General features: G+C 46.3%; 1 long non-coding RNA gene across 1 annotated transcript; it reads left to right on the forward strand.

Moving 5' to 3' along the window:
• Positions 1–24,161: 24,161 nt before the first annotated feature.
• On the forward strand, positions 24,162–59,030 carry LOC111818868. Its single transcript, XR_002822750.1, has 3 exons — positions 24,162–24,321; positions 55,147–55,460; positions 58,607–59,030. It is a non-coding gene; the product is annotated as an uncharacterized LOC111818868 (long non-coding RNA).
• Positions 59,031–65,542: the final 6,512 nt, after the last annotated feature.

Consider the following 65,542-nt stretch of genomic DNA (forward strand, 5'->3'; position numbering starts at 1 on the left):
GTTTCTATATTAAACTGGGTAAACAAGGTAAGCAAGGTCCAAGCACCCCTTAGCCATGTAGGTCAGAAAGCTTTTCTCTGCACACGCTTTCATCCACTGGCTCTACTTCCTGCAAACAGAATATAATGGTTTGGGGTGGTCAGAGGTACGAGGTGCAGCTTTGGCAGCCCTGACAGTTCTTAGCTCCTCAAACAGACTTCACCTTGGTATTGCAGCCCATCAAAGGGACAGCTACTTCTGCTTTACTTCTTCCCTTCCTCTGTCCTGAAAGAAGTGGATCCATAGATTACTTTGATTTTAGAGGAAAAGCACTTTCTTTGAACTATCTTATTTTCTATGCTATTCTAAAAGATAAAGTATCAGTGACTAGCTATTTAACAAGCCCATGACATGCCTTACAGGTAAATGGGACATTCACTTCATTATCACTGGGCCAATGTTCAAGGATTTTGATTTTTTTTTTTTCAATTTTTGAAGGAGAGCTGAAGGTGCTTCTCTGTCACCATGTAAGACTGTTATATTTCTGCTAGGTTTATTGATTTATCCCAAAGCCGGACTGTTGAATTTAGGCATCTGATCATTTTCATTTCTTACCACCTACAGAATCATCAGAGAGGAAGAAGAGGAAGCATTTCCTCAGGAATAGAATTTCCAGATGCCAAAGGCTTTCACTGTAGCCATTACAGGGGTTATCAGTGAAAGCATTAATAACACCAGAAATGGTTTTCTGCCGTCTAAGGTTGGCCACTTCTTCCTCAGGCTCAGCAGCCTCATGAATGGAATTCTCACCCAGGTCATAAAGTGATGTTTATCAGATGGTTCCACTGCTGTGCCTTGCGCCCTTGGATTTGTATCTTTGTCAACCAGGATGGACAAGAACAATTAAATTTACAGGGGTAACTTTTTGGCATCTCGCAGTATCCAAATTTGGAATTTTCAGCTTAATAACATATCCAGTGAGGTTGCAGTATTTAGTCAAGTTTTCAGCCCCATTTACCTTTTTCTTCTTGCTTAATCAGCCATAGACACGAGTGGCACATGTCTAGCCAGGATCTCTGGTAGTCATTGTGAAGAGAATCAGGAAGAGAGGACAGGCCCAGAAAGAAATAAAACAGACTCTGATGACTCACTGATTAAATACATCTTCTTAAGCAACAGAACGGAAAGACCTGCAGTGGCAGATTAGGTCTCAATTCTGACAGACGGTGAAATTTAGGGTCAGGGTTGGTGGTGTCATCACGACTCTGCACTCCAGGTAAGGAAAGGTAGAAAATCTTGGTAGGACACTCCCAGGGGTATCAGTAACAAAATAAATGCATAGCAGAGATGAATGACTGTAAGACCTAAAAGAAGAGGGAGAAAGACATGTACCAGGAGAATCGGACAAACAATAATTTTTAAAAAAATTTTACTTTCAATTACTGCCTTTATGCCATGAAGTATTTTTCATTTGCTGGTTTTTACTATGGTGATGTTTGAGAGTGTTCTTCAAAACAAAACTATTCTGGGACAAAGACAACAGCTAAGGCAAGACAATCTTTGGAAGCTTGGAATAGATTTATGTCCATTATAGGAGAAACTTCTTGGATCATAATTTGATTTTATGTGCTCAACACAGTTCACCAGAATCTTGCCACAGCTAAGGGTTTTGGATGCCAAGGAGAAAGAGGAGGAGGATGCGAGGTGCTGGTACATGCATGGTGAAGGGACTATGGGTACCTTCCTAACACAAGAAACTTTCTTTTATTTTTTTAATAATTTTATTGAGAAAGAAGTAGCAATGACATAGTTTTGAAACAGGTTAATAGTACAGTTACAATAATTAATAGCATGAAGTAAAGCCATGCTGTTATGTTGAGCTGTGGGGGACTCATGTCAATAATTTCTGACATTGCCAGTTAAACAGAAGACCCAATGCTATTATGGTCTACTGGACTCTTTTTGAATATTTTGCTGAGTTTATACACCTATAATATTCAATAATGGAACTTAGAAAAAATAGGGTATACAGATGAATGTCCATTTTGTATCTGTGTATTCAAAGTAGTTAGGATAGATATATAGTTGCATTCTCTTAATGAATAGAATGATTTGTTCTAATGGTGTTTATAAATAGGATCTGAAGTCTGCATCTTGTACAGCAATTAACCACTAAGAAGAATATATGCAGTGTCGTATTTGTTGAAACTGTACTTCCAATTTGATTGGAAACTGTCTCATTGCTGTTTATCAATAAAATTTTGAAAAAAAATAATAATTAATACATTGCATATTGTTGTCTTTGTAGTAGTTATTCATAGTACAAGATGCAGACATGATATCTTGTCTAAACACTATTATTTCAAAACTTTCTTCTCATTGAACTAAGAAAAAGTGGCTGTATATCTATCTTAACTACTTTGTATATACATATATATATATTTTTTTTTCACTACAAAAGGGTCCTTCATTTTTATCTCCCTTTTTGTTTATTTTTATCAAAGATGTGTATTTCATTGCCATTCATATATTGTAGGTACAGCATGAATTCAGCAGAGTAATCCACAAGGAGCTTTCTATTGGATCATTTTGTGTTTTAAAACAAAGTCTCCTCCCTTCTCTGCACACAGAAGTAACAGCAGGTAACATCTTGATGTCCAATTGGTAGTTCTTTAGGAAGGTGGATAAATAGTGATGAAGGCAATGCCAGAGGAGGGGAAGGGGCTGGAGCATGGGAAGGTGGGCAGGAGCCAGAGCACTCTGTCCTTGAGTCCCAGCACTCTGCTGTCCTGACACTGACTCTACAGAGTGGAAACATCAGGCAGAGCCCACTGGTGTCCCTTGACCCTCAGCAGTCCCTTCTCTAATAAACAGCTCCTGGAAGAGTGTGGGCTAACGTGTCAGAAGCACTTCTCAGATGCGTATTCATGTTTGCAAAGTCCTTTTGCCTTAAAATATCTGCCATGACACAAAGTGCTCCTTAAAATAGCTTCTGCTAGATGGGCAGCCCCTTTCTTCATAGCTGGCAATTTTGGTCACAATGATGTTAGAGAATTCAGTGTGTGTGGTCACATAATGAAAAACCAAATATAATTTGTCCATGCAGATGGAGGCCAAAGGGCAGAAGAAAGGTTAGGATGAGGATTTCCTGTATGAATCATAGTTTTCTTTACATTTCAAATCGCAGTCTTCAGGTCATGCCAACATTCTGTACATATAATTATAAAGGACCTATTTGCGGTATGTGTATTTATAGGAAATTAACAAACAGGTTCTTCACCAGCATCTAATTTAGTAGGAAACTTTCACACATGTACTAACGGTATACATTTTGACCTATTTTTATTTTCATTTAGATTTTGTTTTGATTGTACAAAGGTATATCAGTTAGGCTATTATGGGTCATTTGTCTTTATTTTTGATTTCTCCTATAAACATGTCATTCTTTGTAAATATACATAGTAAAATAGTTAGATCAGTTATAACAGTTGTTGAATATTGAGTCTTGCCAGATAGTGTGGGCAACTAGACAATCAAGAGAAGACTTTACTTCCCAGACTCTTCTGCAGCTGGATGCGGCCTAGTTCTGGCCAATGAGAATTAGAGGAAGTTCTCAGTCCAACTTGCATTCACCAATGGGAGACGAGAGGGAGTGCTCAACCAAAGGCCCAAGCCTAAGGAAGAGCAGCAAGCCTGAGGAAGGGGCTTTGCCTGCCTCCATCCTGGCTCATAGTGGAAGGCCTTCTTAGCCCTTACATATTAGGGCAACTCCCACAGGGAGAAGTCCTCCTTCATTGGGTCGATTACAAATGGAGATTACAGTCCAGTCTGCTAAATGTTGACCAACTTGGACAAATAGGAATGACCAAGTTGAATGGCTGCAGACTAATTTGCCCATGCAGCAACCTCTCCAAAGGAATATCTGTCACTGAAGTTTGAAAACCACTGAACTTTGAATACTTTTAAGTATCTTAAAAGAATTGGACAATCAGCCTTTCAAAGCCAGAGTGACGACAAAGATACAGATGTAAAGGGCCTTCCTCTTGGGGGTTCTGTCCTTACTTATCGCCTATGTAAAAACAACACTAAACGTGTGTAAGCATTTGGTCTGTTTTTAAACACGATTACAGTGACTAAGCACGGAGAAGCTGAAGCATTTGCCTTGTTCAGATGAAAGGGAGTGCAGTGTCCACATTAAAGTTGAGGACAGAGACTGCAGATGACATCACCCAGGTGCCTACCCCCTACTTGGTTTTGCTCTGGGCGCCGTCAAGCATGAGGCATTGCAGTAGCAATCTGCCCACCCATGTCTGTCTGGTAATAAAATAATACCGCCTTTTACCAGCTAGGGAATGGTGCCTCACGGAGCACAGGGACTTCTCTCTTTGAAATAATACTGGGAGCCTGGCCTTAAAATAATAATAACAAAGATTGTGCTTTTCTCTCCTGACATGCAATATCTTGAAACCTGCGGGGGATTTTCCTGCCTGCTGGGGGTTATTGGGTGTGAAAAAACAGCTTTTAGCAGTCTCAGTAGTGGATTATTTTACAAAAATTTTCATAAAAAAATTTCACATGCATTTTCTGGCATTTATTTACTTTTATTTTATTTAGGAGGTACCTAAGCAAGAGTATTAATTTCATTCCTCCCCTCTGCTCAAAGTACTCTAAGTAGAACAGACATAGTGTGGAAATAAAGTAACAGGCTACGAGCTTTCAGAGACGGGCATACAAAATTGCCTTCTTTTTTGTACTGTGAGCTCAATCAAACATTTATTTTCTGTAGGAAAAGAAACCAAAGCACAGCAACACACCTATCTACAAGAAAACCTTTTATCAATTGCTTTCACAGAAAAATCTTTGAGAGCTGGTTTCCTTGTTCTGCTTTGGAATTAGATCTACACAAATGCCAGAACGATCTGCATGTGGTAATGCAACATTTTTTTGGGGGGGTGGGCTACGGTGTTTTTGCACACATCTTGGTCAAAACATCCTTTTGCTCAAATAAGCATCCAAGGTACTCACAGATTCTTTAAATATTTGCGTAATATAAGCAAAATATATATATATATTTTCCAAAACGTCAGCAAGTGTACATATTATGTTACTGCTAGTTTGAAAATTAGAACACTGATTATCTGTGTTTGAAGGGACTATTTTGAGATTCTGAAGTGATCCTTAGAGGTTCCCGTCCTGATGACAGCCCTTGTCAGGGGTCCATTGTTCAATAAAGCCCTGGGACAACGAGGAAATGCTGGCCTATCAATTAAGAGTTCTGTTTCCACTTTGGTGCCGCACACTCACGTGAGTGACCAAGACCAAGACCAGTGAATGAAGCGCATTCCGTAGGACAGGCCTTCTGGTTGCCTACCACCAGGATATTGATATTTATTCAAGGTTCACCATATTCTTGGTCTTTGTTGTTTCACCAGAGATCCAACTCGGGACCTTGTGCTTGTCAGGTGGGCGCTTATGCTGCTGAGCTATATCCCTGGCCCTGCTCACTGCATCCTCACAGACCCTGGCCATGCCCCTGCTCACTGGCTAGACACTAAGGTCTGAGTAAGCCTGATCCTTTGGTAATATTCAGGTCCTCAACAGTAGTTCTCATGCTTTCTCTTAAAAATCAGCCTTTTCCTGATATAACTGCCTATGAGGATCATTTTTAGAGACGCTGCTTACATTTGTCAGCTTTTTGTCACTGTAATAAATAACCAAGATAACTGACCTAGAAGTAAGACAGTTGCTTTGTCTCAATTTGGGATGTTTCGGCTCATGGTCAGTTGGTCTTGTTGGTTTGGAGCCTATGGCTGGGTTAACAGGATGTGGGAAAGCAAAACTGCTCACCTCCTGACCCAGGAGCAGGTGAGAGGAAGAGGAAGTGAACAGGGCCCCCGTCCCCTCTAATGAGGGCACAACCATGGGACAAAACCTCCCGCAGGGCTGTGCCTTCTAGGTTTTCACCACTTGCGCCACACAGCACCACCCTGAGGCAAAGCCTTTAACAGAGAACAAGAACACTCCAGCTCTGAACTACATCACTACTCTCAAACCTCAGCACTCAAATACGTTCCCTCTCTCTAGCTTCCCCTCTCTCAATTACAGCATACGAGAGCCAGTGAAAGGCAAATAATTTCAAGAAAGATGGTTATAGACCTTAGAGGTTCGGAGGAAAGTGGATGTGACAGCTACTGGAGAGAAAGGTCCTGGAGGAACGGGAACGTGGGGCAGGAAGCGGCCAGGACGGAAATGAAGAAGGAAGGTACACATATTGGAGGTAAGATGCCGAGGAGCTGCCCTGGCCAAGAGCCCAACTCCTAGCGCACAGGAAACCTCACAGACTTTCGCTCTTGAGACATCACCTTCCCGAAATCCTGTGATTTACCAGAGCAGAGGTAGGTGGCTTCTGCTTCCTCTAAGAGGCTTCTCCTACCCCAAGTAGTGTTTCTATGGGAAGGGATCCTAGTTTTTTCTTCCCTACCCCTCTGCCCTTGCTTTTTGAGCTTGTTAGTTTATGTCATTCTATTTTAAGCTGCCATGTGAGTGACTGACATAGACCTCTGCCTCCTTGATGGGAGACAAGATGAGAGGCTCCCTTGCATCTGCCACTCTTCTTGGAAGCTGAAGCCTCACACCGAGAATCCCTGGGTTTCCCCATGGGGTCCGGCCTCCTGGGCGCGGCAGATCAGATCTGGCTGATGTGGGGGTAAACTAACCTCCTCCAGGCAGAAAGAGAGTAGTTAGCAATGATCTTAGAAGTGAGGGCCTCTACTAAAATGATTCCTGCTTTCATTACACTTCGTGCTTGGATTTGTAAAACCCATTCCCCAAAGTAGGATTCAGTAAAAGAGAAAGGGGAGAGCACAGACTGATTGAGGAGGAGAGAAAGGTAAAAAGCAGGGCTACTTCTCCTTGCCCCTGGAAGAACCCACGAGGAAGCCCCAAGGGTTCTCCTTGTACAGGACAGGGCCCCTTCTGGCTGGACCAGAGAAACCTCCCCTTCTAAAGCATGTCCCTCACAACACTGCGTTTGCACAAAGGTGAGGACTACAGCTCTGCTTAGATCAAAGGCCCGCAGGGGCTGCAGGCCCCACTCAGACAATTACAAATCTCTTATTTCTGCAGCCCTCGGGGAGCTCATTCTTCATCTTCTCTATCTTTTTGAATCATCTATTCTCATTGATCCAGATCACCTACGACACAAGAGGGGAAGGGCAGAAAGAGAATTGGTGGCCCAGGGCAAAGTCACAAGGAAGGACGACACAGGCAGGCCCTGGAGTGGATAGAGAAAAAGACACCCGGCAAGAAGCTCCAGCAGAAAGAGCTCCCGCCCTGCCCAGCCTTCTTCTCGAGGGGCGAGCAGACAGCGAGGATGTGCAGATCCTCGATCCGGGCCTACTTACATGGTCGTGAGCGAACGCTCACTGTCCCTTTAATATACTCACCCCAGGTAAGGAGTCACGCATGCCTGAGACCGCTTGTCTCAGGAAAGGCCCTAATAATCAAGCCCTTGGAGTAGTACACGAAAGCAGTTGTTAAGCCCTGTACGTCAGTTCCTGAATCCAGCGCATCTAGTTGGGTCGGTCAATTTCCTTATTTGTCACCAAGATGTGACTTCTCTGCATTAATGAAAAGCTTGGTACTGTAGCACTGTCTCTCTCCACCTAATTAGGTTTAAGTGATCACACCCCTGAATCTTTTGGGTCTGACTTGGTATTAACTCGTTTATAATTAGGCATAAACTATGGCAAGCTTTCTATTTGTCTACGATTTATCCGTGGTATCAGGCATCTTTAGAAGAGTAAGCCCTTTATATTTCTTTTATCAGCAGAAACCTCATTAATTCTGGCGGGGTTTTTTTTTCCCTGATAAGGCTCAAATTATTACCAAGGTAATCTCAGAGTAAGTTTCAATCAGCAGCCTCACACGAGGGAAAGGCAGGCAGGCAAGTGGAAACACGGGCCCAGCCACCTGCTCGCAAAACCTTCTGCTCCGCCTCGCGCACAATTCGCAGCCTCCTGGGGAGATGAGGATTAGGTAGACCGTGTTAATTCAGGATGGAATAAAATGGCTTCAGTCCTCACACAGTCCCATCTGTACCTGGATGCAGTCACACGGGCCATGCGGCAGCCTTGTCAGCGCGGAGACAAAATGAGCAGAACCGTCACTGAATTATACGCTGGGGCCAGTCTGCATGGGTGGCAACAGATTCTATGATGGATCCTGTCCTGAGGCTGAGCCTGTAATTTGTGCCTGCGCCACACGTCTCTGCCCTTCTTGCTGGAAGTCAGGAGGAAGGTGTATCTGCCTCCCACTGTTCTCTGCCTGTGCTGGTTAACGTGCTTAGAGGCCAAATGAAGCGGTTTTGTTTGTTATCTTCTGGCTTCCAGAGACAGTCGGCCAGGACAATGTGTGCTGGGGTTCTGGGTGACCACATAATGATGTCATGGCCCGGGGAGCGCAGCGACACCGCCGCGTCCAGGTGAACTGACACCACTTCCTGCCGAGGAAGCATCTGAAGATAACAGGCACAAGCGCTGGCTGCCCCTCCACGCGGCGGAGATGGCCGTCACTGCGGAAGGGTCGCCGGGGAAGGCACTGGTGGAGCCACAAGGAGGAGGGTGCGCGGAGCTCAGATGGGGACCCCATCAACCTTCTTCGCCTACCCTCTAAAAGCAGATTGAGAGAGATTTTGCGGAGTAAATAACTGAGAGAGAATCCCCAGAGCTGCCCGTGCAAGTCTGGGCCTCAGCTCAGGAGCCCCACAAGAGCTGGTGTCGCAGCTGAAGCGCAACCTCTGCTGGAAGCTGAGTTCTGGGGCTTCCTCTCCGTGTGCTTTCTCAGCACACTACCACGTTTCCTCTTCGTGCACAGTTCTCCCACTGGCTTGGGAGTCCCCTGCAGGCAGCCATCGTGTTCATTCACTCATTCTTCTATCCTCCGTGGCCTTCCCAATGCCTGGCCCAGACGAGACACAGTATTTACTGAAAGACCATGGAAAGCAGTGTGACCTGTGGCCTTCCTTTGCTGTTGAAGTCTGCTGTCTTGGGTTTTCCTCTAGAAGCCCAGAAGGCTGTCTACCAGCTCTCTCCCGCAGACTGACGATTGGGGGATGGCCTTCTGCCGGGCATTCCTCTGGCCACAGGGAGCTGCTCTACACCGTTCTGTACCCTGCTTTGTGCCCTGGGTGGCGACTTCTCAGGCTAGCTCCTGGGATCCCTGCCCTCTGCCTTTCATTGGATTCAGGTAATAATAGCATACTTTCAGATGAGGACACAGAGAGAGAGAGATGGTGGCCTTCTTGGTGAGGTGGTATTTCTTCTACTACAAAGGCATAGCTCTGAGGACATCCCTTCCCCGTGGCTCTGTGGCTGCCCAAAGGTCCTGCTTCCATGGGGGCCTGGGTAGTAATGATTCACCTGCACTGTTCTATCCCAGGTGGTTTTGCCACCCCATTAGAGCCCCTGTGTAGAGCTTGATGGGTCCACTCACTAAATCCCTCTCACCCCTGGTTTGGGAGTCACTATATGTTACCAATGGCATCCCGCACAATGGACTTTGCTTTCCTAGCCCTGCCTGACTGCCTCTGTGAGTGTGGCCACCTACTTTCCATTGCTGGGACAAAATGCCTGCCCAAGCACAAGTGGAGCCAGGGAAGGTTCATTTAGGCTCATTGTCTCAGAAGTTTCAGTCCATATTCAGGTGATTCCTAGACAGAAACATGGTGGCCTAAGGGCATGGAAGAAGAAATTACACAACCTACAGATGCAGGAAGCAGAGGGAGGTGGAAGAAGCTAGAAAGGAAGGGGTCAGGGACCAGACGTACCCATGGTCACAGCCTCATGGCCTGCTTACTCCCTGCAGCAGGCCCCACTTCCTATGTTCCCGTGATGTCCCACTAACGCTGTCAAAATGTGATCTCATCAATGGTGTAATCTACCGATGATGCTGCAGCCTTCCCAGTCTGATCACCTTCTGAAAGCCCCACATCGAAACACAGGAGCCTTGGGGGACATTTTAGATCTAGACCACAACAGTGAGGAAGGGGCTCTGGGGAACTGTACTGTCAGTGTACTGTATATGTGTGCGTGCGCATGCATGCGTGTGTGTGTGCGCTCCTTTGCTGGAGATACCACTCACACCTTCTAAAGGCTACCTTTGCCTTCTCTTCTACAGGTAATAAACAAGAAAGGGTATGAAACCACTTGAGTTTTCATTCAACAAATGTATGTGAGGGTGTGTTTGCCTCTCCAAAGACAGGACAAAACAGGTCAGATCCTTTATGACACAGAGCTAATAGACCATGCTGAAAATTTAACCAACAAATGTCACACAATTTACAGTTGTTAAAATGGTAGGAGGGAGAGCGGTACCAGGAAATTTCCAAAATATCTTACATGAAAAGTCTCCTGTATACATCTCCATAGTTCAAAATATTCTAGTAAACATGATTTTGAAACATAGCTACAAATATTTTATGTGCTCCTTAGTCTGGGACATTCTGAGTCTGCCAGGCAGCTCCCCTGGGTCCCCGGGTTTCAAGACAGAAGAGAGCGTCTTGGTACCTAGACTGTGAGTACCAGGGTTCCTCTGGCTTCTCCTCAGTTGCACAGTCAACCTGACACCACACAGCTAACCTGCCCAGCGACAGCTTGGAGCAGGGCTGGACAGGCATCATCAGATTACTGGTAGGTAAAGGGATGCAGTTCCCTTGAAAGACACGTTGGCTAAGAAATCTTTGTGATACCTTTCTTTCTTAGTTCTAAGGAAGGGTTGCTTTGTCAAGTCAAAATACTGTATCACTGTCTCCTGCTAGCAGGAGAGGATAGCCTGGTGTGATGGCGAATTCAGAGAAAAGGGAACTCTACACTGCCACCATGCTGCGACCTTTGGAGGGGCTGAGTGAGCACCCCCCACACTGGGGGAGCGTCTGCTGTGCCTCTGCTTTGCCGCAGCCACGCACAGGGAGGGTGGACACAAGCAGACATGGCCTTGAGGACACTACGCTCCAGCTGAGAAGGCTGGTTCGAATCGCTGGGCAGGTGAAGCAGCACTCATCCAAAGGCAACTGCCTGGAGTTTTGAACACCATCAGGCGGGAAGTGTGCCCTCTTACCAGGCTCTGTGGAAGCTTGAAGCTCCCGTAACACCCGAGGTCCTTCCTCTATCGCCACTCCTCCAGCATCTTCTTTATGATACCCCGTCCCTTCTGCTGCCATTGAAAAGTACGGCAGCTTCCTCAGCCAGGTTGTGTGAATTAGCAAGAACCGGGCGAGTTGACTGCTCCCTTCAGTCCTTAGAGCTGCTCTGCTGTCTCACAAGCAAGGCCAGCAGAGGGGTCTCCAACAGCCATAGCCTCCGCGGCTAGACTCAGCCTGGCTTCCTTCGGCGCTCTTCACTTTCCCCGGCCTAGGATTCCCCAAATATGAGCCTGGTGTGGACGTATGCTCTTCCCTGCCACCTCCCATTATATGACTTTACATCCCTCAGCCTCAGCTCTCCTGCCTCACCCCATTCCCCAGTCCCTGCTCTGTTGGCGGCTGGATTACCTTCATTCGGGAGATACCTCTGAGGAAAAATAACCTTCTAGAATTTTCATAATACCAATGCGCGGTGCAATATCTCGAATCCTAGCTATTTTCTTTTCTTCTTGTACCACTTTCTGACAGGCAAGACTGGAGTAAAAGGAAGATTTAGCCTCCTGGAGGCTCGATTACACTAGTGCAGGTCTCGTCTGGGGTGTGAGCAGGCAGGTGCGAAAGCTTCTGATGTCCGTCTGCCCTGCTCTCTTCTTGAGCGAGGGACACTGGTGGGAAAGAAATGCACCACGGTTCGTGTCCCAGGAGACCCAGTGCTCACTCCTCACTCTGCTGCTGGCCTCCTGTCCTTAGAGCAACATCCCCTACTGTGACTTATTAAGTGAGAAATAAGTTTCCTTTGGGGTAATTATTAAATGATAGCTCAAAGCAAAGGGAAACTGGACACATGTCACCCACAGACTTCGGGGTTGCCGTAACGCATGAGAAGAGCCCGTGCACAGTGCAAACACAGAACAGGCGCCTGCAGATGTGGGGCTCTGCTCCTCACAGCTCTTGCTAAGTGAGGAAAATCTCTTCCTTCCCCAGCTCCTTCTGGGAAGAACCTGGAAGTCCATAGCATGGGGAAGGATTAGGAGAAGCTGGGAAGTCAGTGCCCAGAAGAAGGTCTATCCTACCACACAGTGCAGTGTGAGAATGTTTCCCAAGACCGTGTGATGATGATGATAAGGACAACAGCATGTGTTGCTCCCAAGAGCCTCAAAAAATGTTACAGGCTGTGCACCAGTCATCCTGCCCACTTACCCATGCGGATGGGAAGGGCAGGGCACACACCAACATGATCTAAATGGCCGCGGCAGAAGAAGCCATTGCATGCACCTGGAGCCCTAGAAATCGCCCACCGACCCTGGAAACCAAGCCAGCACTGCAGTGAAAGTCAGGGAGGGGATGCGGCCCAGGGCCAGGCTAGAAGCGCCTTGCCCCAGAGACCCCTCGGGCAGGTCGGGGCACCCAGTTTTCACAAGGGACACTTTAGGCAACCATTCACCACTGACGAAGTGCTTCTTGTCTCGTACTTTGCAAATAGTTGTTTTGCTATTCTGATACTGTTTGCGTAATAAAACCTGGTTTCCACAACTAGGGCTTAACCTACTTGCTGTCCCTACTGACAACTGCTTATCACTCCCTGGTTACCATCCTTTCATCTAAAAATTCACAGAATCTTGAAAATAAGAGCTTAAAAATAAGAGCTTCTCATCCTATTTCTTACTCCTAAAAAATAAAAATTTAGAAAAGTGTTTCTCTTCCTTTCACCACCTAAATTCTTCCCCAGAGTTTCTCTTTTCTTCTATGTCTTCTCTTGCCCTCTGTCCCTGCAAGTCTTCTTTTTCTCTTTATTTTGAGAAATTAGACTTCTATTCCATGCCTCCAATCCGAGTCAGGAAACACACATGCAATTTCAGCTCAACAGTAAAACCAAGAAACCCCCCAAGAATGTCTCCATCTCACTGCCATCGTCAGCATGTATCAGGTCCCATGAACTCTGGGACACAGTACTGGTCAGAAGGAGAGCAGCCATCCTCACCCAGAGAGGCCTCTGTCTCCAGAAGCAATAGGGTAGGGCCCAGCAGAGAAAAGAGCATCATGTCTTGCAGCAGTGGGCAGGGAGACTCATTACTCCAGAACAGCATTTCCTGCAGCAGGGACGGCTTCTGGCCTCTCCAAGAGATTGAGAGAAGCCTGCTCCCCATCCTGCCGCTGCTGGAGCAAGCAGTTTTACTGTGGCCAAGGGCAGAGGCCAGTGGGGTACAGGTTAGGAGAAACTCAAGTGGGACCCCAGAGGCATTGGATGCGAGCCACTCTCCTTTAAAAAATGGGACACAAGGAAAATAAGCCCCAAGAGGCACTCCTAGGTCAGGATGAGAGGCCGTGCCCAGGCAGATTTCCTGGGTGGGGAGGAAGGAGGATGGCAGAAGTGAACAAGCCAGAGAAAGAGCAGCAAAACCAAGAAGGCTTTCCATCCTGTCTTTTTTTAGGGCGCATCCTGCTCCCGCTACGGTTTCCTGAGCCACTTCTAAAAAAGAACAAGGGAAGCTCGAAATAGAATTGCTGCTCTTGTCCGACCAGAGCGCAGGTGTGTGATCAGAGCCTGCAATAGCTTCTCCTATAAAAGCCACCCTCGGCTGTCAGGCTAGAGCCCAGAGCAGGGGACCTCGGGCCTGGGCCCGGCTGGCCGCCGAGGCTCCCGCCTTCCAGTCCCAGGCCTGCGAGTGCATTTTCAGCACCTCCGCTCTGAACTGCATCGGAGCAATAACTGACAGTGTGACCCCAAAGGGACCAGCAGCGGCCAGGGACCAGCAGGGGCAGCCTCGCAGCTGCCGCTAGGAAAGGAACTTCCCCACACTAGAGGATGCGGATGGGGTTCCTTCCTCAGGGCTATGCACCCCAAAACCCTATCATCAAAGGCACCCCTTTCACTAAAAGTGCAGCTCAGTCCTGTAGGAGACTGAGCATTGCTCTGAACCCAAGGAAGTAGCTCCAGGACAGCGCAGCCTCAGCAAGCCTTTGTTCTCCTCAGGGACTCAGAGTTTATTGCTAAAATGGATTCTCTTTTATAAACATAAGTCAAATGTATTATTCAAACAGTGACTTGAAGTGCTGCAGGTACCAGACTCTGGATGGGCCTCTAGGAGAGCATTTTTGCACTTGGCAATCACTTCACATAAGTCGCAGGTCTCCTGCCTCATCAGTACTTATCGCTCTCATGATGTCCCTTTCTGATCTACTTTAAGGGCATGAGGCACCTCATTTACTGCCTACTAATTCAGTTGTCTCAACACATGTATAGGACAGCCCTTAGCTGTCTCCCCACAGGGAAGCAAGGTAGAGGAGCTCGGAGTGGACAATAGTCTAGGCTTCCTCTTTCTTCTTGAGAAAGCATGACAAAGTGATGAGATAGAAAACGAGGTTTCTCTTCAGTCAACTCAGCTTGACAGGCTGGAATTCAGAGCTTGGTTATCAACAGCATTGAAAGCCAGCTGACTGTCACTTTGGTGTCCTGCTAGATGCCATGATTATGAGAGACCCCATGGACAGTAGTGTGCCCCATTTCATTCCACGAGACTCTGGTAACTGCACTGATGTCACCTGTCAGGCCTGGTCAATCTCCTGGTGGAACAGAATGGAAGGAAGTGACAGGTAGTTCAGTGTGCCAATGAGCTGGGTTTACATAGAGTGACCCTGGAGCAAGGAGACTCGCTGCGGCTGAGATAGGTCTGGCATCCCAGAAATGAGGGTCTGCAGTGTTGCCACCAACCTCAGAGTTGCTCCCTCAAGAAAAGCCATCTGTCCATTGCCTAAGGCTTCAGGGGGCCCATAGCATAGGCAGAGTCCTGGGGCTTCCAGGTCTTGGCTCTGGGCTGCAGCCAAACACAATTTGAAGTGTGGTTCTCTGGCTTCCAAAAGCAGCTTTCTATCTCTGTCTTCCATTTCAGACCCACCCAAATTGCAGCTCTGGCTGTGAGGACAGACTAGGAGAGCGAACATAGAGTGGATGAGGTCTTGAAAGATAATTGAGCTGTTTGTTGGGTCTGCACTATGTCTGGCCCACAAAGTCAAAATATATCAAAATGACATCAGACAGCTTCATTGAAAAGTTGACCTGTGTGTGGTTGCTGCCTTTCATAGCTGGACAAAAACTGCTCCCAAATACTTGGGGCTGGTGAGATAGCTCAGCAGTCTAAGTGCCTGCCTGGCAAGTGCAAGGACTCCCATCCCCTGTACTGCATGCTGGGCTGGCCCTGGAACCAGGCATGGTGGTGCACGCCTGTAATCCCAGTGCTAGAGAGGCTGACAGAGGAGGATCACTCTGAGTCTGAGCTGCACAGTGAGACCCTGTACCAAATAAATAAATATATAGATAAATAAATAAATATTTTTTTTAAAAAATGCTCCCAAATACTTTGTCACAGGTCACCTTCTAAGAAAAGGGAACTTTATCTTAACTCCTGAAATTCTCCAGGGAAAGTAGAACTGTCTGCGTCCCTAAAGTAGCAAGTGGCAGTATATCTGCTCTCATCAACGTACTTGGCAACTGGAGAGCCTGCAACGCATGAGGCGTGACTTCAGACACCTCAGATACACTTGGCCTTGTGCAGCTGACATTCCTGGTGGGGGCAGCAGGAAAACAGAATGTAAAAATAAGAGGTAGTAACTACATTGCAAACTGGGTATGGTTACACATGCCTGTCGTCTCAGCTCTCTGGCAGGCAGAGGCAGAAGGACCGGAAGTTCAAGTGCAGCCTAGGAAGGTGAGTGGCTCAGGGGAGAGGTTGTGGGTGTTGAGGCTCTGGACTCAAACCACTGTGTTGGTGTCAGTAGGTGGCAAGGAATGATAAGGAAGGAAGAAGCCAGCGAGGCACCCAGAGCAGAGTTGGGGCATACTTCCTAAGGTCTGAAAGCCCCGTGCATCTTAACTCTGCCCAGTGCCTATACATTAGGGGGATCCTGGGAAAATTACAACAAGTCACGTGCTTGGCCAGGGCTGAGTTTCTCTATGTCTAAGCGGCTCTCTGTGTCCACTAGGGTTGCTGCCCCACAGAGCCTGTGTCTGAGAGCTTGGTGTTGAATTACTGCAGAGGTAGCTCACTGTGGACAAAGTAAGGACCCCGCCAAAGGTTCTGAGAGTACTGAGGAGAGACTGTGAAGGGCGAAAGGAGAGGCGGGAGAGACCGGTTAGGAGGCTGTGATGTCAAAGGCAGAGATGATGAGGGTGGTGATCAAGGATGGGTGAGGGAAACAAGACAGACTCTGGACATGTCAGGAAGGTAGCACCGTCTTGCTGTTGAGAAGGACCAGAGGATACACGGGGAACAAAGCAAGGACCCAAGTGACACTTAAGCACTGACCTGAGCAACTGGGCAAAGAAGCAGCCTTCGACTGAAAGGAAGGCACTTTCAGAGCTGGGCTGGGAGCTGTGCTTGGACAGTCAGCATTCGGTGAGTCAGTCTAGCGCCTAGATCTGGTGGCGTCAAGTCTGGGTCTTAGAAAGACAGACTAGAGACAGTGGCCTGGATGTGGCTGACTGAAGAGATCTGAAGCTGTGGGATCCCCAGAAAGTGAGCAGTGTAGGCAAAGAACGGGGAGAGCATGGCCCTGTCGTCCGTCTTCTCTTTTCTCACCACAAGTCTCCTGAGCTCCAAGAACAACAGAGAGGAAAGCTGGAAAGAGAACTCTTGTTTAAGTCACACAGGAGGCAGCGCCTGAGCGTATCCCTCACGGTCCGTCTAAGGCATGCGCATAGCAGCCCCGCCGCTCCTTCAGCTGTGAGCTGAGGACAAACCCATTTCGGGTGCACAGGTGCCCCTTCTTCCCTCTGCAACCTCAGTTTCTGTGGTGGAACTTCACCTAGCAGCATGGATTTCCACTGACATTATCACCCCGAAGTCTATGTATTTGTTTGTTACACCAAACACCAGGGTAAGGTAGCAGCACAAATATTTATTAAGTCAATCAAAAACTATGAGCAGCACAATGTGTAAATATTGGCCTATGTAACACAGAAGCTGCAGGGAAGGGTCCCCTGTGGATTTCAACTCTTCTGGCTGCTTCAGAACACTGAACAGCTGAGCTTGGCTTGTGCTTCAAGGAAAATCACACACACACACACACACACACACACACACACACACACACACACTCTCACTCCCCTGCCACTGACCAGTCTTGGTTCCACCTCTCAAACCTGCTCCTTCTATCTGCCCAAGCTTCTGTTGCAGATTTATCCCCATGCTGTCCTCCTTCCTTTCCCTACCTGCCATCCAGGCAAGGGGACCTGAGGCTGGCCTGGCTTCCCAAAGTACGTTTGGCTCAGTTCATCCGACGCATAATGCAAGTGACGTTCCTAACACCCAGGGAAGTCAAAGCTATGTTCCCTGGCTGACTTAGGAGCAGAACTAATTGGTAGTCTCAAGAAAGCTGTGGCATAGAAGAGATGAGTAGTATGGGACTGAATAGGGTAAACGAACGAGCTTTTATGTGCGCACGCACGCCTGCATGTGTTTAGGTGTACGCAGAGCCATCCGCAGCATCAGTGCCATCACGCACTTCATACACACGTGAAATACATATACACACACATCTCACAGGGCCATTTTTCTCTGGGGAGAAGACTGTCATGCTGTACCACCCACGCAAAGGTTAAGTGTGAGCCTCACAACTTCCTCCTTTCTATTAGTGGTCCACTCTGGGTCTCTCATCCATGAACTGCTCTAGACTTTTTCTGAAGCCATTGACATTTTAGAATGGACCCCTCCTGGGGGCAACGGCGTAGCCTTCCATGCATCTCTGGAAGTGACAGTGGGGGAGGCACCTGTCAACGTCCGCCTTGGCTCTCACTCGCTGGCCTGTCTTTCCTCGCTGCAGGGGCACAACCCTCTCCTCTGTAGGCTTAGCCCTGCCCCAGGCTCTAGGGCCAATCCTGCCTTTGATCCCAGAGATCTAAAAAGGTCTCCTGTAGCATTTAGGTGACTCATAAGCAGACTGTGGGAGCCACCCGTTCTGTCAGACTGTGTGACCCAGTTTTATAAATGAGCGTCTGCCTCGTTCCCAAGATCAGCACGTACCTGTACCCTAGTTCTGGCAACATAATCTCTGTCTCACTCCTTTGTGTCCAAGTCTCCACCTTGGTTCCCTGCCCAGTACTCCGGGCCTTCTGGGAACAGTTCCTGTCTATTTTTCTCCCCATAGCTTTTGCCTGCATCACGGGAATCTCCTCGCTGAACTCTGCAATTGCCAGTGTCTCTTGCCATGGCCCACAGAGCTGCCTGCAGGCTCCCTGGTCCTGCTGTTGTCGGCCCCGCCCACCTGTCAAGACTACCAGATGTTTGGCATCTGACCCTCCACACTCATCACCTGCTGTGTGCACCTGTTGTTGACTGCCTAACTGAGAGTGGTGCGGTACGGGCTGCATGTGTGTTTGCTCTATCATGTGCACACGTGCCACAGAGACAGAGCAGTAAGTGGGCCACTGCATGCTGCCCCCCGATTACATGCGTTCATAGGGTGTCAACGGAAGGACACGTCCTGCGCGGCGTGGGAAGGGAGCGGCCCCGGGAGGTTGCTCTGCCACCCCGACACTCACCTCTGCCTCACACGCGGACGATGCTCCCACAGCGCTGGACAAGAGATACCCGCATCCCCCACTGAGTCGAAGCCTGATAAACTCTACAGCCCCAGCACAGGACCAGAGGCAGAGGAGAAAAGCCAGAGCTGTGCCTACCTGGAGCACAGGTAAAGTTAAAGAACGTACCGAGTTTAGCAGACAATGAGGATGACACTTGCAGCTGCGGTTAAGAGCCATTTACTGCACATTCAAAAATAGTGCGAAGGGAATTGAGTGCTCCTAACAAAAGAAATAATCAGCGATTGAGATGACAGATGCACTAATTACTTGGGTTTCATTACTCCTCATTGAACGCAGGTATCAAAATATCACTCTGTGCCCAGAAATATGCGCGATTCCTACGTAGCAATCTGGAAAAGAAGACGATTTTCCAAGCTGCTGCTTGAGGTCGAACCAACTGTTTTCTCAGGGAGGAAGGGTGGCTTCGTCCTGAATGGTGGCACACGCACTTGAGACCACCGTGAGCTGCCAGAAAGCAGCTTGCTCTCAGTCCTGTCTGCCCCGCTGCCCAAGCTAAGCCCCAGGACTAATTGCACGGGGCCCCCGCCCTCTTTCCCTGTCTACCCTGCCCCCACATTTGAATTGTGGCCCATTCTGTGTTCATCCTAACACGTCAGCATCATTGATGTTGTGAATCATAATTTAAGTTTCCTAAGGACCAGACATAGGGGGAAGGAAGAGGGAGAGGCTTCAGGGGAGGCAGAGGTGCACCCCAGGATATGTGGCAGGGTGAGGGAGTGGAAACAGGTCCAGAGGCAGCAGGAGTGGGCCCACTCAGCCCGTGCAGTCTTGGCCAGGCATGCTGCACTGGGGGGTGTCTGTCCTAACTGAACAGGTGATCGGATTGGGTTAGCGGATTCCTAACGTACTTTCTAGTTCTACAGCCTGCACCCTCTACAGGCACCCAAACAGCTCTGAAGGGCAGCGACACTGGTTCACACAGCCAGAGCCCCACCAACAGCCAGTACAATGCAGGAGGTGGGCTGGAGGGGCAGCGGCCCACCGGATGCGTGGGGTGCTGGCGTTTTCAGGCAACAGAGACTGTGGACACCTACGACACACCCTGATTTTCCTCTCAGAAATTAGATTATAATGAACCTGGGTAATTCTAGCAGGTGCTAGTACCACACTGATCTGAGTCATAATGACTAAGTATTTATGGCTCTTACTCAGCCCTCTGAGAACCAAGTGCTGGACAGCGGCAGTGCTGGAGGAGGCGTGATGTGGGGACGCATCTCATTCTTTTAGGGCCACTGGCGTACCCTGCCCTGTAGTCTTCCTTAAGATCCCGGGTCCCCAGAAGCAGCCCCTGCAGCACCTAACCGTGGTGACTCATAACTGCCTCTTTGTCCCCTTCCTTTGTGACACATGCCTGGTACCCAGAATGTGCGTGCTGGACTCTACATCCAGGCCATTTTACTTCGAGCGATCACCACTTCCCTGCTGCTCTTGACCCTGCAGCTAGATCGCACACCCTGCCAGGCTGCGATGACATGACGGCCTTCTCTTAGCTCTGCCTTGGCCTGGCCAGGGCGGAAGACAGGCCAGACGTCATCACTGCTCGGCACACACTGATGGGATGGAGTTAATTTCATGGACTTCTGAGACTTCACTATTTCCAGCTTGGGCAATGCAAAAGTGGACTCTTAACTCTCTGTCTGAAAGATCTTTATAAAGGGAAAAGAAACAGAAGAATGTTTGTGCTATTACTAAGGGCATAAACGCTGAACAAAACTCCTTGGCTTTCGGGGAGGAAAGCAATATATTCTAAATAATAAGCTCAGACAGGTCTCAACGTATGGCATGCGCTGGGCTCACCCATACCCGGCAAAATTTCGTTTCCAACTTTGCTATGTCTCAACCTTTTTTTCTCTCTAGTTCCCTGGTGATCAAATACTAGACCTGGATCAATACTTGGAGAACCACTCGGCTAAGGGGCAAATAGATCTGAGATAGGGAACAACTTCTCAACAACTATTTCTATCGCCTTATTTTCAAGGCAGGGAGGGTGATACTGCCCAGCAGACAGCAGGAGCCAAGGTGAGGAGAGAAAGAAGTGCCACCATGCTAGGGGACAGGAAGTGGCTATGTGTGGCATGACACAGAAAACAGGGCTGTGAGTCTGGGGGTCTCCAAGCCATGCCCAGAAACCAGGGCTCCTGACTGGGCCACAGAGATACAGGGAAATCTATACACGGATGTGAGAGTGGGGTTTGGCAATGAAGCCACGAGACCGAGCTGTCTTTACTAAGAGAAACAGAAACAGAGCAGAGACACGTTCCTCCAAAGCCACTCTCCATGTACCTGGAGTGCAGCCGGGTCGTCGGGGCAAAGGGCAGGGCGCTGTGTCCTGGGGTGTCACCTCACATGGGCGCGGCATGGGCGTGGCACTCGGCTGGAGCAGTTCAGCCCGCACCTCCTCCTGTAAGCACACAGCCTGGGGTGCTGGGCTTCACACCAAGGCCAGGACTCAAGGCAGTGTTCTCAGCTCCAGGCCGGAGCTGCCCAGCATGGAAATCTGCTCTATGAGGAGGGGCTGAAGACAAGGAAATCGGTATCAAATCAGGTCACCAGCCCCTATTTGAAAGAAAAAAAAAAACTTTGTCTCCCAAAACAAAATTATAGCAAACATAGAGCACCAGACACTAACAGGCACGGTTCTAAATACAGCAAATATGATAGCCAGTCCTCAAGGAACGAATCTCATTTCTGTTTGGCAAATGAGAAAACTGAGATATGAGGAAGTGAAAAAAAAAACGTGAACAAGTCACACAGCAAGAGAGGCCGGAGCCAGAAGACCGAGAATTGTCATACATAGGGTCACTGGCCGAGTGACCTTCGGTGGGCCTGGACGCTGAGCCTGGAAGGCAGTCTTGCTCCATGGCTCCTTCCTGCCCAGTGTCTGAACTATTGAGTTGCGTCAAGCGCTGCACACAGAGATGGAAGATGCCTTTGGAAATGGAGCAGGGAGCCACAAAGGCAGAATGACTGTGGCAGGGACTGCACACCTGCACAGCACAGAAGGGCGCATGAAGATCGGACCTCTCCGCGGGCTGCCCTCCTGGACTGCAGCTTTGCCTGCACTTGCAGCTTGATCAAACTTCAGGACCCAGTCCCCGGCCTCATTTGATTTCCTATCGCAAACCACACTGCACCTCTTTAGAAATTCAAACAAGAGTGGAGACCCCAGGAAGAAGATGGTGTGAAAAGGGCTTTTATAGAGTTTGGGGCCAAAAAAAAATCACATTCATCTGAAGCCGCCTCTCAGTTCTCCCATGGAATGCTAACCTTTATTTGCAGTTTGTGAGATTCATGTCAAACGTCTGCTGTAGCCCGAGGTTTAGACCAGAGAGATTCCGACTTGGACCCGAGGCAGGTGCCTTCATAGGCTTCTAATCTCTTTATCTGAAATTCAGGGGGCTTGCAGGAGAGGCTGGTGGTGCTCCCCGTGGAGAAGCTCATGGGCCAGAATACATGATCACGGTACTAAGATCTGCAGCTTCAGTCTCTTCACATTCATCTTAATTGCCATCACCGGCCTAATTGCAGGTATGGCGCTCGAAGTGAATGCACGTCACTCACCATGTGCAGCCACAAGGTGCTTGAAGCAAACCGAATCTGATCAGATACAAAAGACACTTCAGCATATGCAGATGCCCGGAAAGGCTTTACAGACCCAAATCCTTTTAATAAGCTCGAGACAGGCCTGAATTTATTTAAATGTCTAATTCTAAATGTACGTATGCCTGGTAGTAATGTTTACCATCTGTCTGACACTGCCTGTTGAGGTAATTGTCAAGCTACAGCATGACATATGGTGCACATATTTGGACCTTAAATATAACAGCCTTGGCATGAAACAATTGGAAACCAAAATTTAATCTTTGGTATCATTCAAGTTGGAGTTGAACAAACAGACAGTTCTGGGCCATTACTGTTTTCTTCCTCTATGATAAATACTCCTCCGTAGGCATGCCTTTGAAGAACATGAGAGGCAGTCCCGGTCCCTGTGCTCTGTCTTTCCCTAGCTCCAGCCCTGTCCCATGGAAACCCTGTTGGAATGGAAATTCTGCAGGCAAGGCCAGAGTTGGCCGTGGGCTCAGGCAGCATCTATTCTCCACTGAGAACTAGAAGGTGAGCCTGAAGGGCTGTCACCCTTGAAAGCAGCTCTGAGCCCTTCCTTCTCCCTGGTCTTCTGCTCTACCACCTCCTCTTTCCATCTCTGCTCTCTCTGAGCTCCCTGATGAGCTTCCCCACCTCCAGGATGGGCCAGTGGATGGCAGGGACAAAGGCAAGCGGCCTGGAGCTCCACGGGCCCGGACGCCCTTAGGAGAGGGCCAGAGCTCCAAGAGATGAGACCAGCACTCTGCTGTTCACTGTGGTCAAACAGTGGATGCCTTGGAATGACAAGTGTCCTGGGTGCTGCTTTCTTTTCTTTTTCTTCAAATGTCAGCAGTACTGTCACATTTGACACAGCTGTGTAGGTGCCTGAAGCCTGGCTCCAAAGATCCACTTTATGCTCGCGTCACTGAATGAGGGTAGCAACTGTGCTCCTGGTCCCCATCTGTATCTAAAGCAATACAAATATGGCCACAGGAACAATGTCACTTTCGCGGTAATGTCACTAAGAATGTGGTCAATGGCTCTTCTCAATGAGTATGGCATGTCATTATGTGCTGCACTCCACACAATAATAGCTTCCAGGATAAATTCAACATAGATCCCCATTCTCTGTCCCTGCTTCTGTCCCTGACTGCACTTGCCTTTTCTGCTGATGTAGGCAGTGGGGGATGCTGAACTAGGATAGCTGGTGTGTGTGTGTGTGTGTGTGTGTGTGTGCATGCACACACTAGCATTCATGAGTGTGTATAAATTCCCACACAGTTTAGACCTGGAAGATTCAAATGACAGCATACTAGGTCAGCCCCCAGGTCATTCAGCTTGGATTTGCCCTGGTCTAAAGTGAGAATTTGATTTCATATTTTGGTCTCCTGCCAAGCTCTGTATTTAAGCCTCAAGCGTAACATGTCCTCTGTTCCTAATTAGCAAGCAGGCTAAATTTAGCAAAAGTTTCTCTGGTGCCACCACAGTCACCAAACGACTCTGAAATCTAACACGGAGGCAGGTTACTCGATAGATCTAGGAAAAGACAAAACAAACGTGACATGTGTCTCTCTGGGATTTGACAGCCTGGGATGCTGGGAATACTGATGCAATAGGGGAAAATCAGTTACTGTGTGTACATGTAGGTTCTGGTGTGGGAAATTTCTTCCCTGGGGGCCCAAGCTGCACTGTGCTTTGGATCTGGGCAGCACTGTCACAGAGGCCTGGCCCAGGGGAGACGGGAGACGAGGGCGGGGCTCCTGTCTCACGCTCTCCAGCTGCCTTTGATTTGCACTGCTGTCTGATCCTGGCCCCTTCCCTGGTGCCGCCTCCCACAGGTCGGGTCGCCTAGCACATGGCCACCCGCTTGCCAGGCTTCCGCCCACGCTGAGACTGAAGTCCCCAGGCAGCGACACTCCCGCACAGCCTTCTTCCTTCGTGGCCTCTCTCCTGCCTCTCCTTCCTCCCTGCAAGCTTTTACCTTTCAAGCTTTCCAGCCCGCAGAATCACAGGATCAGCAGTAAGTGTGTGCACCACGTGTACTTCTGGGTACTGGCTACTGGTGAGCCACATTTATCTTCTGTGTGTGAGCATGTGTGTGTACATGCACTCTGAAGGATTCTTCTGTTGTTGTTGCCGAACGACTAGAGAACCATTCAGAGAAAGTGTTTTGTTTTTTTGTTTTTTTTTACCCTCTATGCCTTGGGGGGAAGCAACCTAGATGACCCCAGAGATGGCCCGCACAAGGGAGGGAACTTACCACTTACTCTAGGCCACCTGCTACAGCACAGGCTGTCTCCATATTGTTCCATAATGTCTCCTCTCAGCCTTTTATGCAGGACTTTGGTGCTGACAGAGGATTAAGGCCACTGGTTACGCAAAATGGACTCCTGACTTTAAACACCCTGTGGCTGCATCACTAATCGCACCAGTGGCTGGAGGGGGTCAGGGGTCAGGACCTCATCCTGGCTTCGGGATGCATGGGCTTCCGGGGAAGGTGCAAGCTCACCGCCAACTCAGCCTAGGCCCATCAGAGCTTTTCTCCTGGCACTCATGTCAGGGCCAACCTGAGGGGCTGGGGCGAAGAGCACATCCAGGAGGTGCGAGTCAACAATAGGGGTTATATGATCATTTCATATCTAGAGGAAAACATCGTTATCATGACAAATAAATTTCATGGATAAGATGCAATCAAAAAATATGATGAATGATTGAATTGTAAAATTTGGGTTAGAGTAAAAGAAGCACCGCATCAATCCCCATCAAAGTCCTCCTCTTCCCTTTGAATACTCTTTCCCACCCTCCTTGCCACTTTCTGAAGCAGCTCTAGAAGTCCTCTGTCAGTGTCTAGCTGTGCTACGCTAGCTGCCTCAGTGTCCTGAATTGACTTTAAATGTTTATCTTTCATGGTCGTCGTGACTTTGGGGAAGAGCCAGCGGTGGCATGGTGCCAGAGGGAGTGGCACAGATAGAGGGGGACACAGTGCCATGTGTTTAGAAACCCGCTTTCCCACTGGATGGCACTCAGTAGCAGCATTCACTGCATTTATAAAAATGTATTCAGTGCAGGGTCTACAGAGTTTCACTACGTAGATCAGACTCGGGGTGATTCTCCTGTTTTCAGCCTCCCAAGCGCCGGAATTGCAGGCGTGTGCTACCGTGCCTAGTATCAATTGTGGTCTCAGTGTGTCCCAGGGGAAGGGCTAGCATGGCAGGCTGGAGATTGAACCCTGGTCCTCCTATCTGCCTAAGCAGGTGCTATAATCCACTCAGCTATCTGGCTCGTCCCTCACTGCATTTTTTATCACACCTTATAAAGGCACTCACGAAATACAACTTCTAGAACTGCATCAGGAAGTGGCAAGAACAAGGCAATGAGTGTGTTCAAAGTAAAGGGGGGGTGGATTTTAAGGAGAACTAGTATCAATGTGTCTTTTGCTGTAATTTTTTTAAAAAGTTGGACCTTTCTGTCCATTTGATTGCCCCTTGTACATCTCTTCTCTTTGTGCTAGGTCCCCCAGGTTCCCCAGTAGGACTTCTGTGGCCGGCTTCTTGCTCCGCCCTACATACCACCTCTGCAAGCAGCCACACTGGGCTACGGGGATTCTGCTCTCCACCATGTAGCTGCCTGCTGGCTGGAGGACAGGAAGAGGGCAGACTGTCCTGCCAGGGGCACAGCTTTTTCCTCCTGCTACTGCTGTTTCCTCATGGAGGGAAAGGAGTGTTCCCTTCCTTCCCCAAAGAGAAACCATGGGGGTGCATCCCTGTGGACTGCATCCTGGAAAGCAGGGGTGGACTGGGGGGCGAATCTGAGCACTCACGAGGGCTTCTCGTTTACTGCTCCAAACCACACATATCCCAGGCCACCGCATTGTTCTTCCCTTCCATGTGCGCATGCGTGTGCATGCGTGCATGCATGTGTATGTGTGTGTTGGGTGTGGTTAGGTGGATAAGTGCAAGACACAAGGCATGTGAAGGCACCTGCGTGGTGGCACATCAAAGCCACCTGACGTTCTCTAATTAGCTCATCGATACCAGAGCTGTATGTCGACGTGTATCTGCCTGACACCAGCAATGCCCTGTCCTTTTCCGTCTCAGGAGGGGGAAAGGCTCTCAAATATTGACTCTGGAAATCACCTACTTTTCCATCAGAGTCTACACTAAAATAGAGCAGCATAGGCTTCCCACCTCCCTGGGTAAAGAAGGAGAGAATGTGCCCAGACTGCTGGAAAGTGGGGACCACAATTGGCAGGGTGACTCCAGCAAGGCAGGTGGAGAGGACACAGGCAGCCAGCCAGCCCGGTGGAGCCCCCACCGGCTGCTCTGCCGGGACGAGAGGCCCGAGGGGTCTGGTGAGCAAGCGCAAAGATGAAATGGATGGGTGGAAGGCAGGTCCCCACTTTAACCTCTTTGAAGAAAGGGTCAGGCGCAGTCTCTGGGTACTCACAAGAGGCTGGCACCCTGCAAAAGGAGGAGCAGGGCTTGTGCCCAGCTACCTGAGGTGCTGGCGTTTGCCTGGGACACTCAGCCTTCTTCAGCAGGCGGTGCCTGGAACTGTCCTTTCTAGAGCAAAGCCTTCCCCTTAGATACCAAGAAAAATGGTCTGTAGTCAGCCAGGGGTCAGGGGGTGGTGTAAAGGTTAAGTGGTCATAAATGCAAGCATAGGAGTCACAGCTTTTTGCTTACATTACTAAGATCCTAAATCACCCCTGATGATGTTTGGTTCCTTTCTGAGTGTGGGAAGAAAGGGAAAGGAAGGAAATCTCCAGAAGGAGAAGCGCAGCTGTGTTGGCCCTGAGCCATCATACACAGGGGTGTATGAGGACATGTGTGTGGGGTGCACGCACACATGCACACAGACACAAACAAAGATGGTGATGCCCCCTGAGGAGGACTGTGTGTCCATGCCGTCTCTACAGGGCCATCCTGCACAGACCGCTCGGCTATGTCTTCCCACTCAGGTCTGTCCTCCTGCCCAGACAGGGTGGACCAACCCGCCTGTTTCTTGGTCTGCTCCCTGCTGACCAACTGAACTCGTCAGTTGGAACATATGGTGCGGCCTCTCATTGCATCAGGAGACCCTATGGTCACAGAGTTGTCACAGTGCATGGCACAGCTTGAGTGTTTAATAAGAGGGTCAGACAACAAGGTCATTTGGAATCTGAAACAGTAGGGTGTGGAGGTTAACAGCCTGGAGTTACAGACACAGCTCTGTCACTTATTAATTGGGTGACTGGGAAGTTACTTGACTTCCTGGGGCCTTATGTCCCTTGCCTATAAAATAGAGATAAGGATAAGGACTGTCTTGTGCTCCGGTTGGAGAGCATCTTACTGTGGCTGAACCATGTAGCTGCATTCCTGGCAATGATAAGAGTTCCACAGAGTTTGCATGAGGCTTTCTAATCAGTAAACTGCTCCACTGGGGAAAGCCTGTCCTGTCCTTCCTTTGCCCTCCCCACCAGTGAAGTGGGTGGATTCAACTCTCCCTGATCAGTAAGTTCTTGGCATGGTTCACGTGTGCCTCAGTGAGGGACGGTGGAGCCAAGGACAGAGTTAGGAGGACCCTTCAAGTAGGAGCTTTGGAAGAAGCAATAACTTGGGGACGCTCAAACAAAAATTCCTCTTTTTCCAAGGAATCTGTCTTAGTTCAAAGTTAAAAAAAAAATAACTTTTTCTGGACATATAAAAATCTCAAAGTAGGTTGTCAAAAACGTAATCTGACATACGAATGTTTGACAGATATCTTTCTTAAGCCTTATGCTACTAATCAAATCTGAGCATTACCCTCTTCCCCTGCCTGCCAAAGATTGTGAATTAGACAGAGCGGGCCAAACTCCTAGCGTCTCTCTCATTGGTGCAGACATGTGAAGGAAGCCTGTGCTGTTGTGCCGGTCCAAGCGATCGCTACATGCAGGAGTCTGGACTGTGGCTGAGCTGTAATCATGCACACTTGCTGCTCATGTTAGTCGCGGCACCTTTACTTTCAGCTGTGAAATCACGAGGGAAAGGGGAGCATCCACCCGTGTAGAGGCAGCAAAGGCCACTCACAGGCTCCATGTATTGCATGTAGCATGCGTGTGGCTCATGGATGTGAGCATGCGGGTGCGCCCACCTGCCAAGACTCGGAGGCAGGTAGAGCCAGAGCACACTCCATTTCCCGTCCTGCTCTCTCTCCATTCTCCCGGTGATGCTGTGACTTGGCTCTCTGTCTTGCATTCCCTGAAGACCCAGAGTTCCTCTATCAGACAGACAGTTCACAGGGGTGCAGGGGACAAGAATGAAACTTTGCCCCACACCCAGGCTTTGCAGCTAGCACAAAACAGATTTTGGATGCCACATGAATGAGGACAAGAAAGTGGTGGACAGCATCACCACTTCTTACCCAGGGTCCTCCGATGCGATGCACACGTCTCGGATCTGACACCAGGAGTTAGCGCCAGAGTTAGGTGACCACAGCACATTCAAGAACAGAATCAGGCCCACCACTGCCGCAGGCAACAGGCATGCAGATAAGCCCTAGACACGCGCTCCACGGGCGCCGCCTTTCTCACTTTCTGACTCTTCCTCTAATTCTCCGGCTATCAGACTTCTGCAGCGTTCCTCTTGGGAACCACAAAGCCGTTTCTCTTGACTCTTTCTAAGCCATGATGGCCTTCATTGTGAGAACTTTTGAGTGTGGACCAGTGACACAATGCGTCATATCTATGAAAGAAAAATGTGTTTGAAGTCCTCTTGAAAACAGAAAGTTATTTTATGTTTCTCAACTGGTTTTCATCATCTGTGAAGTGTGGCTCTCTGTGCAAGACCCCCAGCTTGTGATAGAGATGAAATGAGGCACTTTTTCTTAATCTTTATTTATTTGGTACAGGGTCTTGCTACACAGCTCAGACTCCTAGTGGTTCTCCTATCTCAGCCTTCCCAGCACTGGGATTACAGGCATGAGCCACCACACCCAGTTCCAGTGGCTGGCTCAGTGCAGGGCTGGCATGGCATGCGGTACCTACCAGGGACAGAACCCGGGTCCTTGAGTTTGCCAGGCAGGCACTTAGACTGTTCAGCTACATCCCCGGCCCTAAGCACATTTTGAGTGGCACTTGCCATCGGATAGATGTTCACTTGTGCCAACTTCCTTCTCCTTGCTAACCATAACACTTGAAGCTGGGTGTGCACCTGGCTTTGAGAAGGTCGCCCGTCCCCTGGGTGAGCGGTGGTGGGTGAGCACGGCAGCCCTAGGACAGTGAGCAGGAGGGCCATGTGTGTCTCTCAGGTCCCAAGTTCTGAGAGTGAGAAGTCCTGGGCTCTGGACCTGGGCCCTTTCTACTTACTGGGAGATAGCAGGACAGCTCACCCTTCGGGACCTGACTTTGCTCACTTTAAATGTCTGTGCTACTAAATTCACAAGCATAGTCAAGAGCCACCAAAATGCAGTGAAGGCACCCTCTCAATGGCAAGGCTCCCGGTGAAGACGAAGCCAGTATCAGAGGTCACTGGACAGAAGTTCTTCCAGGGACTCTTCCCTCAGGAATGCTGCTCTATGGGGCTGTGCTTGTGGGCCTGCAGTCCTATGCTAGGGGCTCTTATGAAAGGACAGCTCAGGCGTATGTAGGCAGTGAAAAATGAGGACCAGAAAAGGCTCAGCCTTCTCATTGTGGACCAAAGTCATCTGCTCCTGACCCGGGGGATATGCAAATAGTGTACCTGGAGCCCATCCAAGTCTGAAGTGGAACACTGACCGTCCTCTCAGGATTGTCCTCATTGTGCTACTTGGACACGCATTAGCTGTTCATTACACAAAGCCCACACTCCCACATTTAGTGATCAAACATCTGCTGGGTTCCTTAAGCATCCCATAAGTGGGGGACAGTGAGCAAAGCTAAGTTTTCACAGAAATCTGTATCAATTATAATTTCTTTATTAAAGATCTGGAAACTGCAACTTGTCCCTGGTCATCTAGCTGGGGGTGACAGACGGATTGGTTGGAAAACGCCAAAGTCCTCTCTGTTTTAAGTTCAGAGACAGACACTTATGCCCCTGAGCTGTCTCCCCAGCCCTTACACAGTCTCATGTAACAGATTTACAAGGACCTGGTGTGGTCCCACTCTGCTTCTCCTTTTGGAGGGTAAGAGTGTACATTTGGAAGGAAAACGTCACATGAATGGTGCCGCAAGTGTCCATTCTTTCAAGGAAAGTCACCACAATCATTTTCCCCCTAGATGCATCAGCAGAGAAATATTAGAATTTTATCTCAAAATTTATTACAATACATCATTAAAGGTCATTTCCCTAAATCATCTAACATACCACTTGAACTTTGTATAGTTGATGCAGATTTTATATTTTATTACTTGAAAAAGTAAATGGAAAATAGTGTATGACCCATAAAATAGATACCAGTAAAAAATGAAAAAAAAATGCTTTTACTCTTAAGATATCACCACCAACCTAATTTTGCATCAAGTACCAGGACAAAAATACAAACTGTCAGCAGGCTTTAGAAGAAGATGAGATTGGGTATAGGGAAAGAGAGGTCATAATATACTCATTTTTTTCACTTCTTATCTGGCTTCATTTTATGAGGAAGTCAAATTGAGAACATAACATAATGCAAGTATTTCTCATAATCAGTGTGCATCTTTTTTTTTTTTTTTTGGTCTTAGATCTAATACTTGGGTCATAGGACTCAGGAATAGTACAAGGCGTGAAGAGTATTACTACACAAAGCTAGTGCCGAGAGACATTTCATGTCCCAGTGAACATTTTTATGGTCTGAAAATTTGTTTCCATTCCTTGGAGTAGATGGGAACCATCTCTCAGAGAGGATATGACGTGCCCCTGTCATATTCACATGGTTCGGGTCACAGACTTTGCCAATTACTGGATAGCCTTTAGTATTTTTGCTCCTGATGCATTTTTTTTCCTCCACTTGCACCTCAGGCCAGAGGTGAGGGGGCAGCATCCTTCTTCCATGTGGCCTTGCTGAGGGAGGCCCTGTTGTGGGGTGAGGGTGCAGACTGAGGCAGAGGAGCAGGGAGCGGGCAGCAGAGCACAGCACTTCCGGAGGACCACTGTCTGTGGTGTACCTCTAAATCACAGAATTTATTTATGTTCTCTCTCTCCTTTCTGTGGTCAATGACATGGGTCAAAGGCATTTAATCAAACCCTTGTAGAGAGCCGGGTCCCATCCCCATACAATGTGACGATCTAATTTGTCTTCTGTCAAAAAATGTATTTTGGGAACAGAGCCGAATATGATAAGTGTGATGTCTTTTTATGGTCACCGCTGAAATATGTGCACGGCACAGATTTCTTAGGCTCATTATTTCATCTGTCTCTGCGTAAATATTGAAACTGTTTTAGTGTGCATGCTAAATACTACGGAAACATGTTTTCCTTACTCCACTCTGAGTTCAGTTAGCGAAAGCCAAAATTACCTTCTGGTGTATGAACCAGAATAACATCACCAAGTAGGAAATCCAATAATGACAAGGTCTATAGGCCAGACACCCAACAGCTCTTGAAGAAATAATGATGTAAATGAAGTTTATATTAAAACAAAATAATACTCCTCCGGCCAGTAGGTGGTGCCAAAATTTATAATGTGTGGCTCCTGGGGCTTTATGGAGAGCTTGTTAATTGCTTTGTCAATTAATGGAAGTGATGTCATTTGGCTTCTTTGACTGCATCACAAAGTGGTTTATTAAGGAACTCATAGTCATCATTTTTTGGCGGAACTGGGGATTGAACTCAGGCCCTTATGCTTGCCAGCCAAGTGTTTATTCCACTGAGCCATCTCCCAGGCCAAGTGAACAACTTCTGTCATTGCCAGTCATACAGAAAACCCACTACTATTATGGAGTACTGGGCTATACTGGAATATTTTGCTGAATTCAGGCACCTACAATATTTAAATGACAATAGAATACCTTTCTCTGATAAAACTAAACAAAAAAGGGGGATACAAATGAACGATCATTTTGTATCTGTATGTTCAAAATAGTTAAGATAGATACACAGCTGCAATCTCTTGGATCATTGAACACAGAGATTTGTTCTAATAGTGTTTGTGGACAGGATATCAGGTCTGCATCTTGTACAATGAATATCCACTAAGACAACAATATGTAATGTATTAATTATTGAAACTGTGCTAGTAATTGGTTTTGAAACTGTCTCATTGCTATTTGTTTCTCAATAAAATTATTTTTAAAAAAAGAACCCATATTCAGTTCCATGGCCCTGGTGACCAGCTCACTTGTTAATACTGCTAACAATTTCCAGGCCTCCTTGGCAGACTTCCTTATCCTCCTACAGAGGAAAAAGGAGAAGTTGAATCCCATGAATTCTTCAAGTGCACACAGAGACCTGCTTGCTGAAGGTGACCTTACCTTTAAAAACTTAGACATGAATTTGTAAGGGAAGAGGAAGACAATATTTCCTTCCTAGATAGAGGAGAAAAGCTGTCTTCGGTTCTATGGGGGCGTCTTTCCCAAAGCCCACTGAGAGGTTTTCCTGCACAGCATGGCTCTTGTAAGTGTACGTGTGCCAGGCAAGAAGAGGAGGAACAACGTGTTGAGATAAGAAATATAAGGGAGAAACTAGCAAGGGGCTGGCTGGGAAGGGAAATTCCTCCTGGGAAAGTAACCCTAGTCACCAAACACTCCAAGAAATCACGGTTGGACCTCAGCCTTGGATTTCCAATGCAAATGAAAGGGCTGCTGAAATTATTTGAACTGATGATGAGAAATTATTTTGGGCCAGTTCTCCATTTGCTCCACATACTGATATTCAATTATCTATGTGTTTTGTTTTGCTAGAAGTACCCAGAACAACACTTTCCTCTACTACTGAGAAGCAACCAGAGGACACGAGGGAATGAGAATTATTTATACAAAATAGGGTATGCACTGCAGAGGCACAAAAACTGACATATCAGTATTAATTGGAGTGAGGTAAAGTCAGAACGGAAGTGCCGTGATGGATCAAGTGCGAAGCGCCTACTGTGAAATACCAGCACGTAAGTGCATGCAAACTCACTTCGCTGAATGTAAATCTGAACGGCTGACTCTGCTAAATGAAGATGAGGGAAGTCATTTTTAGCGTTTAGACTTACTAAAGGCTTTTGAAAGAGATTTGAAAGAAGAGTGGAAGTGAGAAGTTACCAAGGCACAAGGTGCATATCTGTCTGGGTCCCACATCTCACCGATGACCTTAGACCGTGTATAAGTGAAACATCTGGCATTTGTGAACATTTTTCCAACAGTGTTTATAAATGCCAAAGTCCTAGAGCATAATCCTAGATAGCAGGACATGTGAAGGCAGAGAAGAAGGAAATGGCAATGATGTTTATTAAAAGTTGTTTCAGTTTTTTTTTTTTACTTTGATATAAGTACGGGATAGATTCATATGCACTGATTAAATCACGGCCTAAATCATTTCAAATTATATGAATCTGTGTACTAAAGTCACAATTATTGGGTGCAGAAACATGCCATTTAGGAACTGCCCACAGATGTTGACATCTTTATATTTTTCCCATTTATAATTTAGCTGCCCAATTCCATTTGGTAACGTTTGTTGGACAGCCAAAGACAGCGCGAGTGCGTGTGTGAATCTAAGCAGGTTCTTTCCATCCACCTGCAGCCTGTTAAGCAAAGAGAGACCCTGTCAGGGTGGAGCGGCCATGAGCCGGAGCAGCTGGTGGCCTTCCTGGGCAGAGTCCTTCTGCTGCTGTTGCATCTGCACAGTCCGGAAGCTGGCTATGGAAATGCATTTCCAGCGAGCAGAGTCTGGCAACATCTAAGCCCCGAAAGGAATGGTGGTGAGGAGGGAGGGCTTGGGACTATCAGCAATGGTTGCTCTTCAAATAGCCCTGGTGATCTCAAGAACTTCTTCAGGTAGCAATCCTGATGCTCTTCTCATTCACCGAAGAGTAAAACCAAAGACAATCCCAGTAGCATCTGTGAGCCTGGTGCTATTATGGGGGGAGGGGGAACAGGCTATAAACACATGATGTACCAGCACAAGCTCCAGCGGTCCCTAGCGAGCCTTGTGCACATAGCTCCAGCCTTTATTTAAACACGCTTTGTTTCCATCAAAGCAATTGTAAGCAACTTATCGAGCCAATTGTACCCACCTTGCATGCGGGATACAATCCTGACAAATGACATGATTTCAACCTCTGTGACTGAAAGCGCTGACATGATCTTAAATCAATCCAGGAAGTGGGGCCATTTCATCGTACTTCATGAAGCTGGCTACTGGAATACAAAGTAGCCTGACATTAATTACCCTTTTCAAATGTTTGTTGTGAGTTATAGCTTGATGAACTTATAAATGAATATATCTGTAAGTATCTGTTGATATAAATGGCAGAAATGGTCCTCCTGAGTCTGGTCTTACCTGACTCCACAGGTAACAGTGGTGGCTATGTAGAGTTTAGGGGCAGGAACAGGGGGATATCCTATGTGGGGAGCTAGGGAAAGGTGGAGGTTGGACTGGGAGGATCGTGTCCAGGGACAGATGAGAGAGAGAGAGAGAGTGAGAGAGAGAGAGAAAGAGAGAGAGAGAGAGAGAGAGAGAGTGAGACAGACAGAGGACGGCTGGTGTCAGGGCTCAGTTAAGCTCTAGCTTCACTGTTGGCTAGTTTTTTGTTCTTGGTGAAACTTCTGAACTTTATAGCTTTCAGTCTCCTCAACTGAAGGCGGTGATACACAGGGGCTCATGGAATTATTTGAAGGCCTAAACTGTAATGCATTGCAAACAATGCACAGTAACTACACATGTGCAACAATGACTTACACAGTTACTAGTAGCTGTGTCCCCTGGAGTTACTCGAAAGAATCATGAACCACTAACGTGCATTGTCACCAAGTATAGCCCACGGACCTGGGAGTTGACAATGTCAGAAGCAGTGGAACTGCACATTTGCCAGGAATGCTTGCTCTGAGATGTCTAATTCCTGACTTGCAGTTGGTGCCACAGTCTTCTCTGTCCTTCTCATGACACTTGTGCTGTGGTCACAGGGACCTCTTGTACTTCAGGAGGGTTCTTAGGAGGACAACACTGATCACTTTGAAGTAACCCTCAAAGCAAATTCTCCACACAATTTGTAACATATTTGACTTAGTCTTTGATAAATGTACCTCCCAAATTTGGTGATAACCTGTCTACCATTTTCATAATTTGTGATAATACAGAGATCGAAACATACTTCTACTGGCATTAGTTCATAATATAATCATCTTCTAAATAATTCTTTGCCTGTACACCAGCTGAGCTCTTAGAATAGGTCATTCTAGAATAAATATGGTTATGGAAGAAGGTGTCCCATCCAAAGATATCCTGCCTAGTATAGCCTTGTGACTGGGTATGATAACTTCTTCATGGAGTCTGGCAACAGACACAGGATCTGGGGTGGGAGGGGACACCCCAGAAGTACAGACATCAAATCTGCCTATTTCTGAGTTTAGCGTTAGGCCTACCCGTCATGCTTAGTCCTCAGGACAAGAACAAGCTACTTTGGGATGCACAGGCATGAAGACCGAAGTCTTAAGCACCTGCAAGATTTATCACAAGGAAGAAATCTAGGTTATGCTCATGTCATTCACTTTATTTATTTTTTTTGACACATATAGTCTTAAACTGATGTCATGCAAGTCAAGGTTGTTAATATAGGATACTGTAAAGAAAAGGTGCTGAGCTTTGGAGTTGGATCTTGGTTTGGCAGGCAAGGTGGAGTCAGTGTTGGTTTTAGTTGCACTGGAGACTGGCTTTCAGACATTAATCTTGCTGGAAAGCAAAAAGAGATAGAAAATAGAGGAGGTGATTCATTCTGCAAAGGTTCCCAAAGGAAACCTGAGGTCCTGATACATTGCTTGTATCAGAAGGACAGAGACAAGCTCTGCAGAAATAAGGCCCCCTGGAAACTATCTGGAAGCCAACAAGGGCAGCATTAGAAAGTCATGAAGGCTAGGAAGCCCCCAAGTCTGCAGAAGGGGTTGAGCACCACGCTGAGGTCAACAGACTTGGAAGGGTAGTAGCTGCTGCAGAAGATTGCTCTGATTTTATATCTGGTACTGAATGTGCTAGAAGCGTTGGTATAGACTTAAGAGGCATTAGGATAGAAGCCTAGAGTTGCACAAGGAGGCTGAGTTATGTAAATACAAATACATAAGCATTACCCACCAGAGCTATTATTTGGCACCAACAGAATGGAATAATCTGCCGAGAATTCATGACATGATGACTGGCCAAAGAAGAGAGCTAGAAAACAATGACAGCGAAATAGGAATTCACAAGGAACTAAATAGTCATGTTAAGGTAATAAGTACAAAGCAAAAATCACTGAAAATTAAGATGACTGAAGAACCACCAAGGGCCAGATTTTGTTTAACACTGAAAAGAAAAGAGGGGAAAAAGTAAGGCAGCAGCCCAGGAAGTAATAGCTTGAACATGGAAGTGTGGAGAGGAGGAGGACAGTACAAAAACTATATTTAAAATACTTAAGCAAGGGATCCTTTATGCTGCAGGAGACAGACAGAGAGTAGCAAGAAAGGTAAGTGAATACAGAGAATAAAGAGGGAACTGTGGCCACCAATAGGAACACACAGAAAGGAAAAGATGAGTGAAATGGAAGACAAAATCCTGAAGAGCTGGGTCAGACATGAGAGCACGTATTGGACGTGTGACGGAGCTGAGAGTACATTGTGAGACAACCGAGTGTGTGAGATCTTTCTGGAAGTCTCAATTGTTGCCCAAGAGCGGTGGATGGAGGGACGGCAGTGTGGTTATGTGAGCCCAAATAAGGAGAGAGAGCGAAGAACTCTGCTCCTTTCTAAAGGCTTTCCTGACCAGCTTGTAGGGTCCCAGAAGACAAAGACAGAGCCTCTGTGTTGGGGACAAACTAAGAGGAGAGGTGGTGGAAGCTCCAACAGGTGAGAAAGCTTTATCCTGAAAAGAATGGTGAATTTTCCCCAAAGGGAGTCCAGAATGAGAGGAAAGGAGGAAAACCAGAGGGAGAGTGCAACAAACCAGGAAAACCAAGTCAAGCACCAGAAGGGATCCTGGGGACAAAATCAGACTCAGGAGCAGGGTAATATGTAGTTAAAGACCACCATAGAGATGAGCACACTTCAGGTGCAATGGAGACTCAGGTGTTCGGATTGGAGAAAACACACTGCTTCTAGAGCTGGCAACCAGAGGAGGGTATATTCAGTTAGGAAGGAGTGGCCAGCTCGGCTTGGGAAAGTAACTAAGCGTTACATTCTGGAGTCAGGGAGGACGTGGGGAGCGTTGGTGGATCGTCAATGAGAAAGCAGAGGCTCTCTTAGACCTGGGGAGGGCAAATGTGGAAGCTGTAAGTTCCACAAATGAATCAGTGGCCGTGGCCCCTGCTGAGTGTCTGCCACTTTCAGAAACCACCACATAGATTCAGCTCTAATCCTGAAAATCATACAAAATCACCGTAGCGCTTAGGCTTTGACCAGCTAGAGAAAAGATTGAATTGGAAAGTATGATAAATTAGCTCCCCTGTTCCATTAGGATACATTAGCATCAGTAATCAGAAATCTAAAAATGAAATTTAATGGGAAAATGGAGGTGAGTCCCTGGTGTTTTCATTACACTCCATTTGCTACTTCACATTGTTTCTCCCTCCCTTGGAGACTTTCCTTCAGGAGACCAAGTGAAAAATGTGTCTATAAAAGAGATATTGATTAGTTTAACAATCTCATTAAATTTGATTAACCTTTTAAGAGTATTAGGGAGATCTTTAAACTATACAAAGCTGAGTAATACTGCTATGTTCAATGAAGGGCACCTTTTAAATACTTGAGAAATTTATGAGAACTGGGTACTTATAAGACTAAAGTTAGCATTTGGAATTTCAAACTATGCCTTATCCTCCCTGTACCTTACTATTTTTTGATTTCCCAGAGTTAAAATAATAACTATTATTTTGTTTATAAGGATACAAAGACAAAAGCAACATCAATCTAACCTAGAAGAGAGGCCAAGAGAATACAGAAACTTTTAAAAGTTTTCTTTGCACGCGCACACACACACACACACACACACACACACACATGTTCAACCCAAATGTCCTGAAAACTTCTCTTTTCTCCCTTTTCCAGATTCTTCATCTTTTGTTTGTTTGTTTGTCTCAGCGATGGAGATTGAATCCAGGGAGCAGAGTCACACTCTGTCTTGGTTATTCTTCTCTCCTTGCTGAGACAAATACCTGACACTCAGAATGAAGGAAGGAAAGGTTTATTTAGCCCACAGTTTATGGAGGTTTCAGTCCATACTCAGCTGGCTCCAAGGCAGAGTGGCACATGGCAGAGGGCAGCCGCTCATGATGGGGGAAGACAGCAAAACAGCAAGAGCAAAAGGGAAGAGCAGCAGCAACAAAGGCAGCAGAGAGCAAGTCTGTCTCCCTTAAGCCCCCAGCTGGGTGTAGTACTCATACCCATAATCCCAGCAGCACTCATACCCATAATCCCAGTGGATTATGCATTAATCACAAACTCTAGAAATCTACTCCATGACTGCATGAGGCTTTGGGGGGACAATCAGACACAAACCATAGCATACTCCTAATCCTTCATTAAATTTTTTTTGAGACAGGATCTCCTGAAGTTGCCCAGGGTGGTCCACAACTTCAGAATCTTCCTGTTTCAGTCTCCTCCGTAGCTGGGATAAGGACAGTCTGCCACCATTCCAGGCACTTGCTGCACATTCTAGGTGTGCATCCAACTTTGGTTCGCACATTCATAAACAAGACTGCGTAAGAAGAGTTCTAACGCAGACAGAGACGGATCAAGGCACAGGAGTGGACAGCTACTCCTCCGTCTCAGGAATCTCAGTGGGAAGGTCCGTGGCTCCCAAGGTGCAGGCCTGAGCGGACTCCACAAGGCTCCATTTACCACCCAAGCTTACCATGGGTTAAGGGAGACTAGGACTCATCGTTTAACAGAAAAGCAGAGAATACTTTCTTTCCTCCCAAAACAGAAAGGAAGGAAATCCATGCCATTTCTCTAAATGAATAGTTACAAAAATGATAATTATTATTTTTAGAATGCCTTTAATCATGCCCAATCATTAGAACAGTTTCCAACTTTTCTTTTCCCAATTGGAGTAGATTTTTCAAATGAAAATGGTAAGGCATCAGAAACTTAGTCCCTTATGCAGGTGACCTTTTTAAAATTCAGTATTTTTATCGACTGTCCACTGTATTTCTTCCCCTGAGATACTGGTATGGTAATCAAAGAGCAGGAAGAGTCAAACATTATTATAAAACCCTAAAGCCAAATGCTCCCTCCAGGAGCAATTGCCTTATTCTTTCGACAACTGTGTTTGCGGTTAAATGCAAAATACAAATGCTGGAAATCAAAACAATGGCTTGCTATCAGGTACTGGAGGATTCATGCACGCGTGTGTGTGTGTGTGTGTGTGTGTGTGTGTGTGTGTGTGTGTCTGTGTGTCTGTGTGTTTCTTGTGCCTATTTGTACATACATGTAAAGCCTCCAGATTTTTCAAATGTACCAGAGACAAGATTTTTTTTTTCAAAAAGAGAAAAGAAGCTATTTAGAATTAAATAGATATTGTCAAATCCTTCAACAACTATTTATCATGTTAATTACAGCAACTATTCGCTGGATATATACTGACAGTTCCTCAGATTACATATTAATAGATTATGTCCAATATGCATAACAATTAGCACAAGAGCTTTGGAAGCTTGATTTGCACTGCAGAAGAACTGGGGGGTGACACATTTCTTCTTAGAGACACTTTACTGATGTTCAGAAATTTTTGTAGGGCATTTAAAAGTCCTTTTAGTAAGTTCTCATCAGCTGTTCCACAGACAGTAGTGATCTCCATAACGTACATTTTCACTTTCTGCATGGTTGAATGAGTTCATGTATTGTATCCAATTTTAAGGTACAGTGTAAGATTCCATTTCTGGAATACAGAAAGCAGTAAGTCATCCAAACCGCACCACTGCTGTTTAGAGTAATTCCTACTATTTCCTGTTGGATGGACATTTGTGAATTAGGGAGAGAAGGATTTGGCGACGATGCTGAAGACGCTGTGATAACTGGCTGTGTTCGCTGCTGACTGCACAGACCTGAGCCTGCCGGGCCCTGAGCGCTCCAGATGCTTCCCGGGGCAGTTATTATTATTATTATTTTTGAAATGGAACTAACTTTGAAAAATAGTATAAAAATACATGAAATAGCATCCTGGCTGACTTTCTTTGTCTTATGAAGCTTTCAGGCAGACTAAGAGGGCTTGACTTTTACTTAGATTTTGTTCAAGTTGAACAGTGCCCTCCATTTCCAGTAATCTGGCCCCAGATTTCATAGCTTTCCCCACACAGGCAGCAAACTGAGAAGGGTCCGTTGTCCGCGGAGCTTCTTTGGATGCCCCCATCACCTCAAGAGAGAATGCCAGGCATGAGGGAGGGGAGCCTCCCACGGGACATTCTGAGGACACTGGGGAATGCGCCTGCAAAGGCTGATCTCACACCAACTGCTGAAGCCCTGCTCTGTAGCGGATCCCTATTTATCTGACACTCAAGTGTGTTTTGTTCCAGCTCAGCCTATAAGGTTACAGAAGCAAATTCCTAGTTTCTTGTTTCTCTGTCTCAGAGGGCCGCAGTAATAACAATGGAGGAAATTAGTGCCTTAGCACTCTTCAAAGGCATCAGACTTAACAGCATCTATGCCAAAGTTGGGACCAAGACAACTGTCCAAAACATATGCAAAATCTTGACCTTCTTCTTTCTTTTTTGAAATGTTCACTGTGAGCTTGCTCTAATTTCCTGCCGCTTCCATTTCAGAGACATGAGTCCACTTTGTGGCCCTGTTTCACCATGAAACCACCAGCAGCTAGGCATTGTGAGACTTACCGGCAGCCGAGGTGCACACAGAGTACGACTTAGCAAATCTCACATCATGAGTATGCTTTTAAATGCGCCTAAATTATTAGCAGAGATTTCAGAATTCTTCAGAGAAATGAAACTATGTTCAGGCTCCCAAGCTGTTTTTCAAAACATCCTTACATATTGATTGAATAGGTGTGAGAGCAACCAGCACTAGGTAGTGAATACATTCATTTTAAGCTTCTGGCTAGAGATCAACTGTTCAGGGAGCTGGGACAAGCGATTTGTACATTTGCCTCAGAAAGCCATACTTCTTTCCCTCATGGACTAGAAGTAGGAGAGAGCTTTTAAAGTATTAATCACGTTTCTTCTTTCTGTTCTCTTTGCCAGGAACCACACAAACAATTTGCTATTTCCATAATGTGGCCCTGTGTTAGCTCTGTTTTATTTCTTCCCCTCTATCCTAATTTCAGTCTAATTTGGATTTATCGAATTTTCAGACTAACTTGGGTTTTTTCTGTTTCACTCTGGTTAGCTTCAAGTAAGAGTATGACTTGGACATAGCTAATGAAGGTCATTTTGCCTTTCTAAGGCCAAGGTTACACAAGCTTCTCTTTACCTTAACATGACTTGCCCTTACTACAATCATAAACACTAAGTGAAAAGTTAGCATGTTCTTGAATTTTCACAGCTTGAAGGCTCTAAGTCTCTGAAGTCTCATACCTGGTACACGGGATGGAGACTCATCCCTTTACAAAGCGAGGAACTATAAAGGAAAGGAGTAGAAGCCAAGTACATGTTACCAGGAATTAATTTAACCAATGGGTTGACTTTTTAAATTGCTCACTGCTCCAGGGAGAGAGAAACCACAGTTATGCAAATGAAGAGCAATTATCACACTGACCAAAGGATGAATCACACAGAAACGAGTGAGATTTCTTTGGCACAAGTTAGTAACAAACTCATACACGTATAACATACATATACATGAACTGTTTTAATGAGGTCAAACCTAATTTTCACTAATAAAATATCATTGGGCTGTACATGACCTTTGTTTATCTTACTTCAATTAAAATAGTAACAAACTCACCATCCATACAAGAACTGAAAATGTTAACACCCACTCCCATCCATTCATGAGCTACCTGTCACTCAGGGCTTCTCCTAAGGAGTAGGGAATACACTAATTTTGTCTTTATAATTTCTTCCTGTTTTAAAGAGTGTGGGTAATTTTGAAGTCACACATATTGGTGCATAAATCATGTGGGCCTTGGTTTTGTAAAGCTTTGAGCTTTGTGACGAGAGCCCAAGCTTGTCTCCTAGCTTCTGCTTTTCCATTCCATGTCCCGTCACCAAGTCTTCCAGGTGGCCTGCGACTCTGGTTTCCTTGCAGCTGTGTGCTATCCTATCCTACTGAGGAATGCATCACTGATTCATCCAGTCTCCTGTCCAAGGCACTTACCAAAGGGTATCATGGTTGTGGTTGGTTCTCAGCAGAGGTTTACTTGAGGGATGGTGAGATTGACAGGAGGATTAGAACATTTCGGTACTTTACTGCTGAGAAACTTCTGTATCTGACCCATGAGAGTACATAGGTATAAATGCTTCTCCTCCTAAGTACCTTCCAGGGCTTGGAGTATGTGAACAGTGTCCTCTACCACACATGGCCAGATTATGTCTAGCATAGTCGATGCCATTTGCATTTCCACTGGGAATTTTAAGAAGACTTCACAGAAGTACACCTTCCCCAGAACTTCACTTGGTGAGATTTTTCAGATTTTTTGTTTCTAGTTGACATTGCAAATTGGGATAGACAAAACATATTTTCATGTCACATTTAGAAAATGTATTTAGTCTTCTCTAAGAAACACATGTTGAGATTTTACAAACAGTTTTATTGTGTCAGGCATGTTTTCTTTATTTGCTTGGTAGACTATTTTATAAATTTTGACTATGAGTCTCATGTGATATGTGTTTTATCCATCCCACTTCACCACATGTGGCTTGCTTCTTCATGGTCTTCCAAGGTGTTTTGTAGAATAGAAAAGTTTTTAATTTAATAAGGTCCATTTCTTTTGTGCTGTTTTAATTTGACAAATCAACTGCATTGAATAAATACCAGTGCTCAAGGTGACAGCAGGTGCCTGGTGACACAAAAACAAGAAGGAAAGTGGCCCTTTCTCCCACAGAACTAAAGGTCTAGTGAGAATACTGGACAGGTAGCAGACTATAAAGTGCTGTTACATTTGCTACGATAGATGCAGGGAAGATTTACCGGAAATGATGCGGGAAGCATTCTAGAAGCAGGGGAAGCCTTGACGCTTAGCAGTTACAGGAAAGAAGTGTTACCACAGTATTCCTCACCCGCATGATGCAGGAAGCCGTGGCGCGAAGCTAGTCAAGTAAACACCATGAGATTGGCAGGGGACGGCAACTCCCGAGCGGGAGGTGAAGGCAGGCCCGAGCACTGCAGACTCAGAGGGTCTCATGCTGATACACACGCAGGAGGTGGTGAAGAACCGCCAGCCGAAAGGGCATGCCAGTGCGTAAGTCACCCCTGAGTCCTCAGGACGTAGAGCGTCCCTGACAGAGTGAATACTCCTGAAGAAGTCAGTCAAATGCGGAAGCAGGTGAATAAGAGGCAAAAGAAAGAGACCAAAGGAGGGCATCCCTTCCTGGTCTGCTCTGACAAGTCATTATTGAAACAACAGAAATCTGCTCTCTGGCAGTTCTTGAGATCACAAGCCAGCAATCAAGGGGTCAACAGGCCTGGTCCCTCCGAAGACATAGGACAGGACCCAGCCCCCACCCCACTGCTTCTGGGTCCTGGTGGCTTGGAGTGCTCCTGCGCATGGGGCTGCACATCCCTCCTCCTCTCTGAGTGGCCTTCTCTTGAGGGCTTCGCCTCTGCGCATCAGGACACCTGCCACTGGGGCTAGGACCTTCACGCCATCCAGGACGACCCCTCCTCAAGATCCTTTATGTGAGGGCACATGCAAAGGCCTCGTATTCTAAAGAAGGTCCCATTGGCGGGTGTCACAGCTTAGCAGGGGTCGCATCTTTTGGGGGCCACAACTCAACCCACTATAGAGTGTTACTTGTATGCTTGAGTCTTTCAAAAACTCTCTAGTATTTTAGGGCAAGACACGGACTGCTTACAGGGCCTGCTGGACCCAGACGCTCTGAGCTGTCCCCGTCCCGGTCTTCACTTAATGCTCACCATTGCTCAAGGACAACCCCACCGCCACGGAACCTTACGCAAGAGTTGCCCACAGTGCCTCTGTGCTCCTGGCCTTCACCATGGGTGCTTTCCTTCCCTAGCAGTTCCTCATCCTCTCCTCTGCTCCTTAAAGAAAAGGCATTCTACTACTGCCCCATGCATTAAAACACCAGAAGTCTCCACGGATTACAAGAGTTTTTAGAACAAAGCAGGTGAGTATCTCCTGCTTTTTAACACATACTATGGAATACTATGTAGGTGACTTAAAGAAAACTAAGTGACTATGTGCATCGATACGAAAGGATCTCTAAGAGCACTAAATGAGAATAGCAAGTGGAATATCATGTGCACAGTACGCCTCCACTTACATTAATATGAGACCCACACCACAAGGGTTATAAAGCTCCGTGTATGTATGGAGACATATAAAAAGAAACTGAATAAAATCTCCTGAGCGCTGACAGTCAGGAGAAGGGAAGGGGAGTAATGAGGGGAAGAAAGGGGACCTTCATGTTTCCTCTGGATATTTCTGTACTCTTTCAACCATGTGCAAAGTAAACATTATGTGTTATCGTGCAATGAAAATAGTAAGGACAGAGAAAAAGCAAAACACATATAAGGGACACAGAAATGGACAAAGAGCACAGAACAGACTAGAGAGGCTGGAACACGCACGTCAGAAGTTTCGCACTGGGTGGCGGCGATCTCTCCACTAGGCAGGGAAGGACAACGCTGCGATAAACAGCACTGAGGGAGGTAGCTGGCAATGTGGGGTGGGGCTTAGGTGGCAGCAAACAACGAAGTCCTGCTTCAAGCTTCCCATCAAAACCCAGATGAATGGAAGCACTTACCATACACAGCAATGTTACGCAAAATATGAGCAGAATGCAAGCATGTATAGAGCAGCATGTTTTATAATATTAGAGCTCAAATAACCTTCCTAAGCAATCCGGGGAAGATCACTCCAGCTTAAATAGGACTAGATGAAAAATACTTGCACATGGGCCTAAAGAAGCACGTATAAGGAAACTTAGTAAAAATGACAAAGTCAGAAATAAGCCAAATATAAATAGGGGAGAACAGAGTGTCAGAAGTCTTCAGTGTACTGTATTATTTAGCCTTCAAAAGAATAAAGCAGATCTATACCCCGTGACAGGACAAATTTTTCAAAACACCATGTGAAGAAAATTAGAAAATACAACATATGAAATAATCCAATTCATGTTTTTAAGAAGGAAGTCATCCGCATACACATGTAGATTCTGTACACACTCACAGAGACACACACATATAAACGTGCATGGTGTATAATAAATACATACAAATGTGTTTTAAGTCTATGGAAAATGATGGAAAATCAGCTAATTTCCTAGTGGTCACTTTCTCAGAAGGGACACCAGAAGGGACGTGGATGCTGGGAGGAGCGAGCACAGAATGGCCCGGCGGCGGCTGACCCCTCCATGTTTCCAGGAAATGCTGCTTCCACGCTTCCTGTGGCTCTGACAGACAGCGATGGACCACACACCCCTGCACAAGAACTGGCGAGGACATGGCCTAACACGTTCCAGCCGTGGCCCTCTCTGAAATTTCCCACGTGGGCACAGGACAAGAAAGCACTCCCATATTTCTAGGGGCATCTCCAGCATGAATCAGGGACAGCTGTCTGGAAGCATGCTCTCAACCCCTGCCTTCTTGCACTAGGAGGAAACGAGGGGAAGAAACCAGGAAGGTAACCTGGGATGGAGAGAACAAGGACCGAAAGGGAGGGAGCCAACCTGCCCACTTCCACCCCACTTCTTGGAGGACCGAGGGCTTGTGCATTAGGGCGAGCCTTATTTCTGAGGCTTCAGACACTCAACTCTTCTTAATTTGATTTGGGGTCTGTCACTTCCTGCTGAAAGTCTAAGTTAATCTCTGCACTCTCCTTTGGACTGTACATATTTGTAGGCTGTTTGACGGACTCACAAAAAGAATGTAACAATGTGTCGCTTACATTAAAACTGTCATACCATGACATCAATGTTTATTTGCGTATTTGTTCACTAGTGCTTTGTTCCACTAGAATTGAGAAGGGGAGCGATATTATGAAAATGGGATCCATAGGAGCCGTGGGGTAGTTGCTCAATCAACGTTTATTGAAAAGTGATATTATTGTTAGGGACTGTCAAACCATGTACATGCTTCTGCTATTCTTAGGAAAGAGCAGGGCTAAACTAACAAAAGTGATAAGTAAGGAAGAAATTACAAAGGAGTTTCTAAAGCCTGTGACATGTCTTTTCAGGGAGAGAACAGAGTTAGTATCTGTGTCATCAACTAAATCTCTAGTCTGAATTCTCTTGTATAGTTATGCACATTTGATTATAGGGAGTTTTAGAAGGTCAGACATTTACTACAATCAGTTGTTCCCTCCCCGGTCTCCGGCCAGGTGGAGAGTAGGGTGTCAGCGGAGTGTGTGCAGACTCACATAACAGATGCGGCTCTTCGGGAGGCCCTCCTCCCCATTTCTGTGCACATCCAGCTGTCAGGCAGGCCGGCACTTGCGCTCATAATGAGGATGGGTGGGAGGGTTTCTCAGACTTGGCACCCATCCACCAGAAAGGGCTCAAAACACGCTGCTGGCGATTATCAACATCTTCATCTTCATCCATAGAAGACATCTCTACAGACACAAGCCCCGTGCCCACAGTGCTGTCTCACTGTTAGAATCAACACCAAAAGCTCACACTTAATAAAACCCAGGCAAGTCCTCTTGCTGTTGTTCCTGTTTGGGGTGCACATCTGTTTATTTTCTTGACATTAGCTGCACATTACAAATTCACTCAGTCCACGGATGGAAAATATTAGTGGGAACACGGACCTCAGCTGTCGCTTTCATAGGCTGATATTGTTTGAGATTCCGCCTCTTGATTTTTTTATATGCTTTAACTCAAAGTGAGTTCTTATGCCTGGTCACAAGGCATAAGCAATCCTATTTTCCCAGCAGGCATGACTCTGGACACGAGAAGACCTTGGCTTCATTAGACACTGAGAACGTTCATCCTAAACGCACCCTCCTACACCTGCCTCACTGCCCTAATTCCACTCACTCCATAGAGGTTGTTGCTAATCTGATTATTTCATTGTTTACAAAAACACAGTCAATCCAGGGATCTGTAACGAGCAGTGTCACTGTCCCTAGGGGCTGAATCTCTCTGGCTCCTTTTAAAGAACAACACTGTAATGCTGGTTTCTGCTGTTCTATTGAAGGGAGCAGTTAATGGTTAAATTTTTTTCTTTCTCCTTTTTAATTTTTTATAACTTTTTGACTAGCTTTGCATGCCTATATCTGGGAATCTCAACAACTAATTCAAAGACAACAATATGTAATATAACAACCACTGTTGAATTCTTATTATTTGTTGAGAGAAATTCTGTATCGTTTCTAATGCTTTATTTTTATTTTTTAAAAAAATCTGTCTTATTTAATCTTGTTTAGGGTTGACTGTGATTAATGGAAGAGCTCAGAAATTGGGGAGCACTGTTAGACGCCATGCCACATCCTTTGGCCGTGTGGACCAAGGAATCCACCACAATGTCACACCAGCTCAGTGCCTATCTGCCACTCTCATGAAAGGATACCTTGCATGGTGTGTATGTGTGTGTGTGTGTGTGTGTGTGTGTGTGTGTGTGTTTAATGTGGTTAGTACAGAGTCTACAGGGTCTCACTACACAGATTGGACTCATAGTGATTCTCCTGTTTTTCAGCCTCCCAAGCTTTAGGAATACAGGTGCGCACCACCACACCCAGTATCAATTGCAATCTTAGTGTGCCCCAGGGGTGGGGCCAGCACCACACACCCAGGATCAAACCCTGGTCCCTGTGCCTGCCTAACAGGGTGCTTTAGTCCACTGGCTGGCCTGTTTTGTGGGTTTTTTCCTCTGAGTATGTCACCACTTGTGGACAGTGGTCAAGATAACCCAATTTAATGACATCATTCTAGAAGGCTGGAAATATAGCATAATCGAGCCTTACATAAATCTCTTTGGGTTATGCTTCCTATGACTGTTTGGTATAGATTTAATTGCTATGAAATCAGACTATTTCACACTGCAAACTCTCTTGTTATGCATTTATTCCAGTTGACCTTCATTGAGATAGAGATAGAGATAGTGATAGAGATAGAGAGAGCGAGAGCGAGAGCGAGAGCGAGAGAGAGAGAGAGAGAGAGAGAGAGAGAGAGAGAGATTATTGCTTCATCAAATTCTGGTCATTTTGTGTTTATTCCCTCTTCCAAAATACTTTTCCAAAAATATACCACCTCTAAAAAACCTGAGAAACATGAATGTTGCAAAGATTTGCTAGTTGGGATCATTCACTGTGACCTATTTGTTACCTTGATGTGGACCTAGAAATATTAATCACTTTTGTAGATCGTAAGAACCCGTATGACTCGGGTGTTGACCACATATATGCTCATATTCAGTTTAGCTGGTGATGCACACTTAGCATTTATGCAGTAAGAGTTTGGGGGCTGCAGAGATAGCTCTGCAGTCTGATCTCCTGCCTGGCAAGCCCAAGGCCCTAGGTTCAATCTCCAGTACTGCGTGCTGGCCGTGTGCCAAGTCAGCCATCAAACCCAGGTGTGGTGGCACATGCACTGGGAGAGGGAAACAGAGGATTACTATGAGTCCAAACTGCACAGTGAGACCCAGTACCAAATACAGAAATGAAAAAACAGAGAACTTGGTGACCTTGCGTCTTCTTTAGCTAAAAGCTGTATTCCCATAAATTCTTATTTGATGTGTCATCTGAAAGGAATATGCCTAAGTATTAATACATCCCTATGCTATTCTAATTCTAAGCTGCATTTGTCTAGTGATAGGTGACATCCAGCTTTGTGTAGCCATTGAGGAATAAAAGGGAAGAGACGTACTAAAAGCAAGTAGAGATGGGGTTGATCCCAGAGGAAGGCACATGGCATCTGTTCTCTTGTCCCACGCTAACAACTGTACACTCTGCAGCTTCTCTTTAATATGATTTTTCAGGATCATGATGAGGTTTAGACTTACTTCTGCTTGCTGTTTAAAGAATGAGGATCAGAATTGAAAACACTCGGGATATAAATAGTGTCCTTTTGCTGCCTTCTTGAATGCTAATATGAATTCTGAGATTATTAGGGGCCTTAGCATCAATTGGACTCCATCATTTCCATGTGTTGGTTTCCATGGTTCAAGTGACTGATGAGGGAATAAAATAGTAAATTCATCAACTAACTGGCAGCCTATGCTAAATGTTTATGAAAACCTCCATGCAAATTGGGAATGAACTAATTAATAAAGTTGCTGTGTGGTCTCTGCAGCAAAACACTTAATGAAAACCAAAGGCGTCCTGTACCATTTTACTTGGAGCAAGGACCTCTGATGAGGTTACACAGGAAGTGCTCCCAGAGTACCATGGAAATACACTTCCTGTTTAATACTGTTGCAGAGGAAGTGGCCCTGGATGGCTGTTGATAGAGCAGGAACATTCAATGGTGCTGCACAGAGAGTAGCTCTGTGCTGTTACTGCTGAGATCATGTCAAAGTACCGCACAATGGGGAATCTTTTCAGCGTGGTGCCAGCCAGAATAACTCTTACTGCCAAAAAGAGACTGCAAGTGTTCTTCCTGCTGTCAGAGACACTTTGGATGCTACAAAAAGCAGAAAAAATGCTGATTGTGCCACAAAGAATGGAGAGAGGTGGGACCCTCCTGTGTGGGAAATGTGGCTGGGACCAGCTTGCTAGGGAGGCAGGCACAGAGCATTTGGTGAGCTAAGCACAAACTATCGCAAAGGTTCTCCAGGAAGTAGGCTTCGGGCCATTGCACCTAGGAAGCCTAGGGGTGGTGTGTCCCGTATGTGCCCCAAGTCAGAAAAGCACATTTGGATGCACTGGGTATTTGTGGCAAGCCAAAGAAACTCCAAGAAAAAAGAACAAAAGGAGAAGAGTTAGCACCCAACCAGCAAGGACTCTATTCCTCAACAGTGAGAATGAAGAGATTTTCACAAATCCTCACTGAGAAGGGCATTAGGATGGAAAAGCCAACTTCACTGAGTGGTTCTACAGTGAATGTAGTCTCCTGGTTAATGAATAATAAAATCCACATACAGTAATTCTCTCATTGCCCAAAGTAAATTTAATCCCCAGACAAATCCTTCTATGGTCTTCAAAAAATCCTGCTTTAAAAATTGCCTCCAGGTATTCACAGAAATGTGAATGGACTCTATATTTGACTATGAGTGTGAAGACTGGTGTCCTGAGTGGGTAACACCCAAGCAGCCTGCCCTCTCCACCCTCTGGAGCATGAATTCATCTATGAAAGCAACACAAGCAACGCAAAGATTCCACCTTATTCAACCACTGAAGGGTGGTGGGAGTTTTCTTGCCTTTAGTGAAAGTAATAAAATCAAGATACCAAGTCCATTATATATTTTTGTTTTTATTTACACTTCCAGTTTCTCACACCAGAGAAACAATGTGGTATCTACACATGTGCTCTATTTCACTTAAAGAGTATGATCTCAAGGTGTATCCATCTAGCTAGAAATGTCTTTTTTTTTTTTTTTTAAGCTAGAAATGTCTTAAGTAAAATGTTCAAATGGGAAGGGGAACGAGGAATGGGAGGAGGAAAGGCAAAAGGAAGGGAAAAGGAAAAAATGACAAAGAAGGAAAACTGGAGAGAAAGCTTTTGCAAATAAGGAGGGGACGAGGGGGTGAAGGGAGGGTAGATTAATGGGAAAAATAATTAAGATATATCACATACAGGTACAAATTCCCTATGATGAATGTGACCATTATGTATATCTAAAAATGTACCAATACACTTAATTAATTTAAGAAACAATCAGGATACAAGTCTCCCAAAAAGCCCTAGCACGTACCTCCACAGCCTGTTTGGTTTACGGCCAATTAATCTTTAGGACCAGATGCAAGACAATGAATTATTAGTATTTATTAAGTTGTATATAGACTTCCCCTGACAAATATTCTAGCCATAGGTGAACTGGTGTGGATTAATAAGTGAATGATTCCAAATTCCCTCCATGTTCCACAAATCCTTAGTCATTCTTATTCTGCTATACACTTCAAAAAATTTTATTACAGTTCTCTTATAACAAATGATAGGTCTATTTATCATGACTACTGCTGGTTTTGTCTGTCTCTATTGTGAGAATTTATATCTACACAAGGATAAATATCTACATATATTCTGTTCAGTAATGTATCTCAAGCACCCAACAAAGTGCATCCTACAGAGTAACTTCTCAACACATACTTATTAAAATGGTGAATGAAAAGTTCTGAATGCTGTTTTTCATTCTCTCGGCATTGGATCTAGTTAATTGCATTCACTTTGACCTAAACCCTGTGGATTAACAAAGAGAACCCCACCTGTAAGACAAATGCAAATAGGTTAGGATAGATACACACTACTTTCTCTTAGTTCAATGAGAAGAAAGGTTTGTACTAATATTGTTTAGACAAGATATGTCTACATCTTGTCCTCTGAATAACTACTACGAAGAAAATAACATGCAATGCATTAATTATTGTAACTGTCCTACTAACCTGTTTTGAAACTGTTTTATTGCAATTTTGTCTTCTTTCTCATTAAAATAAATTTGAAAAAAAAAAAAAAAAAGAAATCCTCCCTTAGGTCTTTATTAGATTCCTGGAATAACATCATAGTCCTTTGAGCTTCTGTTTTCGGTTGCTCCCTGTTCGCCATCTTTCCTTATCTCCTGGGTCCACGCTGTCCTAGCGGCACGTGTCACGTAAGATCCCTATGAGTGTGACGTCATCACGCCCACCTGTTACTTCCTATCTACAGCAGGGACAGCCTTCCATTAGCATCTGCTTTGCCAATTCAAATTGAGAGCAGAGGCTTTCTCCGTGGCTGTGTCAGCAAGGGTTGTGGCGTCGCCATTTTGGAATGACTCTGTACTACAGAATGGCTCAGCTGTCCCAGAGCAGACCACGATGGCACCTATCCCAGTCTACCACTTCTGCAGCCCAGAAGCTCAGAGATTTAAGTCAGCTAACTTCTTCCTGATGTCCAAATTTTAATTCATTCTTCTTCAATATCTTCCGTATAAAAGTTTTATAACTCTCATCCTCAAAAAATATTTTATCCTGTGTCTCTTCCACCACTCAGTATTTCATAATGATTCCTATTGTCCAGACATGTCTTTAATATAAATTCTAGAGTGGCCCATTACTGAACCCCACACCCTCAGAGATTGAATCATTGATGTTTCCCGCACCCACACTGCACCCACTTGCTCCTCACGGGATCTGCCTGTTGCCCTGGATGCCTGGGTCACCTCTGTCCACGGCTTCTGGGTGATGTTTCATGAGGTACCTAAAAACCTCAACCTCCTTTTCCTTACCAAACGCTTCCCTAAGCCCCGAGAAACGCAGCTCTGCCACTCACCAGACCACATACACCACACCTGTACTCTGCCCCCTTCTTAGGGTCCCCACGCTCATCATACATTATTTGTACATGTTCCTGTATACAAATATAGAGCTGTGACACAACCAGGCCTGAACACTACGTAAGACCCTTCTGTGGTCCTTAGCAACGATAGGTTCAGGTTTAGCACGCAGAGGGAAACAGTCCCGGCTCATTCCCTTCTGTGAAGAGTCTTGCAAACAAACGCAGTTATGCAGCTCAAAGGGCTGTGAGCTGAAAGCGAGCGGGTTGGCAATGGCCCGGCTTCAAGGCCAGGTGTCTGCAACTATAAAGTTGTGAATTAGAACAGGCGTGCATCCATCAGGCTCCGATTCCTGGAAGCGCTCAGCAAAGGCCAGCGCCCAAGGAACCATGGGAAATACCTCGCTACAAATAACTGGAGCTCAGGTGTCTAAAAAAGCTTCAGAGTTTAAAATGTTTGCTCCTTTTCTCAAATCCATCTAAACTCTTTTCAAATCTGCCAGAGGTACTTAGCCTCCTCACACGCTTAAGCACAGAGCTGCTTTGCTGCTGTCAATGCGGGCAGCCGTGGAGTCAGGGATGACAAGGGCGAGGCTGGCCATAATTTTAGAACCCAAAAAGTGCAAGTGCTTTGTGGCTATTCACCTCACAAAGAACTCTCTAAATCTTACCTAAACTGCCGTCATCTCCGGGAAGACTCTCTTTCCAGCCTTACCTAGAAAACATTACAGGTTGGGCCCTTAAAGAGCCATTCAGAACTGCCCACCGCCTACAGTCTCCGAGCCATGATTCATGGCCCAGGGGGGTTATGCAAGCGAGTTCCTTAGGGGGACTCTGAGTCTAATGGACAACCCTATACTTCATTTCATTTCAGTGATCCAGATTCAAGAGGAAAGTATACACAGATGGCAACAGGAAGACACAAAGTCACATTTAACCTAGTCTAGAGGACTTGATAAAGGCTTTCTGGAAGAAGTGATATGCAAACCAGACCTTTACCTTGCAGTAGGAGTTCACTAGGTGAAAGAAGATAGCAGGCACAGGGAGAACATGTATATGGTATTACATTTGTAGTAGGAGAAGATAAAAAGAAGTGAAACAAGACCTATGTCTTTAAGAATTTACACAAAATTTCCCTAGAATGTGCAGTATTATCAGCAGATGATCTAAGAATAAATAAAGACGAAAACAGTTCAGAGAAAAGCTGGCAGAGTTCTGAGGCAGAAGGGAGGGGAGAAAAGAGGTAAGCATGTGTCAGTTAGTGAGGCATGCTAAATGGATCTTGAAGTAACATTTGTTGATGTTGTTGTTATTATTATTGGTACCAGGCATGAAACTCAGGCGCTTGTGCTTGCGAGGCAGGTGCTTATGCAGCCGAGCTGTCTCCCCAGCTCCCTGAAGTAACATTTGGGATAGCATAAGCCAGGGGTCCAAGACAGGCAGGACATGCACAGAGCGCCGTCAGATGAAGTTTGATGTCCATAGGAGGATGATGAGGAAGCAGGTTTAAATGGCAAGTCAGCGCAGCATGTAGGTAACGGCATGGCACAAAGGTCCCTAGACCCTGTCATGTGGACAGTGGTGAAGCATTTGTTTTTCAACAGTGCAGTAAGAACATCTCTGCACCCCACTGACTACAAATGGCCATCAGAACTGAAATCCTATTCAATCATAAAAGTGATCCTGACTCATTCGTCCCAAAGGGTTGAACACAGGCTGGTTTCCAGGACACTGCCCCAAAGTTCAGGTTGTGCTACAGAAGCGTAACTCAAGTCAGAGCTGCTTCATGTTCTGTAAGACAACCACATGGGTGGTGCTAATGAAATGGTAACGCATAGCGTGCATAGAACGTAGCTGGTGTTTACGCAGTTACGTAGCAGTGCCACGTTCTGCACATGGTCCAGGTACACCTTGCAGATGTCTGTGGGCCACACTGGGCTCTCAGTTGGTGGTGGTGCAATCATGGGGACCTTGAAGGAGGATTCGAGTGCCAGGTCCTTGGGCAAGAGGAACGGATAGGTCAGTGCTGATCCCCCGAGTTACTTCTCACATGAGGGATAATCGATGTCCCCACCACACACTTAGCTTCTCTCTACCTGTGCCCAGTTTCCTCTCTGCTTCCCCACCATGTGTGACAAAGCCCATAGGAGAAGGTGACCGCCCACCCATATGATGACTCCATACTCGTGAATGTCAACACAGGTGAGCTGAGAAAACTCTTTCCTTTACCAAGTACCCAGGCACTTCTTGTGTTTCTGTCATTTGTGGAGATCCTATGTGTCAGGGACTCCGTGGGAGACTCCTGTAAAGGCAACCTGGGAGCCTGAAGTTAGATTCTTATCATGAGCGTTGTATCTACTTGGGACAGAGAAAGATTGGAGATGGAGATTCTGAAAGGGTTGCCAAGGAGCTCCTACCCACAGGCCGAGTCTCCGCACGGAGCATGGTGGAAGCCAGGGACGATTTCTCAAATGGGGCTTTTGTTCCTCAGGAGCTTACAACTCACATGGGAATATAAAATTAATAGATGCATGAAGTGACTTTTGACCAACACCACCTGAGGTTGGAGAGTGGCTCACACTGCCATACCTACCAGAGGTAAGGAAAGGCTTCACCCACGTTATCTCCCTCACTATCTGCGAGGGTCAATTCTTTGTGATGCTCTCCTCAAGCCGCTGTGGCTCCTGAGGCCTGTGAGGCTTCCTGCTCCCTTCCTCCTTCCCACACAAACCCAAGGCTCTGCTCTGGGCTTTGGCTACTGCCTCATAGACATAGTAGATTCATAAAGATCTAATATTAGTCTGACCGTTCTAGTTAGCATCAGACTTTCTTTATGGTATTTGTGGGACGTAAAGATGAACCTTACAGACAAGAACTTTAAACTCAGCGATTGCCCCTTTGTGACACTTCCAACCAGTTAATTGTCTGTTTGCCTTCCTGTAATTACTTTAATTACATGCCATTAGTGACCACCAATAAATGCAAGTGTGTCTGATTTTCATAAACTCCATTTCCCCGACCCATCTGCAGATCACCGCCAAAGTCTTCGCATGTAGTCAAAATAAAAAGTGCGGCGAAGAAACACATTTGTGTTTAACCTTTGGGGCTGGTGTCAAAAATAGAAGATATTTCATGAATGAGGTGATTGCTTCTCCCACTGCTGACAGTAACCAGCATTTTCTCTTTATGGTGGCTACATATGCACGTTATGTGCTCATTTTATAAGACAGCAAAAGTTAAAAGGGGTTGAGAAATAAAAGCTGCCTAATTGCTGCTATTATCTCAGCTCAAGGAGAGGATTGCTGGGTGATGTTATGGGGATCGAAAAACCATTGAAGACTTTATTGATGGAGCACTTTTACTCTAACTTCATGCCACACAAAATGAAGGTCATAATTTCAGTTTTTATGAGTGTCTGCTTAGGCATTTACATGGAAAGAGCTGAAGTGGGAAGAGATGAAGCCAACAGTCCAGCTACCACACTTATCTGGATTGTGTTCCAGTATCTGGTGCAGAACCGTTCATCCAGCACGACCTTATACCCAGCTTTCCCAACAAAGTCCTCTGGAAACTTGGGAGAGGGCACTGTGTAAAGAATGGCCCGTTACACGCTCTTCACTGTGTCCCCTCAACCAAAAGAACTGATTAATAATTAAATGATTGAACAAATAAAAAAGAAAAAAATTTCAGAAATGTAAAGCAATCAACTCTCATGGCTCTTACCTAGTTCGTTCTATCTATCTATCTATCTATCTATCTATCTATCTATCTATCTGTCTATCATCTATCTAACTATCTTATACAATACACCCACTTATAAAATTTTTAAATATGATGCATGATCCAAATATACTAGAAAAGTTTAAATGAAAAAAAAGTTACAGTAAACCATCCTCCTAATGCTACTTTGAACGTACTTATCCCAGTGGTCTTTGCGCCTTCTGAAGCACCTCTGGAAGCCCTCTTTCCTGAGCGTCATTATGAATGAAGCTTGCAGTGCATGCTGCTGCTGCCGAGTGCCACCCCACGCAAGGGCAGGTTCCTGAGCCCGCCACAGCCAGTCCTCAGGCCTTATTCACCAGATCTGACACTGTGTGACTTCTGGCTCATGTCCAAAGTGAAAGTGACCAGGAAAGGCAAGTGCTTTGAACTGGCTGAGGCCATCAAGGCAGCCATGCCAGAACCACTAGGGATTCTCACAAGAAAAGAGGACTTTCGGGACTGCTCAGAAAATGGCAAGACATTGAGTAACAAATCAAGGGAGGGTATTTTGAGGGGGGATTAATGACAATGTGTCTTTTCCTGTTATACAGTTTTTAAGATTTCTTTCTTTCTTTTCTTTTTTGTATAGTTAGTACAGGCTCTACGGGGTCTCACTATGTAGATCAGACTCAGAATGATCCTCCTATTTTCAGCCTCCTGAGCACTGGGATTACAGGCCTGTGCCATGACACTCCATCTCAGTTGCCAGCTCAGCATGCCCCAGGGGTGGGTACAGCACAGTATGCCCCACGGGTGGGTACAGCACAGTATGCCCCACGGGTGGGACTGGCACAGCACACTGGTGATCAAACTGCTGAGCTATCTGGCTGGCCCAGTTTAAAAAAAAAAATTAAGCATTCACTGCATTTTCTGATCATGACTTGTACACTAAGTTTATTTTCTAATGGTAGCAATGCATTTTCCTTTAAATATAAAATGCTTTTAACTCTGACCTACTAGAATTGGTGGCATGAGGTTCTTCCCTGTGGTAAAAACACGGGTCTTTCCTGGTCACCGGTGAGCACTCCCTGCTATGGATTAGGGCCAGGTGGGTGCCCGGAGTGCGTTTCATGCATCCAGTGGAATCGTCCCACCAGGGAAACCCAGGAGGAGGGGACAGCGCCACCAGGCTACTGCTTGCACCCTGTGCCTGCGCTAGGAGCTCAGCCTTGAGACGTGACTTCCAGGCAGCTTTGGGTTCAAGTTCATGAGGAATGTCAAAGCGCTCATTATAAAGAAGGAAAACCAAAAACTAGTGACATGTAAAGGATGTACTTCCCCGGAATCTTGGAAATACACAGTCTTCAATCTACTTCATAAGTTTTGGTTCAAACAATGAATACTTTAGTGAAATAACTTTCATGGTATGAAATGCCAGTGAACCGATTCATCCACATTGTCCTCACCTCATTAATATTTAATTATATGGCATGACCCTTCCCCACAACCACTAAGTTTCACCTATTCTTTCAACAATGCCAATATATTTTTAGGAGAAAGACATATTTGTACTTAAAAATGTGTTCTTCTCAAGGCCTCGCAGCAAAGGAGGGAGAGGAAAGTTTGCTAAGGAAAGGAACGAATTGGAATCAGGGTAAAACTAAGAAATGGAGCAAAAGCAGTCCAAGGCCAGGGCGAACAGGAGCTCATGGGATTTAAAAAAATAAAAAAGCAACTGTATTAAAATCAGGCAGCGTTGGAGGCGTGCTAGTGTCTCTCGAAATCCATGCCCCGCACTCCCCCACTCCCAGCATTTGCTCCTAAACACGACTTCAGGATTTTCTTGGAGGAGACATAGGTGTAAGAAAAGTTGTAAGGCAGGCAGTGATAGTGGAAGAGGTAACATGCGATTCTTAGCTGTGTCCCAGTGCCACCGTTGATTGGTGTTCATATAACTGAACCTGAAAATAATGCATACCAAATTCTCAAGACAGGACAAATTAAGTGCACTTCCTTTTACTAAATAAAAGTTTATATTTTAGGACCACTTGGGACTTTCCTGGAAGGAAACCTGTGAATTCACCAGACGCAGCCCTTCCTGACCAGATGCTGACTTGCACCGTCTATTTCTGTACCGATTCACGGACACAGTGCTTGAACTCATCACAGCACCGAGTGTAGAGCAATCCAAGAAGGGATGAAGGACCGAGTGAGTGAAGTCACAGCATTTCCAGCATGCAGCTCGTTCCTTTCCCCCTACCTCTGTAGCGTGCGCCTGGGCTACTGCCTCTGCCTGGCCTACAGAGGCAAAACACCTTCCAGATGCAGGGTGAAGGTCACCTCGCCAGCGACACAGGCCTTCCCCACAGTCCTCTGCGCCCTCGCTGTGCTGCTTGATACAACCCCTTACTCAGGCCCCTCCACTGAACAGCACTGCCCTGGACAATTTAATGAAGTACTCCTGGGTTCCTTCTCAGCCCCTGTCCAATGCTGCTTAATAAATAAACCATAAATAAAAGAACATGTAGACGTTCTTGGCTTGTTGCAAAGGGAAGGAATGAAAGCGAGGGGGATTCGTGACATACTCCCCAACTTTGGAGATAGGAATCTGTTCTTAATTTATACATAGAAACTGATTTAATATCATGTTTTCAGACTTAATTTCAAACAAAATAATTAAGTTGTAAAATGATTTGACTTGGGGCGGTTTGGGATGTTGTCAAGACCTGGCTTTCTGCCTCTAGCCCATACCGAGCTCTTCCTGGTCTGTGATCCTCCTTCCCCCAATTCGAAAGCTTTCCTGAGATGATTTAAATCGGGAACATGTGTTGAACTTGGGAGTAGGGACGGCATGTATGGAGGCTCTTCCTACACAAGCACACAACCTGCCAACAGAGGAAGTGATTAAGGACACAGGATACACAAAAATGAGCATCAGCTCTCCCGTGCAGGATTCCACAGTCGGGATAGCTGGGCTTGAATGCTGCCCTCCTCATAGTCTGTGTGACAAGGCTCAGCTGCTCTAGGCTGCATTTTCCTCATCTGAGAAATGGAGATAATACCTGCTAGGGTTGAGCTGCGAGATGATTAAGGAGATTATGCATGCAAATGATTTCACATAATGCCTGGCACTCGAGCACTGTTCAAATGTATTATGATGTGATTGTCAGTTACGACATCTTTAGTTCAGTTTCAAAAGAGTTTTACACTTGTTCAGCAAACAGACAGTCACCCTGCAGCAGGTATGACTTCTACCGCACGTACTTGGTTCCCTGGCATGAAACCATGCGCTGAGGTCATGGAGAACGGTATCTGGTCTTCAGTCTCTCTCCAAAGGACAGACCAACACTTGCATTTACTGCTGAGAACCTCAAACTGGTCACAGCGCCCAGCATAACTGCAAAAGGACCCAGGGACAAAGAGGAACACTGGGGCCCTTTGCTAAGCCTCACTGTCTCTGCCTCCGTTCTCTCTCCAGCACTAGGGAAACAGGAACGACCAAGACACAGGGAGGGCCTCTTTGCACGTAGCAGCATGCACAGCTATTAGGTGGTTTTAGTAAATCCGGCACCTACTAGAGTGATGCTGCCTCAGGGAGCATTTCATTGAAGTCACAAAGGACTCTTTGAGAAGATCCAGATTTTAAGTTGACTTTTTGGAGTTATGCAACATTTGATGTTAAAAACATACCCCTAGGTTTAGGACTTGATGCCACATGGTTCTTGTGTGGCAGTTTGCAGTGCTTGGGAATTGAAGTGTCTGTAGTGTGCTTGTGACACTTCCATGGGAAAGTACAAGAGAGCTCAGAATCCGGGGCAAACGCTCTGTAATGGATGAGGCCATCTACTTCTCAGTGACTCCTCTATTTTGAAAGGCGAAGCTCCTGGCTGAGCAATTCTGACCCCACTGGAGACAGGAAGGTCTGCCTTTCTCGTGGCTCTGTCCCAGGCATCCCTCGGGTTCTCTCGGTCTCAGTGCACTCCGTAAGCGCAGAGGCAAGGTGACAAGCTCCGCGGACCTGAGCCAGAATTCTTAGCCTTCTACGCTGCCTCTCAGGCCAAAGGGAAAGGCGGTCACCTTCCAAGGCCCAGCTAGCCAAGAATTAAGTCCCTTCCTTTCCTCTTCCTCTGCCCTTGCCAGGCGGCCTATGGAAAGCCTGCTCAGGCTCTGTGGGCCAGCTGGGCAAAGCCTGGCCATTCCAGAGCCAAGTGCTTGCCAGCAAGTTGTTTCCCTCCACGTCTGAGCCAGCTTCAGGAGACCATACAGACACTGGCGCAAAATGGCCACTGCAAGGTATTTTAAAACACCAACAGGGACAGAAAATTTTTGGGTCACAGAAGAGAAAATACAATGTTGAGTTTCTAACAGCATTGTTATGGTGCTTCATGGATTGCTGATAATCAGAGCAAGCCTTTTTCTTCCAGGGGTCCCCAGGCAGTCTGGGCAATGTGTTTCTGAAATCTATTCCTAGCCCTATGTCATTAGTTTTATTTATAAGAAGCTTTCTTTTCGCGAATTAGCCTCAGTTCTCTAATGCATGAAAAATTCAAGCTGGTGCTTTAGGAAGAGGCCTGACCAGCGGTACCAAATCTCTATTTTACATATAGGTGTCCTGGGGTCTGACGAGACCACAGCTGGAGGGGCTCCGTCTTCCAGACGGCTTAATGGGCACTAGGGGACCACAGGAAGATTACTGGATTCAACCATGATGCGGCTCTTTTCCAAGGTTGGTGTCTCTTGGCCCGAGGACCTACCTCCCTGGCCGGGCCACAGACTCTCAACCCTGCAGACTGTGACTTGGCTTGGTATTATCAAAGGTCCACTGGGCTCCATAAATCCGATCAGCCAGCACTATTTTGGGACTGGAACCAAAGATACTCCACAGCAGCCAAAGTGAAAGGCCCAGTTAGCAGCAGTACTAAGAGCCATGGGGCCAAGTGAGGCCACCCTTTCTTGTCATGGAAGGATGCCTTTCTTTCTGCACCTATGTTGCTAGCAGGATCAGCAAAGCATTTTCTGTTTTTGTTTTGTGCCTTGGGCTGGCCCTAAAAGACATAAAGTCTGAATCTGTCTCTTCCTCCCCCCCACCCCCACTACTGGGATCAAACTCAGGACCTTACGCTTGCCAGGCAGATGCTTATGCTGCTGAGCTATCTCCCCAGCCTGCCATGATTCTTACAGGAATAAGGCACCATGTAATTTCATTCAGCTATGTTTTCAGATGTTACTGGAGCTAGACAAGGCAAAAATGTACTAATTTTTTCTCCAGAAAAACAGATCTTGACTTACTCGATGTCTACGTAATATAAGCAACCAGCCAAACAGTCCTTGGCAGAGCAAAACCATGGTCAAGCTAGAAAACTCATTCCACTCTCCTCTTAGACTGCAGAGTTCAGTTTCCACCATCGTGTCAGCACCTCCCACGTGAGCGATTCTGAGGTTCCTTCTTCACCTCTCTGCCCCTTACCTGTGTGTACCTCATTCAATGCCCAGGTCATCTCTTGGCATTCAGTTAGAGACTCTGAAGCTAACAACAGGCCAGGACATATAGATCACAGCGTCATTGTCCCGGGGATCTGACTCCCGAGCTCCTTGCCTCCAGAGCCCCATCCCCGTCACTGTAGGGAGGCATTCTCTTTGCACCAACCCAGCCCTGGGGCCACTCTGGGTGCTGAAGCAACCTAGTGTGCGTAGGAGCCAGGTAGGATGCCACCATTCTAACTCTTTCTTCATGGTTTACTTTGCCTTTTACATATTTGTCTGCCATAAGAAATTTTCCTTGAAGATAAGTTGGAGCGCAGTACACTGTACCACTGGCCTTTTGTTTCAGACTCCCTACTTAGGGGGACAAAAGAGTTGAGAGAGCAATACGTAACTCATCCGAGGCATCTTCTAAAGATAAAATTATTTAAGATCTTGTATTAGCTGCCTCGTCTTGATTAACCTGCTCAGCAATAAGAGATGATATCCCGTACCCTCCTGTATTCTCAGTTTTTCCTCTAAGGCCAAAATATCAACTACAATGACATTTTTCTGGGAAAAGCACTAGTACATTTTTGCCTAAGAAACATGAGAATGGCTGAGTATCAGATTCTTGCAATGTTTTTTTTTTTTTTTTTTTTGTTGGGGGTGAAAATATCTAATGGCTCTGACTCCTGCAATTTGCGGAAGGTGTTCAAAGGGATAATTAGGACAAGAAAAGTTTTTTTCTAGTGCTAAAGTGACAATAGCTTCTAGGTGACCTCGGGCAAGCCCTGTGGGCTCCCAGGTGATACATTTTTTTAAAGCCTCTGCACAACAGTGGACTGCAAAATGGACAGGGTGTTAGACCCCACATGGACGTCTGTTCCAGGGGTGCTCTGGTCCCTTTGAGGGTGAATGTGGCAAGGCCACAGAACATGGTGGCAAAGCTCAGTGGCCTGAGGTCTTTGCTCTCCCCAGCAGTCGCTGTCTCTGCTGGCTGCAGGAGGATCTCACTGTGCTTTGCTTTCCAAGGACAAGACGTCGGCCATGCTTCCCTCATCTTTCCTTCCATCCCGGTCTCCGTTCTCCTCTTCCTCGGGCTTCCTGCTCCAGGTTCCTTCTCTCTGTGTCTACGCTCTCTCCTCCTCTCGTGTTGCCAGTGCCCCCTTGAGGTTGCCGTGTTTCAGGACTTGCCTCCTTCATCTCCTGCATGGTGGTTGGCACTGCAAGTTAGTCATGGGGCTTTCTTGCAACCATACCCGGGAAGACCCCTCCCATGGCCAAGAAACTCAGCTGGGTGGTCTGGCTCCTCCCACCAACCCAGACCCTCCTCTGGCTCCGGCCGGGCTGCTCTCTGCTGACACCTGCTGGGCAGCTCGCCTCTTCCTGAGGGAACCTTGGAGTTGGCACAGACCTTCCCAGAAAAGGACAGAAATGAGGAAGGGTCCAGGCTCCACGGTAGCTGTCTTTACAGCAGACTGCTGAGGCTGGGAAGGCTGAGAATGCCAAGAGAATCGATAAGTGTGCTGTGAGCTTAAGCAAGTGCCTGGGCAGAACCTGATTTCTACAAGTAAGAAGAAAAAAAATGCCTCAATACAAGATGACTCCTGAATCGGAAAATCCACCCTGCCAAATGCAACAGATTAAATACTAGACTCTTGGAACCATGGAGATGCATTCACAGGAACCAAGAAACTCCAGGAGCATGAGGTGGGCAGGCCCTCAAGCCACTGCCTGTGACAAGGTATCAGTGTCCCGTGGGGCTGTGCGGGTGTCCACTGCAACAGCGGCCGTCCCCCGTCCTGCCACTGAGCAGCAGAGCCACTGCCATTCTGAGCCTGCTTCCTCCAACAGTCCTCATGCAACAGCCACTCATCTCAGGCAACTGACAGTCCTTCTCGGGTACCGGACTTCTTCCCCTGTCCTTGGTCACCACCAGCGATTCTGCTCTACGGACAGCACAGCATTTGCCCCTATTGTGTGAAGTGTGTGCCAGGCAGAACCATCGTGGTAGAAGTACTTGGTGACTAAAAGAACATGCTTGACACTGAATATAACTTGCGAACACCCTTAAAAGCTTTTCAGGGTGACCAAGATTTGCATCCCAACTGCGTGCTTTAAGCCCTGTTGCTATTATTTTTCTTTTCCTTCTACTGTGCTTTTCTAAAGTGACACACAGCATTTCAAAAATGATAGCAAACTTGAATCACACTAAATGAAAGACACTCTGAAGCTCACCTAACCTAACAGTTTAGCCACGCACGTCTAATACAAGTTGGAGGCAAAAATTCCAGTTAGATTATGCAATTGGCTCAGAAGAATGACTTTTCCAAATTCGAACTGGAACAGAACACTAGTGCCAACCCCACCAGAAAGAGCATTACCTGAGAATCTGGGCTTGCTGGTGGGAGCACCGTCTTGCCCAGGCCCCTGGCTACCAATCTGTGATGGAGACCTAAGGTCCTGTATTATACAGTCAGTGGGCAAACGGCAAGGAAAGTAGACAGTCACGAGAAGTGAAAATCTGTTGCCTGCACATGGCTGAGGAAGGAAAACAAATTGGAGCCATAGTCATAATCCCAGCTTGGCTAGGCAGCTCTAGGCCTTCTACCAAACACATCGCCCACAGCAAGTCTGCCAACCAGCAAGTGAGTGTGACAGGGCAGGGAACACGCTAATGCTAGGTGCCCCTCGCTGTGACAGGCGAGACAAGGACCAGGAGTGAAGGACACCCACGGACATTCCCTCCAGGTTGGCCCCTTTCAGTGACCCTGATCAGTTCGCGGAAAACCTCCTCTGGTGGGCGCTGTATTTGTGGACTCTTTTGTTCCTTTCTCTCGACTGACTTAGATACTAGCAGATAAGTGATAAGATTCAGCTAATTCAAGGAGAATTTATTAGCAGGGCTCTGCTTCCATCCTGTTTATATTTACATGCCTTATGTGTGTCACACATCATAGGATTTTTTTTTGTTTATCTACTTAGCGTACAGATAAAGCTTGTGCTTGTAAATTATGGTAAATTAAAAAGAAAAAACTTAGTTGGACATGGGGTGCATCTCTGTCATCTCAGCACTCTGGGAGGCTGAGGCAGGAGGATTGCATGTTTAAACTCAGCCTGAGCAATTCAGTGGCTTGGCAAGACCTGTCTCAAAATAAAATGCAAGACAAAGTTCGGGGTAAAACATAGTATGAAGGCAGTGGCTGAATCTCTAGTAACATACACACACACACACACACACACACACACACGTGCACACACACAGTTGAAAGAAAACTTTTAAGTAAATATTAGTGCTCTTGATATAGTAATATAGGAAAAGTTCCCAAGCTAATGCTAAGTGAGTTTAGGGAGAACAACACGTACAAGTAAGAGAACTACACACAGGCAGAGACTGGAAGCTTTCGGAAGTATGTTTCGTGCTGACTTTGGCTCCTGTATCTACACAGGGAGCTGCGTGTCACTATGTGATGAATATTTTTTTTTAAAAAGTTTTTATTTATTTATTTATTTGA

Source organism: Octodon degus, unplaced genomic scaffold, assembly GCF_000260255.1.
Source record: "Octodon degus isolate 3935 unplaced genomic scaffold, OctDeg1.0 scaffold00105, whole genome shotgun sequence".
NCBI classification, from domain to species: Eukaryota; Metazoa; Chordata; class Mammalia; order Rodentia; family Octodontidae; genus Octodon; species Octodon degus.